The sequence below is a fragment of the Dipodomys ordii genome, unplaced genomic scaffold (assembly GCF_000151885.1).
Source record: "Dipodomys ordii isolate 6190 unplaced genomic scaffold, Dord_2.0 Scaffold78, whole genome shotgun sequence".
Lineage (NCBI taxonomy): Eukaryota > Metazoa > Chordata > Mammalia > Rodentia > Heteromyidae > Dipodomys > Dipodomys ordii.
The window spans coordinates 1321522-1391288 of NW_012267294.1; the positions used below are offsets into that span (position 1 = coordinate 1321522).

The 69767-nt window shown below is 40.8% G+C and overlaps 1 protein-coding gene across 1 annotated transcript; it reads left to right on the forward strand.

The window, feature by feature from the left end:
• Positions 1–9290: 9290 nt before the first annotated feature.
• Cttnbp2nl (CTTNBP2 N-terminal like) lies at positions 9291–60151 on the forward strand. Its single transcript, XM_013024757.1, has 6 exons — positions 9291–9360; positions 24230–24350; positions 28444–28551; positions 49479–49709; positions 54376–54483; positions 56065–60151. Exons 3-6 carry the CDS (start codon positions 28453–28455, stop codon positions 57544–57546), a joined length of 1920 nt encoding a protein of 639 aa, XP_012880211.1. The 5' UTR covers positions 9291–9360; positions 24230–24350; positions 28444–28452; the 3' UTR covers positions 57547–60151.
• The last annotated feature ends 9616 nt before the right edge of the window (positions 60152–69767 follow it).

A 69767-nucleotide genomic window follows, 5' to 3' on the forward strand; every position in this document is an offset into this window, starting at 1 on the left:
TTAAACATTATCAACAAATTATCCCCAAAAGGCAAGAAGTGAAACTGGCTCAAATGGTAGAAAAGCTAAGGGACAGAACCCAAGCCTTGAGTTCAAGTCGCAGTACTAGCACCAAAAAAAGAAAGGAAGGAAGGAAGGGAGGAAGGGAGGGAGGGAGGGTGGGAGGAAGGAAGGAAGGAAAGGAGGGAGGGAGGGAGGGAGGGAAGGAGGGAAGAGGGAGGGAAGGAAGGATGTGGGGAAGGAAGGATGTGGGGAAGGAAGGGAAGAGAGGGAGGGAAGAAGAAAAGAAAAGAAAGGAAGAGGAGGAGGAAGAGGTAAGGAAAGAAGGAAGGAAGGAAGGAGAAAATGAGAAGAGAGAGGCAAGGTAGGAGAGGGAAAGGGAGAACAGGAAGTTTGCAAACTCCTTCCAGAGAAGCAGAAATCCTAGGTCACATTTTTCAGGCAGAGGACAACACACACACACACACACACACACACAGAGAGAGAGAGAGAGAGAGAGAGAGAGAGAGCCCAGTAGGAACCACAAAGGAGGAAATGAAAGCATAAAAAGCTTCCAGCACCAGCCTACTGCAAAAGGCCACTTACCAGGAAATTGCCTAAAAATGACGGGCACAGACATAACTAGTGCATTACTTTCCCTGCAAATACTTCTCCATTTTGTGAGCAACAAGGACCCATTCAGCTAACTGTGTGGCGCTTCAGCTGAAATAACAGACCAAAGGAAATGTATAATTGGCTTTTATCAAATTGAAATTGTAGGGTAGCCTGGCCCAGCAAAAGCTGTCTCTGACTCTCATACAGAAATGATTCTCTGCCTACAATGTCAGGCCATCTGTCGGGGAAGAAACAGGGACAGAGAGGACAGAGAAAGAGGAACAGCCTTTGGGTCATTTTCAGCTCTTCTGGTAAGGATACTTACTTAGCTGAACAGCCAGCAGGGCTAGAAAGAAACCTAGCTCGCAGAAGGCATCTGGGATGTGGAGGCTGAAAGAGACAGAAGGAGTTCATTTGTGTGTGTGTGTGTGTGTGTGTGTGTGTGTGTGTGTGAAACAAAGTAACTTAGAGATGAATTTTTAAAGAATTATAAACTTTTCCCACTTGCCAGGATGAAATTTACACTTGGAAATAACAAACTTAATATCAATGCACATGTGCCATTACCCAGTATATTTAATCACAATAATTCAATCATTACTGAACCTTTTCAAACATTAGAATGGAAAGGAAAATTTGTGACTCATCACAAGGGACATAGAGCATTATTATAATTTATGATGAGTCTGTAGTTTGAGGGGGTGGAGAAGAGTTAAAAAAATAATCCAGGTTCAGGGCTGGGAAGGTGGCTCAGTGATAGAGCGCTTGCCTTGCATGCATGAGGCCCTGGGTTCGATTCCTCAGCACCACATAAGCAAAAAGAAAAAAAAAGCCGGAAGTGGTGCTGTGGCTCAAGTGGTAGAGTGCTAGCCTTGAGCTGAAGAGCTGAGGGACAGTGCCCAGGCCCAGAGTTCAAGCCCCACGACCGGATCCCCCCCAAAAAATAATAATCCAGGTTCTTGGAAACTTTTCTGGGTGCTTTGGGAACTCCATGGCTTACCTTATCATCATCCAGAAATTTTCTTTTCTTTTTTTCCGGTCATGGGGCTTGAACTCAGGGCCTGGACACTCTCTGAGCCTCTTTGTGCTCAATGCTCTACTACTTGAGCCATAGCTCCACTTGGGGCTTTTTTCTGAGTGGTTTATTGGAGATAAGAGTTTTGTGAACTTTTCTGCCTGGGCTGGCTTCAAACTTCAGTTCTCAGATCTCAGTCCTCTTGAGTAGCTAGGATTACAGGTGTGAGCTACCGGTGACAGACTCACCCAGTAATTTTCCATCCACCATTCTTTTTAGGCCCCTGTGAGTTCTGAAATGCCGGTGTTGGCCTACCAAAATCAGGAGAACATGTAAGTTTCAGTTGAGATGATTTGAGGGAGCCAGGGCTCAGATTTCTCCAGGTGCTTTCCCTTAGAACCTGACAGTGGTATTGTAAATTCCTAGCATATACTACTATTGTTTCTCCTAGCGAGTTGTCCCTAGGAATCCATAAACTTCTGCCTTGGTTGTTGTTGTTTTTCATTACCAGACTACCTGAAGTTGGAAGATCCAAAGGACCACATGACCCTAGACTCTTAGTCCTCAAGAAGGATGTCAAAAATACCAGTTACACTGGCTTGAGACAAGGTCTCATCTATCTACCACCTACCACCAATGATGCAAAGGGAGGAATTGGAGTCAGGGACCAAAGCTCTGTGACCACAAGCAAGCTTCTCAGTTACTCCTTTTTTTGGGGGGAGGGGAGTGTATAATAATCCATAGTTTGAACTCGGGGTTTTGCTCTTGCTAGACAGGCACTCTACTGCTTCTGCCATACTACCAACCCAACTATTCCTTTCTTAAACTATCTAAATCTCAGTTCTATGAGGAGCAAAATGGACTGTGTTATTGTGATGATTAAAAGAAATAACGTGCCTGGTATGAAATAGACAGTAAATAATTGGCTGATGAAGCAGTTGTTTTGTGACTTTGAACAAGACAATCTCTCTGAACTTTCTCTCTTGAAAAGCTAGAAGTAATAATTACTTCGCCATATGGTTATAAGAATTACACATGTCAATTCTACAAGAATTATAGAGGGAATATATGCAAACCACCTGGCCCAAGGCCAGTTACACAATGCCTATTACAGTTACAGGCAATGTTTCAATTTATTGCCCTCTTCCTCCGGGACTACCAAGATAAGGGTTTGGTTGCTTCATCTCAACCAACCCGGTCCCAGCAATGAACTAAAAACCGAAAGAATGTGTCCCTCAAAGTTGGTTTCCAGAACTGCTTGTGTTTGAAATCCCCTACCTGAGGGACTTTCAGCCCACATCCATAAAAGGAGAAATTATCCAGAGGGCAACCTTAGAGAAAGATGGCTCGGAAGGAAACTGCCAGCTGCAGGATGCATCTCTCAACACTAGGGGGAGCAATAAGCTCGGGAAAGCAGTTCGGGCCACACCCAAAACTCTCGGAACTCCCCACCCCCTCCACCCCCACCACCGCACCCCCATGTCCACTACCGCCGAAGTCCCAGCAGGAAATGATCATTTAAGAACTACCCAGAAAAGGCCTTCGTGGAAACAGATGATGGGGGAAAACCCAGGGCATTGGGAAAAGCACGCGTTCCCTTCTTTAGCTTTGGCCCTGGCTAAAAAGTGAACTGTGACACTCCCTCCTCCCTCAAGAGGACCCAGAAAGAAGAGATGAGCAGACAGGCCACTTGATTTCCTCGTTTCAGGGCTCCCTGGACCACGATAGCTCTGCTTTTTCCTACTAAGCCTTGATTACACTCACTATTTGCTCCTCCCTTGTTTTCCCTTGTGTTTTGTTTCATTTTTCACTTGGGGTAAATCTCTAATCTAGCCCTGCATGCGTTAAAGCAAGCACTATTGCTCAGCTTCACCCCCAGCCCTCTTTGGTTTTAAAAGACGTTCAAGTTACATTCATAACTTCAAGCAAATTGCTACTCAGCTCCAATCAGTCTAAAAGTTATATTTGCAGATTTTTTCCCCCTTTCTGCCTTTTCCTAACCTATTGAACATGGCACGGAGTAGAGCAGAGGAAGTATCAGGGTGCATTTTGAATCAGATCTAATTACATCTATATTCATCATTCAGGAGTCCCATATGTAATGGACTCTCTGTGCCTTGCCTTCCAAGTCAGTAAAATGGGAATATTTACATTTATCCAAGAGATTCATTCAAGGATAAAGAGATGTCATGTGTAATTAACATGATGCTGGTCACATCATATTACAATAAATGCATGTAGTGTAGATAATTATTTTATAAGCATAGACTGATAGGGTTTTTAGGCATTAGTTCACTATTTTCATGACATTTTCCACTGATAGAGTTAAATGGGGAGATTTCTTTTTTTGGGGGGTGGGCATCTGGTTGTGGGGCCTGAACTCTGGGCCTGGGCGCTGTCCCTCAGCTCTTTAGCTCAAGGCTAGCACTCTACCACTTGAGCCATAGCACCACTTCCGGCTTTTTTTTCTGCTTATGTGGTGCTGAGGAATCGAACCCAGGGCCTCATGCATGCAAGGCAAGCGCTCTACCACTGAGCCACCTTCCCAGCCCAAATGGGGAGATTTCTTTGTCAATCCTGTTTGTATACTGAGTTATGAATGGTATCCCCTCAAAATTCATATCTACCTATGACCTTGTAATGTAGAATTATATGGAAATAGGATCTTTGCTGATGTAATAGTAAAGATGATGTCACTTAGCATGGTGGTAGGTACCTATAAACCCAGCTACTCAGAAGGCTGGAGCACAAGTTTTGTGGTTTTAAAATTACAAAGAAGATAGGCACTGGTGGCTCACAACTATAATTCTAGCTACTCAAGAAGCTGAGCTCTGAAGATCCCATCCTCAAGAAGAAAATACATGAGATTCTTGCACCCAATTAACTAGTAAGAAGCTGGAAGTGGAACTGTGGCTCAGCCCTGAGTGAAAAAGCTAAAGAAGAGTCCAGGCTCTGGAGGCTCCCTCATACCTGTAATCTTACCTATTTTACCAGCTGAGATCTAAGATTTGCAGTTCAAAGCCAGCTAGGACAATAAGTCTGTAAAACTCTTATCTCCCATTAACTACCAGTAAGCAGGAAGTGGGGCTGTGGTTCAAGTGGTCGAAGGCTACCTTTGGGCAAAACAGCTCAGGGACAGCTCCTAGGCCCTGAGTTCAAGCCTCAAGACTAGTGCAAATTATACATATACATATGCATATATATGCATACGTATTTACTCTTAAAAGCTCATATTTTACTTCAATATGTCAAAACTCTAAATTGATTTACAAGTTTTATAAATTGAAGAATGACAGGACCCCAGAACTGGCCTCCACTGCTATAGCCTGAAGGTTAGCAGCTTGCTCATTACCTTTGGGGGGTGACACATTCAAAGGAAAACAAACACTCTCTGGAATCTGAATCCTACAGTTAGGATGATGTCATGCCTGTCGAATGCTTCCCAACTAGCTCAGAACTGGGCAGAAGAGAACCTGGGGAGTCAGATAAGTAGCCTAAGGAAGCCATAAAGGAAGTAGGCCACTGGGTATGGCACTCACCAGGTCAGCTTTGGAGTACAATGTGGGGTGGTGGATTAGGAGCTCTAGAAGGGAGGGAAGTGGAGGAGGGAGAAGCTGATTCACTAGAATAAACCTTAGAATGACTCACATGCCAGCAGAAAAATAGCCTGTTGTCCCACATCTGCCTCATTGTCAGGCAATGAGGCACTTCCTCATTGCACACCCAAAGCCAAAGCAAAAGGGAAGAAGAGGAAATGGGAGTTTTACAAGCTGGTGGGCCTTTCCAGCACTCACTGTGTGTTTTTAGTCATTTAAGAGATTCTGTGTTGCTAGTTTATAATAAGCACCTATTGTGAAACTCTTTTATATGGTCTCGCAAAGCCCTACCTTGAGTTCTGTGTCCTATGTCATTACTCCAAACCATGTGAGCTGCTGTGGAACACCTTAGCTCCCCAGTCTCCCCATCCTTCATACATACTGTAGAAATGACCCTCTGAAGCCTACAGTCAAAGGGTGAGTCATGGACATGGAACTAGCTCTTTCCTTCTTTCCTTCCTTCCTTCCTTCCTTTCCTTTCCTTCCTTCCTTCCTTCCTTCCCTTCCTTCCTTCCTTTCTTTCACAGTCCTGGGGCTTGAACGTACGCTCTGGGCACTATCCTTGAGCTTCATTTGCCCAAGACTAGGACTCTACCACTTGAATCACTGAGCCACCTCCAGCTTTTTCTGTTTATGTGGTGCTGAGGAATCACACCCAGGGCTTCATGCATGGAAGGTAAGCACTCTACCACTAAGCCACATTCCCAGGCCACAAGACATTTTCTTTCTTTTTTTGGGGGGGCGGGGGGTCCGGTCATGGGGCCTGAACTCTGGGCCTGGGCGCTGTCCCTCAGCAGTTCAGCTCAAGGCTAGCGCTCTACCACTTGAGCCACAGCGCTACTCCCGGCTTTTTTCTTTTTGCTTATGTGGTGCTGAGGAATCGAACCCAGGCCCTCAGGCATGCAAGGCAAGTGCTCTACCACTGAGCCACCTTCCCAGCCCCAACACAAGCCATTTTCTTAAGGCGGGTTTTATAGCTATCCATGTCCCTTTTCTAGCTCATCCTCCTTTTGAGAGCCAGTATGTGATATGAGCAGCATATTGTAGGGGTTTGAAGCTGTAGGTTGGGATATCCCTGTTGGAAGGTGCTATTTTTTGTGGGGGGTCCAATACTGGGCTTGAACTCTGGGTCTCTCATTCTCACTTGGCTTTTTCACAAATGGCTGGTGTGCTACCACTTGAGCCACATCTCCAGTTCCAGCTTTCTGCAGGTTAATTGGAGCTAAGAATCTCTCAGATTTGTCTGCCTGAGCTGGCTTCAAATCATGATTTTCCGTTCCCAGCATTCTGAGTAGCTAGGTTACAGGCATAAGCCATCGGGATCTGACTTGGAACTACACGTGTGCATACACATACACTAGCTCTGTGACTTCACTTGATTTCTCTGAATCTTTACCTTCATTTGACATTCTGATGACTCTTTTAAAGTGCGATAGATTTTTCAGTCCGTACTGTAGACTATTGTTATATGAAGCAACATGATACAGTGGCAACATTAAAAAAAAATACTGCTTTATTGCCTTCAAGCCATAAATACATGGTCTGCCATCTCCCACCAACCTGTAAACTGCATCTGCCTTGAGACCTGTGTTTGCCTCTGTGAGGGCTAGTCCTAATACTGGAAGGTTTTAGGCAAGAAAAAACTACACAAAAAGAGGTAAAGGTGGTAAAGGAAAATTTCATTGGGTACGTTGATGGGTGAACTCCCTGCTCCAGATCAGAGAGGTTGCGCTAAGTTTAATTGAAGCAGGGTTTTCTTTTTTCTTTGTCAGTTGTGGGACTTGAACCCTGGGCCTAAGCACTGTCCCTCAGCTCTTCAGCTCAAGGCTAGTGCACTACCACTTGAGCCACAGCGCCGCTTCCAGCTTTTTCTGCTTATGTGGTGCTGAGGAATGAGGAATGGAACCCAGGGCCTCATGCATGCAAGGCAAGCACTTTACCACTGAGCCACCTTCCCAGCCCCCGAAAGCAGGGTTTTTATAGGTGGGGTAAAAGCAGAACTTTTACTGGAGGTCGGGGAGTACCATTAGCATGTAGCTTGTTTTGCCAGTTGGAGCCTTCTTGAGAATGGGTGAGTCAGATGTTTTTGATAAGGTGGCCTTCCTTGGTTGGAAGTGGCTTTTCTCTTCAGCCTTTTCCCTCCAGCGGCCTGACAAATACTATCTTGCTAGTAATGTCTGTGAAGATTAGGATTAATGTATTCAAAGTAATACATGGGGCTGGGGATTTGTCTTAGTGGTGGAGTGCTTGCCTAGCATGCATGAAGCCCTGGGTTCAATTCCTCAGCACCACATAAACAGAAAAAGCTGGAAGTGGTGCTGTGGCTCAAGTGGTAGAGTGCTAGCCTTAATCAAAAGAAGCTCAAAGACAGTGTCCAGTCCCTGAGTTCAAGCCCCAGGACTGGCAAAAAAAAAAAAAAAGTAACACATTACATGTGCATTATAAACATTTGCCCTCCATGTATTTATCATATTTTATTTAAAAGCTATGTGGTGTTTGTGAATTTAGGGAAGCCCAGCCTGTGGGAAAAGAAACCAGAAGCACTGGCCTCAGGTAAGGATCCAGCTTGAGATACATCTTCATTCTGCATTATTTGGTCCTGGCTACTGTTTGCTATCACCCAAAAAATTGTCAGGAAGGCATTTCTTTTATCCAACTGTTCTTTTACAAACATAGGAGTCCCACATGTTAATGGAGTCAAGCTCCCCGCAAAAGTCCCTCAACTGGCATGCATAATGTAGACAAATTTGTTATTTTGTGGGTGCCAGTCCTGGGGCTTGAACTCAGGGCCTGAACACTGTCCTTGAGCTTCTTTTGCTCAATACAGCACTCTATCACTTGAGCGACAGAGCCCACTTCTGGCTTTTTCTGCATATGGGGTACTGAGGAATTGAACCCACAGCTTCAAGTGTGCGAGGCAAGCATGCTACCACTAAGCCACATTCCCAGCCCAAATTTGTAAATTCTTTAATGTGCCACTTCTGAGACTTGAACTCAGGTTTTTATTTTTTCTCTCAAGGCTAGTGCTCTACCATTTGAACCATAGCTCCGCTTCTAATTTTTTTGGTGTTTAATTGGAGATAAGACTTTCCTGCCCAACCTAGCTTGGAACTGTGATCCTCAGATTGGGATCCTCCGAAGAAGCTAAATAGCCACTGGAGGTCCAGGTTACAAATGTGTGTGTGTGTGTGTGTGTGTGTGTGTGTGTGTGTGTGTACTGGGTCTTGAACTCAGGACCTGGTGCTCTCCCTTCGCTTTTTCACTCAAGGATGGTGCTCTACCACTTGAATCATACCTCATCTCCAAGTTTTGGCTGGTTAACTGAAGGTAAGAGTCTCGCAGTTTCCAGCCTGGATTGGCTTCAAACGGTGATCCTCAGCCCCCAGCCTCCAGAGCTGGTAGGATTACAGGGCTGAGCCCCCAGTGGCTGGCAATTGTAGTATTTGATTTCTGCCTGGAGGGTAGGTTCACAGGGTCTAGGCCCTCCAGGATGCTGTTCTGTTTCTGCCCCTGGGGCTGCAGGGCAGGCCTCCCCCTCTCCGCAGGAAGTGCACAGTGGATGTCTCCAGGAGCTGCTCCATTTGCGCCTTTGCTTCCCGCCCCACACCTACAAGCAGATTCAGGAAAAAGGGGGCGCAAGGAAGTCAGGTTACCAAGCTCCCGGCAGCTACGTCGAAAGCAGACACCCAAACTCTATTTATTGGCATTTTTAAATAAAAATCCTAGTCAGGCAGGTCACCAGAAGTCCGCCATCCCTAAGCTTATGAAGTCAGTAAGCCTCGGACCACACGCCCGGGCCCATAACCTCCAAGGAGACGGAAAGTTGCAGAGGCTGGGTCAAGTGTGCAAGCCCACCTTCGAGCCTCGGCCGCAGGAGGGCGCTTCCCCCGGAAGTGACGCAAACTCAATCCCAGCCTGGCTCTCTCCAAACAAAAGGGATCCTGAGGCTCCGGGAGGAGCCTGAATGACATTGGAGAAGCCCCGCCTCCTGTCGGTACGGATTGGTGCCGGCACCGCCGAGACGAGTCAATGATTGGCCCTGGTGAATGTCAATGCTGCCGCCGGCGGCTGAGGGGGCGGGGCCTCGAGAGGCTGTGGATGGGGAGCGGGTTGGCGGAGGCGGCTTGGGAGCGGATCCCCGAGAACCACGGAAAGGTAGGAGCCGCTGGCGGTGGCTACAAGACCGGGGTTTCGAGAGAAAAATAGCCGGGGCGTGAGCGGCGATACCCTCCCGCCATCGTTCTGGCGGCCGCCGAGCCGGTCCCCGAGGGGGCGGGGCCGTCTCCTCCCCCACGGTGATCCCCGCGGAGTCGGCTCCGCATCCTTCGGGGTCCTTGCCGCAGTTCATTGTCCCCCGCCCGACCCCAGCTCCTCGGCGGCGGCTCCCCTGCCGCCGCTGCCCGCTCCCCGGCGCCTCGGCCTCGGCGGAGGGCAGACGGGTTCCCGTTCTCCCCACCGCCGCATTTTGTACCCCGGGGAGGCACCCCTCCCTACACCTGCCCTGCTCGCTGGGCTGGGACAGAGCTAGATTTTTCCACACGATAAGACGAGCGTTAGTGTTTGGGGTGTGTGTAAGTGTGTAAAAGGAGGGATGGGGCGAAGCAAAAATCCACAGACCCGACGTAAGCCGGCACCTTCTCCTGGCGAGACGGGCCCCTCCTCCGCCGCCTCCCCGCCCCCACGCCTTGATGCCCGGCCTCGCTCCCGCGGACCCCCCCCCCCGGCCCTCCGGGCTCCGGGGCGCGGGGGTCCGAGCTGCCTGACCTCGGGACTTTGCCTACTCCGGAGGAGGGAGAAATCGCCAACCGCCCCTCTCTTCTCACCCTTTGTACCTTCTCATTTCTACCGATTCCTGATGAGAATCCAGGTTCGGAAGGCTGTGGGCGTTTGTTTGTGTTTTTAGGTTTGAGTTTTCGTTTTGCCTCTGCTTTTCACCCCATTTCTTCTCCTCGGAACTTTAGGCAAAGCTGTCCTCGTGTTCCGCGGTGAGGTGGGTGTGTTGGATTCCTGCAGTTGGCCTGGTGTGGATAGAAATGAAGCCCATCTTGCTTGGCAGTCAATGAATAACAGCATGTTTTTCCTATGAACGCGTGTAGCGAAGTAAATAACCTTCTATTGAGAATCTGTACCTCATCCTTTGGGGTGGGATGGTCTGTTGCTGGAGGAGATGGCAGTTAACCTTGAAGGTGTACTGCGGCTGGTTGAAACAAAAGGCAGGAACTGTTGGAAGAAAATTCAGGTTCGTTTGGCTAGGTTTATGATTAAGCTGGTCCTGTGGCCTTTGGTTGGAACGGTAGCCTAGCCCCTCTTTATAGTTACCCCCAGGGAAACTAATAAATATTGGTAATAGGAATAAATAACATTAATTAATTTTAAACACCACTTGTCATCTATGAAGATTTGCAGTATGAAAATAAGAACAAGCTTTAAATCTTTGAATAAAGGCATGGCTAAACTCTAGCTATTCATGTGTATGACTTAAAAAAAAGTCTCGGTTATGTATTCATAAGTATTTTGTTAAATTAGCCTTAGTATTGATTTTTGACCTAGTGTTGAAGTCATTGAACCCCAGTAAACGGTCTGTTGCTAGCATTTAATGACCTATCCCTAGTATTAAAATTTGCCATCTTTTTTAGCTTTGTTTCTTTAGCTTTTAACCTCAAGTCTTATCTCATTACTGTTTATAACCAAAGCTGATAGCTTTGAGATGCAGAGAGTTAGGATCACAGAGGTGATTGTAGTGGCTGTTGTCTTTTACCTTCCTGATTATACTTCCTAAAGATAGACTTCCTGGAGGTAACTATTTTTGAATAGTTAGGGGCCAGGGTTTGGAGCCACTGTGTACTCGCATATATACTACTCAGTGATTGTTTCCAGATCTCTACTGAGGAGGCACAAAGAAGAAACTGGTCTCTGTAGCACACAAAGTTTATTGCCATATGAGGGTAAGACATGGGCCCCCAGGAACAGCCGAAAAATCTAAAAGCAGAACAGGAAATCCCCAAAAGATATATCCTATTACATGAGCGGAGAACAAAAAATAAACTGAGGTAAGGACTAAGGAAACCAAAGTAGTGGTGGATTGCAAGGGCTCTCATAAACAGAGAAGCAAAAGCAACTGATGTTCTTTGATTATGTGGCACAGTAAGCAGGATCTGTTTGATACACCTTTTTTTGGATCTTGGAAATGTTTTTTTCTAACTTTCTTAATGTGTTTCTGGTCATGTTTGATGAAGAAAAGCATTGTATGCACAGGGTTTTTATGTATCCAGTCAACATCTCTCATGAAGTTTGAGATGTCATGAATCCCTGCCTATGAAACCAAAGTATCTTAAGTGACTAAAAAACTAAAATTTTCTATAAGAAAATACCTGCTGCTTAGATAATACCATTTTGCTGTCATGAATTTGAACCAGACTTACAAACATCAATAGTAGTTATTTTAGGGTTTAATATTTCTAAGAGTTTGACCTGATAGGAATAAAGTAAATTTAGAAGACCATACTAGGAACTGTTGATTTTTGTTTTAGTTTCTGAGTGTTTGGTTTTTACACACTACTGATCTACTTTGGATTTTGACTATTTGTATGTGCTAGTCCTGAGACTCAGGTCCAGGGCACTATCCTGAGTTGTTGTTTTTTTTTTTTTTTTCCGTTCCTTATGACTAATATTCTACCACTTGAACCACAGTTCCACTTCTGGTCTTTTTGCTCATTAGAGATAGAGTCTGGTGACTTTCCTGCTTGAGCTGGCTTTGATCCATGATTCTCACATCTCAGCCTTCTGAGTAGCCAGTATAGACATGAGCCACCAGCCCCTGGCTGGAATTTTTTAAATGTATTTTTAGTTGCTTTTATACTTTGCTCTTTTGTTCTTCTTCTGTGTTAAAGATTGAACCCAGGTCCACTTATCTGGTAGGCAGGCAAATGCTCTTAACACTGAGCCACAACCCTAATTCTGAATCTGTGCTTTTAAGGTAATACTACATACAGAATTGGACTCCTAACAGTAATCATACAGACTGATAAAGACTGATTTGCTATAATGTACAGTATTTGTGTTTTGTCAGAACCACATTTACAAATGTGCTACCAGTTAAATTGCTGTACAGAGTTTGAGTTCTTGACTTTGGGGAATGAAGTAGAATGGTGTTTCTCAGGGTTGAGATTGAACTGGTGTTTAGTGGCATGAGATTAAAAACAGAAACTTTTTTCTGAGAGGAAATTTGTCCAGTGTATAACAGTTGACCCCCCAGAAATGACCCTATTTTTGTTGTTTGCTTATTTATTTAGACAGTTACCTGGGTTTGAACTCAGGACCTTAATCCTGCAGGCTCTATCACTTGAGCCACACTGCTAGCTTTTCTTTCTTTCTCTTTCTTTTCTCCCTCCCTTCCACTCTCCCTCCACCAGGATTTTCAGCCTGTTTGTAGAGGCCACTATTAATTCCTGCATGTTTTCAGCTGGTAACTAAAAACCAAGTTCCAACTTTCAGTTCAAAGCTTTTGAGTGAGAAAATGATTTATCACAAAGGTATATAGAGTGTGGTTATTTAAAGCACAGACTTCAAATCTCTACTACCTTTTTTCACCTTGCCACCCTGCAGGGCAAGAACACAGCTTTCTAACTTCATTAGACCTTGTTGTTATTGTTGTTGTTTTCATCCGTAAGGTAGAAATAGCTTAGAGGACCATTTGTTTTAAAGGATTGCATATATTCAGACACTTAAAGTGTCTGAATATATGTAACGTAACACTCAATGTTTGATAGTATTTATTATTACTTTTTTTATTTCCAGTCCTGGGGCTTGAATTCAGGGCCTGGGCACTGTCCCTGAGCTTCTTTTGCTTAGGGCTAGCAGTCTACCACTTGAGCCACAGTGTCACTTCTGGCTTTTTCTATGTATGTGGTACTGAGGAATCCAAGCCAGGGCTTCATGTATGCTAGGCAAGTACTCTACCACTAAGTCACATTCCCGGCCCATAGATTTATTATTTTCATAGTTATTAGCACTTGCTATATGCGTTAAAGAAATTAGTGCTGTGTTAAATTAGTAAGTGCTGTATTCCCAGCACTGAAGCACGATTGAGAATTCAAGGCCAGCTTGGGTCAGCCTGTGTATTTGTGTGTGAAAAAGAAGGGGAGGGAGAGGAGAAAAAGATAAGGAGGGGCAGAAAGAAGAGATGTAATATGCTACTACTTTAGCATTTTAGCTAAAGGTGAAGTCGTGTCTGATTATAGTTTGACTTACCAATATATAACTAAAGCATCTAAGTTAAATGAAACAAAGCTTGCCTATTTCATGATTTTCAAACATTTGAGTCAAAGATTCTTAGGAGTTGTGTGTATGTGTGTGTGTGTGTTAGAGTATATGTGTTTAACAATTTTGTTATATAAATTACATTTCTAGAATTTTTTTTTGCCTGAGGGAAAAGAAAAGCAAAGGACAGAGCCAGCTGATGATGTCCTATTTCTGAATTACCAGCTATTCCACTCTCTGTTGTATGCTGACACCCTAAATATCAGTACATAGTCTTGATTGCTTTACAGGGTTGTACCTTCTTTGTGATTTAGGGGATTTTCTTGTTTAACTTTTGTTCAAGTGACTGTTGTCAAAAAGTAAAGTGCAATTAATTACCGGGACAACCTGCTGAGATGAGAAGAAATTATGGATAGGGGAGTTAAGAGTGAAGGTGAGGGATGGTTAGGACAGGGGTTTATAGAATGAATACAGAACTTCAAACAGGCATTGTAGAAGAGAATAATATGGTTCCTCCCTGCCAAGTATATTTAAACTGTACTTCAGATTCAAAGCCAAAACTTCTATTCTCAATGTGTCCTTTGCTACTGGCTGAATCCCTTTCTAGAACCACAAATAATGTTATCCTTAATTGTTACTGAGTTTAAAGACCAGAACCTATAAGTGCTTGTAAGCTTAGTAGAATCTGGACAGGATAAATGGGGGAATACAAGATAATGGGGGTTGCAGACAAGAAAGGACTCCTGGTCCTGAGCCTCAAGAGCATCTGCGTAGATTCTGCCTGTAGAGCTGTGGGAAAAGGCTATGTTGAAATGTGCTGGTTGGGAAGGGGGATTGTTACCATAGAAAGGTGAGAGCCAGAGAAGAGCAGAGAAGAAAAGCAGGATAAATTGTTTTAAGAAGAGGTAGGAATTGAAAGATACAAAAGAGAAGAATGAAGGAAAACTGGTAAGTGGAAGGAAAAAGAGAAAAGCCCTGGCTTACTTGAGAGAGGTTGTACTTTACAGCTAATTATGCCAATTTCCTTTTTCTGTTATACTAGGTGCTAAAAGTAACAATATTTGATGACCAAAATGTGGTCTGGTCTAGTGTATTATACTAGCTTTATCATATTGTTTCTAGTCCTTAAATTGAAGACACAGAGAAGTTTTTTAGTTCTTTTTTCTTTTGTGGTGGCGATAGGGGTTGAACTCAAGGTCTTGTTTTTACTAGGCACAAATTCTGCCACTTGAGCTATGCTCTGCCCCCAGCCTTTTCTTTCCTTATTTTGAAGATAAGGTTTTGTGTTTACACTTGGGCTGGGCTGAATCCTCCTATTTACTCTTTTCATGTTATTAAGATGGCAGATGCATGTCACCATTGCTGAGCTGTTGTTTGAAATTGGGGTCTTTTTTTTTTTTTGGCATGGACTGGCCTCTAAACATTATCCTTCCAATTTCTGCCTCCTCTTAATCCGGGATTATTGGCATGAGCCACTGCAGCTGGCTGAGATTTTCTTTAAAAGGCTCCAACTCCAAAGACTTATTCACTTCTAAGCCCTTGGCCCTTACCTCACTAGCTGTCTCTCACTTGCTCCTCTTGGGGGTTTAATTACTTCTCATTCAGCATGTCTCACATCACAGTCATCATTTCCCCCAATAAGTTCCTTTTCTATAACATCTGTTTCTGTGGATGGCATCATCAGTCTGTCTAGTCATCCAGTCTCAAAACTTGAGCTAATCTAGTCTTATTTTTCCTCTTAACCTTCCTGAATGAATTCAGTCATTAGATTATTATAAGTAAATTCTTTCTGTACAGTGTGTTTTGCATCTGTCTTATCCATTCTTACTGCCACCATTCTGTTTTACACATTTTGCCTTACACCAATCTATATCTTTTAATTGTTCTTTCTGCTTCATTTCTCTTCTGTCAAATTAGTTACTGTTATCTGAGCCATAACTCTCCTAAAACTGTTTTGGTGTATCATTTTGAACCAAGATCTGCTAGGTGCTTAGTGTTTTCAAGTTGAATAGATGGAGTAGTTGTCCAGAGTAGTTTGGAGTTTTGTGACATAGAAAACAGATGTGTCAATTCCTTAGCACCACATAAACAAAAAGGGCTGGAAGTGGCACAGTGGCTCAAGTGGTAGAGCACTGGCCTTGGGCAAAAGCAGCTCATGGACAGCGCCCAGGCCCTGAGTTCAAGCCCCAGGACCGGCAAAAAAAGAAGAAAACAGGTATGTTAGGGCTATAGTGCTGTAGCTTAGTGGTAGAGCACTTGCTTAGTATGCCTGAGGTCCTGGGTTTGATTCCCAACACTGCAAAAAGAAAAAGAAATATGTAAGATGAACTGATAAAACAATGTGATAACTGCTCCTGACTTACAAATATGGATACATACCCAGTGTGCATTTAATTTGATATAAAAGCCATAAAATTTTTAGAAGAATCTACTTTCAGTTATTTACAAGTTGAAATTGTGACTCGATTAAATTTTGTAAAAAGTTGGAGCAAAGACATGCTTCTCATTTACATTGCCTAAGGCACAAAAGGCTAGTGTGCTTTTTTTTTTTTTTTTTTTTTTGGTGGGGGAGGAAGATGTGCTTACCTTTTCCCAAATAATGTGACATATCATTAGTTTGGACATGTGTTGAACACGTCCCTACACTGATTTTTTCATGAACTAGCCAGGCCATCTCCTCCTCCCAGTAGCAGATGAACCTGCCAAATCAGAAGGAGTAAATTTGTTTTTATTCGTAAATTAGACACTGTGATAGACAGTGATGCTCCTTTGGTGGAGAGACAACTTTATTATACTTCCAGATGAAATTAAATGGGTGTTTATCAAGGATCAGAAATGAGATAGCTGACTAGTCACAGTCAGTCACTAACTCATTTAAACCATCCAAGCTCTTAGTATTTATTGTTACCACTATTTTACAGGTGCACACCTAAAGCTTAGAGATTATTTGGATCCAGGAACTATATGAAGTAGTAGAACTAGGATAGAAACCTGGACCTTTCAGACTCCCAAATCCATGTCAAATATACTGTGTCTCTGGAAAATTATTGTTCCTGAAAATCTTGGATCAAGAACAATGGCAATGTTTGTTGGTAACATTCAACTGATAACAAATTGTTAAAGTTTTTTTTTAATCAGATTGGCAAAACTACATCACCTGTTATATATTACCTGTTATATATTTGTTAGAAGCTTTTGATAGGTACTTTTACTATTTTATGGTTAATTTCCATGATACTCAACTGTGGAGTTTCTTCCTAGTTTGGTATCCCAGTGGAGCCCATGACTTCAACCTACATTATTAGCATTTGAAGGGTTTCTTACATCCAGACTGCCTCTAGAATTGTGGCTCATGAATCATTTTATTGAAAATAAAATGTTATTGTTCCTTCTTTGTTGTGGCTTTATTTCCAAAAAACAAAATTTTAGGGGCTTGATAGATAGAATATGGACAGTTGAAGCCACTTTATAATTTAAAGCTAACTAACAAATGTTGAAATAATTTGAACTTATTAGTATGCTGTATTAGAAGATAATTTTTTACTTCTAAGAAATGTGAAACTTATTTTGTTTTGCCAGTCCTGGGGCTTGAACTCAGGGTCTGATGCTGTCTCTGAGCTTCTTTTGCTCAAGGCTAACATTCTACCACTTGAGCCACAGTGCCACTTCTGTTTTTTTTTTGTTTATGTGATAATGGGGAATTGAACCCAGGGCTTCATGTGTGCTTGGCAACCACTCTACTACTAAGCCACATTCCCAGCCCTCGTTTTTTTTCTTAATAGTTCAACTCATTCGTGTTTGGTCTTACACATATTCTCAGTGAGAATTTTGGAAACATATCTCCTGGTAGACAGATCTGTTTTTAATAGCTTTGTACTAATGTCCTTGTGAAGGGAGAGATGTTTAAATGTTTGTTTATGAGAAGACTACTTCCTTCTCTTCAATATTCATATAAATTTTGCTGGCACCATACAATGAAAACAATGTGAGAAAGAAGTGTGTACTAGGGCACAGAGAGGATGGGTGAGGCTTAAAATAAAGCAAAACAAAAACTTGATACTTGTCACGGTATCTCAGAAAGTAGATTAAACTGAATCTTAAAAAACAAGACAAACATGTTGAGTACTGAACCTATATAGAGTAAGTTCTGTAATTACATATTCATTACTGGTTTGTAAGTTGTGAATGCTGGATTAGATTATTTCTGAGGTCCCTTCTACCTTTTCCAATCACATTTTAGCTGTCTTGTTATGTCACACTATTCCTAAAGCTGATAAAATGAGATCAGCCTTCAGTTGCAGCTACTGAGGAAACCTTTGGAGGAGTTGTCAATTTACCTGGGTTCAAATCCCATTCTACTATGTACTAGTAATGAGACCTTAATCAAGTTTTTTAGCCTGTGTCTCAGCTTGGTTGGCTCTTAAGTGAGGATGGTAGTAATGACAAATTTGTTGATTATGACAGTACCTAAGGTGGTTTTTGTGAGAATTAGCCATATTTAGAATACTGCTTGGCATACAATAATTTTTAGTTAAATAAATATTTTTCTTTTCCATTACTAATACTATTATTGTTTTTTTCTTGGAAAATTATGTTATAGAAATGTGGTGATTAATGCTCTCATTACTCACTTTTGTATTGTGCATAAATCCAGAAAGTCTAATATCCTAGAATCTGCTTTAAATAGAATATGGTATATTTGTGTGTGTGTGTGTGTGTGTGTGTGTGCGCGCACACACACACACACACACACACACGCAAGGAAGTCCTGGGACTTGAACTCAGGTCCTGAGTACTGTTCCTGAACTTTTTAGCTCAAGTCTGGCACACTCTATCACTTGAACCACTGCTCCACTTCCAGCTTTTTTGGTGCTTAATTGGATATAAAGTCTCTAGAGCTTCCTGCCTAGGTTGGCTTTGAACTGCAGCCCTCAGCAGCTTCCTGAGTAGCTAGGATTGCATAAACCACTGACACCAAGTATTGCATATTTGAATAAAGTACTACAGTATTATAAATATTAACCTTGAACATTAGCATAACTGCAGAGCTGGTCTTTTGAAACCTGCTTCCCACTGTAATCTTGATTGCCACCACTGTAATTTCTTCGTAAGTGTACTGTTCCTATTTCAGAATTGCACAAAGTATCCTTCCTCAAAGGATCCTGAAAATCAGTCTCTAAAAATCTGTCCAAACCATTCTGCTTTATATAATGTTGTCTATAAAAAGATGATAAGCCAAGACATTCTGAGAAATTAGATGTTGTGGTGCTCATGGTAAGGCAAGGCTTAGATCTAGTTTTAATGTTCTTTAAAGTAATAAAGTAATCTGGGTGCTGGTGGTTTACACCTATAATCCTATCTACTCAATCTGAGGATACTCAATCTGAGGATCATGGTTCAAAGCCAGCCCAGGCAGGAAAGTCTGTGAGACTCTTATCTCCAGAAAGCCAGAAGTAAAGCTGTGGCTTAAAGTGGTAGAGTGCAGCTTCGAGCAAAATTGCTCAGGGACAGTACTCAGGCACTGAGTTCAAGCCCCACAACCAACCCTCAACCCTCAATCTCCCTCCCCCCCCCAAAAAAAAAGAGGTAATGAAGTGGTAAGCGAAATAAATTATCTTGCTTAGTTGTGGATTTTAAATACAACAGAAAAGGTGGCTTAAATAACAGACATGTATTTTCTTACAGTCTTTTCTTAAATTTTGTACAGAAATCTAAGACCAATATGTTGATGGGGTTGGTTGTGGTTTTGTTTTTGTTTTAGTTTTTCCAAGACTTTTGTCCTTGGCTTATAGAAAACTTTCCCCTGTATCTTCTCATTGTTTTACCCTGACCCAGATTTCCTGTTAAAAGTTCTCCAGTCATATTGAACTGGGGCCTACTGTAATGAGTTCATTTCAACCTAATTTCTTCTTAAAGACGTTTTTCTCCAAATTCAGTCACCTAATGGTATTAGAAATTAGGATGTCAACCTAAGAATTTGGGAGCTGAGCTGGGCACCTGTGGCTCATACTTGTATTCTTGGTTATTGAGGAGACTGAGATATGGAGGATTATAGTTTCAAGCCAGCCTGCACAGAAAAGCCTTGGCGACACCATCTCTAAATTCACTAACAAAAAGCTAGGCTAGAGGTGTGGCTCAAGTGGAGCAAGTAAGCTGAGCAAGTGTTCCGCCTAGTTTGAACTGGTTACCAGCAAAAAAAATAGTCTAGTATTTTCTTTTACCTTCCTAACGAAGAAAAAGCTTGATTTAAAATATCAGTAATGAAGCTTATATTGCTTAACAAAGGATTCTGTAAAGTAAAATTGATTTTTACTTTGACTTTTGTAAATAACAGTAGACAAGTTTATTTTTTTGTTTTTGAAATAGGTCTCCCTATGTAACCCTTGTCTTGAACACTCAGTCCTCTTGTGTGTTGAAATAAAAGTCCATACCACTGCACTCAGTTTTAAGGTATGTTTTCTTGGTGAGAAAAATCATTCCCTAAAATCATGTTTAGTCCCCTAGTCTTACTCTTAAAATGCCAGGAGAGGAGAAAGGGACCATTTTAGAGTATTGTTACTGTTTCATCCCCAAAGCATGAAAAATCCTTCTGAAAACTGAAATGACAGGAGATGGGGAATCTTAACTCTTTTCAGACAGTTAGGGTAGTGAGTGTATCAACACTTCTATCTTCTGATACAGGTTGGATACATTTTTAAAAATAATAATGCATTTTATCCATATTTAGATTTAGTATTTATAAATGTGATTTTTCATTTATTATCCTACATACACTGAGTTTTTAAGACCATGTATTAGTGGAAAGCTGTCAGAAGCATTGTCTAAATTGTTGTTTTACAGTCAGAGTTGTAAGAAGTAACTGATCCATGTTTGGGGTTTGCTTATATGTATGTGAAAATTTTTGCATAAATGGAACAAATTTGCTTTTCATCTTTGCTTCTGTTTACTAATACTAAAAACTTACTGAATAGCCTGAATTATGAGTTAGTTGTAGCCAAAGTATAAATTGCTTGTTTGATATCTAAGTTTGTAATAGTGATTTTTAATTCAGTTTTGCTAGAATAATCTAGTAAAGTGAATTTTAAGACTATGGATTGATTTTTGTATAGTTTTTTTGAGTTTTGAGGAACCACCTAAGGCTCCTAAAAATGTTTTCTCTCTTTCATGTTTTATGTCACCTACAACCTGGGAAAAAAGAACCCTCACCTTTAGTTCCACACAAAATTATACTCACGCCCAGATACTAGACAAACAGTTGACTTGTACTCCACCCTGCCCTGCCCTATTGCTTACATGGCTTTAGAAGTTGTTTGGGGTGTTTCTTTTTCTGCCACCCAGTTTCATGGTAAAAAGGCAATGATAGCTGTTACCCTATAGAGTTAATTCAACATTCCAGGACTGGGAAGGTGGCTCAGTAATAGAGCACTTGCCTTACATGCCTGAGGCCCTGGGTTCGATTCCTCAGCACCACATAAGAAAAAAGAAAAAAGCCGGAAGTGGCGCTGTGGCTCAAGTGGTAGAGGGCTAGCCTTGAGCTGAGGAGCTCAGGGACAGCACCCAAGCCTAGAGTTCAGTCCCCATGACTGGACCAAAAAAAAAAAAAATATTCCAAAGCAGAAGTTCTTCTTTAAAAAGGAAGAATAGTTAGAACTAGAATGAATGGAGCTTGGGTATTTTCCAGAGGGAAAAAGGCCAAAATAAAAAGACCCAGAGTCCTGCCAGGCACTGAGATTACAAACTCCTTCATGTAATCTTAGCCACTCAGGAGGCTGAAATATGAGGATTGTGGATCAAAGCCAGCCCTGGCAGGAAAATCTATTGAGATTCTTATCTCCAATTGACCACCAGAAAGCTGCAAGTGGAACTTGTAGTTCAAGCCCTAGTAGTACTGCCTTTTTTTTTAAAGCAGAGCCTAAAAAACAGCAGCATTTCCTAGAAAAAAATAGCACTGCAGTTAAGAAGGATATGTTTGCCCATGAGCACACATTTTTCTTTTCACATGTGCATGTAACTCTTCTGATTGTTGTCCTGGACATTGGCCCTAACTTGGTGGGATTGTAGCCTATGAGTAGACAAAATGGTATGCTGAGCAATGCCCATTTAAAATCATATATTAACATAAAAATGTTTCACATAATGGGTTTTTTCTCAGGTTTTGAAATATGTCTAACTTCTTATTTGTACATATTTATATGTGTGTGTGTGTGTGTGTTTTGTCGGTCGTGGGGCCTGAACTCTGGGCCTAGGCCCTGTCCCCCAGCTTAAGGTTAGTGCTCTACCATTTGAGCCGCAGCGCCACTTCCGGCTTTTTCTGCTGGTGCTGAGGAATCGAACCCAGGGCCTCAGGCATGCAAAGCAAGCACTCTACCACTGAGCCACCTTCCCAGCCCCCATATATATTTTTTAATTTAAAAAACTTTAAAACTTAATATAGCTACAGCTGGCCATACCAGAGAGTATGATAATGTATCCAGACAACTTGTCTACAAGTTTTTTTTTTAATCTTAAATTTATAGACTATGGAATTCCTCAGACAGAAATATCTGTTTGTAAACTCTTAAAGAAAGTTGCATGTTAGAGAGACTCTAATGGAAAGAGTTGCACATCTGGCTAAAATGAACTTGTCTTTCAAAGTCATGTAATGAATGATGACAATGACAAGTTAACATCTCATTTAGAAATAAATGGAGAATGAGTCTTTACCATGCGACATGCCAAAAATCTTACAGTCATTTCTAATAATGACTTGGGTTAAAAACAGTCTTTTCCTGAGAATTCTGGGCCACATAATTCTGCCTTATGTAGGAATTGCTGGAATAGTTCATTCAGTGGTTTATCTTTATGTTATACAACAAGTATGCAAACCCACCCTTTCCTAAATTAAGAGATGGATAGTTTTTTTTCTCCTTTTTTTTTTTAACACAGCATTCCTTTTTTCCTTCTTTTTCTTTTTCTTTTGCCAGTCTTGGGGCTTGAACTTGGGGCCGGGGCACTGTCCCTGAGCTTCTTTATACTCAAGGCTAGTGCTCTACCACTTGAGCCACAGCACAATTTCTGGCTTTTTCTGAGTAGTTTGTTAGAATAAGAGTCTCATGAACGTTCCTGCCCTTGCTGGCTTTGAACCACTATCTCAGAGCTTAGCCTCCTGAGTAGCTAGGATTACAGGCATGAGCCATCAGCTGCCAGCTAACACAGGGTTTCATTATGTAGCACAGACTGGCTTGGAATTTCAGATCTTCCTGTTTTCGCTTCCTTGTAATGGTATTACAGACATGAACCACCATTCTCACTCTTTTCTTGCCCATTTCTGGAGGTTGAACCCAAGGTCTTGCATGAGCTATATTACCCAGCTCCACTTTTTAAAAAATTTCTTGAATTTAATTAACTGCTAGGAAAACATTAAAGGTTTATATATAATTCAATACTTACTATTTGGATCTAACCAGGGGAAGAAGCAGCTGGAGATACCTAGTTAGACTTACAAAGTAAAATTGGTCACAAGTTGATTTGTGATTATCAAGAACTAAGCAACTCATGGCAGTGATGGGAAGGAGGGAACGAGTGGGAAAAAGGGAACAGCTGATGCTATGCAAAAGGAAAGAAATGTACATACTACCCAGTGTGGAAGAAATAACTGTATTGCCAAAGCTCATAGAACTCAGAAACTTTATAGACCATGATAGACAATTTGCCCCATGAAAGTAAGCATGTGTTCGTGACTTTAAACATCACTATCCCACAATACTGTGAAATTTGTGAAACTATGTAATCACTTAATCACAATAAATAATTTGCAAAAAAAAGTAAGGAAATAACAGTTTTCCTTACACAAATTTGACAGGTTGAACAATTATAATTGGTATTTTTCTGTCTGAATGCATTGTGGGTAGTATGCTTAAGTCATGGTGTCTTAAGCAGATAGGGTTTTTTTTTTGTTTGTCTTGTTTTTTGTCAATTCAGGAAAGAAAGTCCTATAGTGACATTCAGAAGTTAGTCTTCGAAATTACATTAGATGATGTAACGTAAAAAAGATGTCATCACTTGGGAAGCTGAGTCAGGAGAATCAGGTGCTTGAGGTTGCCCCAGGATACACAGCAAGACCCTGTCTCAAAAAAAGTTTGTAGCCAGGTGTTGGTGGTACATGCCTGTAATTCTAGCTACTCTGGAGCTGAAATTTGAGGATTATGGTCTGTGAGACTCATCTCCCATTAACCACCAGAAATCTGGAAGTGGCACTGTGGCTCAAGTAGTAGAGTGCCCACTAGCCTTGAGCAAAAGAACTCCAGGCCCTGAGTTCAAAACCCCTTACCTTTTCTAATTATTGTTGCAGAACAGAGGTCAGATTTCAGATTGTTTTGCTTGTTTGTTTGTGCCGGTTTTTGGGCTTGAACTCAGAACCTGGATGCTGCCTGTTAGCTTCTTTGCTCAAGGCTAGCACTCTAGCACTTGAGCCATAGCTCCACTTCTAACTTTTTGCCGGTTAATTGGAGATAAGCCTCATGGATTTTTCCTAAGATGGCTTCAAACCACAAGCTGCAGATCTATGTTGGCCTCCTAAGTAGCCAGGATTACAGGAGTGAACCACCAGCACTAGCTTTGTATTTTTTACTACTTATTTTGCTTCAACGTAAAGAACTGGCTTTTTTTCTTGTCAGTAACAACCACTGTCTATCAGGCTTTATCCACTACAGCAATTGACATTAATGAGATTTACCAGGTTGTATGGTGTGGTCACATGGACATTAAATTTGTTTTTCTTTTGCAGCATTGAACACTTTCTCACCATGTTAATGGCATTTTGAACACATCTGTCCATTTTCCCAAATTTTGACTGAAGAGATTTGAAGAGTTTATACTTGAGAATTAAAGTGTGATTCAGCTATCAGGTTAGTGTCACCCCTACCCATAAAAATATCATTGCCACCCTAAACTGTAATGGCATTTCACTTTATATATCAGATAAAAGTTAATTATAATGTCCTGTATTTGAAGATTAGACTCAAATGTATAGCAAAGAGTTGCTAAATTTTAATATTTATAAAGTTACTAGAATATGGCTTTTGAGGTAGATAGCAATAACTCCCACACCCCTTTTTTGTGCCTGTCCTGGGGCTTGAACTCAGGGTGTAGGCACTATTCTTGACCTTTTTTTTTTTTCTGTTTGATTGGTTGTGGGACTTGAACTCAGGGCCTGGGTGCTGTCCTTAAGCCTCTGTGCTCAAGGCTAGCACTATACCATTTGAGCCATAGTGCCACTAACAGTTTTCGAATGGTTAATTGGAGATAAGAGTCTCATGAGGACTTTTCTGCCAGGAGTAGCTTCAAACTTCGATCCTTAGATCTCAACCTTCTGAATGGCTAGGTGTAAGCCACCAGTGTCTGGCTGTCCTTGAGCTTTTGTGCTCCAGGCTAGCACTAGACTACTTGAGCCACAGCTTCACTTCTGTCCTTTTTGAGGTTAACTGGAGATAGCAGACTCACAGACTTTACTACCCAGGATGGCTTCAAACCTTGATTCTCAGATCTCAGTCTCCTAAGTAGTTAGGATGATAGCAGTGAGCCACCAGTACTCAGCTCCTTTTTTTTCTCTTGAGTATTTGTGTTATACTCACTTAATTTAAACACAAATCTAAATGAGTTGCTATGGATTACATTCCAGATATTAAAAATGTGTGTTTGGGCTTAACTTCCATATCCTGCATGTGGAACAGAGATATGAATGTTTCTTTCATTTTCTATTTCTTTTTACTAACTCTGGTATACTAAAATAATCCCCTGTTTAAATGTCAGAAACAAAATAAGAAATGTGCAGAAATGACTTGCGCATAAAAATATAACAAGTAAATATTTTCTTTATATCATTAACATAGAACAGTTTCAGAATTTTTTCTTTTCTGGTCTGAGCTGTGGCTCTGAAGATTTTATCAACGTTTATGAAGCTGTGTATTATCATAATAGATCAAAGTCTTTGATCTAGTCACAATCTGATTTAGCTCTCTCTCTCTATATTTAGCTTTCTCTATATTTAGCTCGTGTATGTGTGTTTGTGTGTGTTGTGTGTTGCTGGGGATCAAATCCAGGGCTTTCTCATGTAGGCAAGCCCCCACTGAGCTACTCCCTATTCCTTATATTTGATTATACTCTCTAACAAATGCTTATTACTTAGAAGCTTAGGATAAAACTAAGGTCTTTGGAGATTATTTAACTTGTTTTATTCTTTATACTAAGAATCCCAGAGTAATAGGCAAATTTCTTTCTCAAAGCCATATAGCTAGCTGTTCGGTGTGTCAACCAAAGCTAGACCAAAACCTTACGCTTCCTTTACCCCACGTAAAACATAATTAACTTACTTCTGTAAGCCACAAGTGTGGATCTCTAAATGAGAATGTTTACTGACTAGAAAGTTATTGAATAAAAGAGCCCAATATGTAGAACACTGTCATTTTTTTAGCTGTACTCCTACCTTCCTACCTGGGTGCCTATATGGCCAGTTGGTTTACTCTGTGAAGTTAGAATTATGGAATACTTGCCTATTATTCTTCCTTACATCATGAGTATGGGAAGGAAGAGCCTTGTAATCTCACTCTGAGGAAGGTACAAACACCAATCTATTTAGGAGGGATTCGTCTAATAAATCAATGTGACTTTTAAATTCCTTTAAATACCATTCCTCACTGCAGAACAACATTCCTTTCTTCCTGTGTGGTTGGTTCTCAACTACACAAGGACAGCTGAAGTTATTTCTAAAATCATTGATTTTGGCTGCTACCAATTTTGATGCCTTTCTTTAAATTCTTAAACTATTTTTTAGATGTTATCAGCAAGATGGTAAGGGCTTTACATTGATTAACTCAATCTTCACAGAATCTGTACAGGTTAGATATCATTGTCTCCTCAACACGTGAGAAAACTGAAAATCAGGAGTTAGTTCTTGAAATGGCACTGGATTTCCAGCTGGGTGCTGATGGTTCATGCTTCTAGCTACTCAGGAGGCTGAGATTTGAGGGGGGTCACAGTTCAAAGCCAGCCCAGGCAGAAAAGCCTGTGAGATTCTTGTCTCCAATAAACTACTCAGAAAAAGCTGGAAGTAGTACTATAGCTCAAGTGATAAAGCCCTAACTTAAGCAAGAGAAGCTTGGGGACAGTGTCCAAGCCCTGAGTTTAAGCCCTAGGACTGGCCAAAAAAAAAAAAAAAAATCCAAATCCATCTTCCCTAATATGGCTGCAGAAAGTAAGTCACTGTTGAATATATCCCTAATTCTAAAGTGAGACTCAGTAGTTGCTAGAATTTACCAGCTAGAAAGTAAACAGAACTGAGGTTACACTGACAGTATTTCACTGTGTGGTAAGAGATTTGTACAGTGTGTACCTGGAGCACATTAATCACACACTGAAGTGTACCTTGTTACACATCTTCAAAGACAGGATCAGTAACTCACGTGTGTGCCCCTTCAAATTTATTAAGAGTAAAGAATTACTGGAGGGTATCTGAACCATTCATGTTGTGATTCACATTGAAGAAAACTATGAGAGTGACAATAATAAAAAGCAAGAGAGGGAAAATAGTGTTTTCTCTCCTTTACAAAATGCAATCTACCATACAGACTGATCAGAAGATCTTTTAAGGATTATTTAACAGACTAGCCTCTCTAGCTGAGTATTTTGTTAGAAATTAATCTTGTCATGTAGTTTGCCATTTAACTTATTTCAAGAGCTGCAGTTGTCATAGAAATGTGAAGTTAAGTCAATTCAGTTTGTAGTAGCCTAGCTAATTAATATACTGAAAATCATTTAAGAGCATAGTTGAGCCAAGTGCCCCTGGCTTATGCCTGTAATGCTAGCTACTCAATAAGCTGAGATCTGAGGATCTGAGGTTTGAAGCTAGCCCAGCAGGAAAGTCATCAAGATTCTTCAAGTAACTAGCAAAAAGCTGTAAGTAGAGCTGTGGCTCAGTGATAAAGTAACACCCTTGTGTGAAAAAGCTAAGGAAAAATGCCCTCGTCACCCTGAGTTCAAGCCCTAACACTGGCAACACACACACACACACACACACACACACACACACACACACACTGTTAAATTTACTATATGAAATAAGAAAGGGTTAGAGGTGTGGCGCGCACACACACACACACACACAAATAAGAAAGGGTTAGAGGTGTGGCACGCGCGCGCGCGCACACACACACACACACACACACACACACACCCTGTTAAATTTACTATATGAAATAAGAAAGGGTTAGAGGTGTGGCACACACACACACACACACACACACACAAATAAGAAAGGGTTAGAGGTGTGGCGCGCACACACACACACACACACACACACACACACACCCTGTTAAATTTACTATATGAAATAAGAAAGGGTTAGAGGTGTGGCTCAGTTATTAGAGAACATGCCAATGAGCAAAAGTATCAGTTACAGAGTTTGAAGCCTAGTCTTGGACCAAAACATTAAAAAAAAAAAAAGTATGTGTGTGTATACTCTGTTATAGTTCTCTGAAAGACAGTAGAAGAAAAAAATCTCCACTATATTCCATCAACTATTATCTTTGTTAAAGTTTCATTCCAATTAATTGGTACCAAAATGTTTTTAGTTTTAGAATTGGATTACCTATAGGCTATTTGAAACTGGGAAATCTTTTATGTGCTAGTAATGTTTTAGTGAAAAGTAATTCTTAGTATTTCTTAGTTACTAATTACTTCAAAAACCTGGATTGCTTATAAATATGCCTTCAAGAAAAATGATGAAAGAAAATTGATCTTTGCTAATTATTTTGGAGCTGGAGTCTAGTGAACTTTTTTGAACCAGGATTCTCCAGATATCAGCTTTCTGAGTAGATAGGATTAGAGGCGTGAGCCACTGTCATCCAGCATAACATTTCATACTGTAATTGTTGGTCTTCTCTTCCTTAGTTAACACATTAACTGTGTCTTCTAGAGATTGATTGTTAACCATTTTTGTTTTAGACTTTGAAGATGAATCTGGAAAAACTAAGCAAGCCTGAACTCCTGACACTCTTCAGCATTCTTGAAGGAGAGCTTGAAGCCAGGGATCTTGTTATAGAAGCTTTAAAGGTATGTTAAAAGAAGAAAAGAGAGTAATCACCATGTCTTGAAAATTATGTCAGTGGTTATGGCTGTAGTCCTTGCTGAAGCTGAAGAAGGATATACTGATACTTGCTACATATGGTGGTGAGATTTTTAGGACCCTGGTGAAGCCCTTCAGCCCTCAAAATTGTTGCCTTAGTCTCTACTGGGTTCTAGACTTTGAACTAGATTCCTTTTGTTTAGTGTGCCTCAGCACACTTTCTGACCTCTTTGAGAACTTATTGAGACCTACTTCCTGAAACATATACATACATCCATGGGCTCAAATTCAAGATTTAATATCTTTTTTGTTTGTTTTTTTCGTCGGTCATAGGTCCTGAACTCTGGGCATAGGTGCTGTCCCTCAGCTCTTCAGCTCAAGGCTAACGCTCTACCACTTGAGCCACAGTACCACTTCCAGCTTTTTCTGCTTATGTGGTGCTGAGAAATCTAACCCAGGGCCTCATGCATGCAAGGCAAGCACTCCCACCACTGAGCCACCTTCCCAGCCCCAAGATTTAATATCTTATATCAGGATAGAAGATCAAAGATCCCATGAAAACATTTGTGAGTTCCCTGCAACCCAGATTAATAATTTGTCTTTTAAATATTTGATATCTATTAAAATGAAAGGAACAGGAGAGGTTAGATATTAATGAGGGCAGGAGATATATGAAAACTCAGTATTATAAGGTCTAAGAAAAGTACAGGGGATATAATTCCTTTGAAATGTTGTGAGTTCTTAATACTTTCAAAGTATAAAGAGTACAGAAAGTTCAAAACCTTCTGCTTTGAGAGCATATTTAGATAGGACAAGAAAAGATCATACTGGTGTCTGTGAGTAGAAGAGAGATGAAGATTCATACTGATGTCTGAGTAGAAAGGAGATGATACTCCCAAAAGGCAAGTGGAAATAGGTAAAGAAAGGAAAATTGGAGCAAAATGAACAGTTCCCCCTGCAAACTGCAATTGAGTAAAGTTCTAAGATTTTTCTGAAAGAAGTTATGTTGACATACAAAAAGTATAGGAAGTATTCTACCGTACTTACTCTAGATCTTTATTGAATAAAAGGAACATTTGTGTTAATGTTTCATATGAGTTCTTATTAAACTGCTTTGTTGAAGTTTTATTTTCTTTCTTTCTTCTCCTTGTCCCTCCCTCCCTCTCTCCCTCCCTCCCTCCCTTTCTTCCTTCTTTCCTTCCTTCCTGTGTGTAGTGCTGGGGAATCAAACTCAGGGCCTTAGGCATGCTAGGCAATTGCTCTCCTACTGAGCTATATCCCCAGCTCTGGAAGTTTTGGTTTGGGTGGTATATGAGTTTGAATTTAGAGCCTTATATTTGTGACACCAGTGTGCTCTGCCACTTGAGCCATGCCCCTTTCTTGCTTTTTAGTTATTTCTCAGAAGCTTGTGCTTTTTTGTCCAGTCTAACTTAGACTGCAATCCTTTTACCTACACTTCCCCACATAGTTGAGCTTCCAGGGTTGTGCTACCACATAGTCACATCCAGCTTTCTTTATTGAGATAGGAGGGTATTGCAAACTCTTTGTTTGGGCTGTCCTCAAACCACAATTCTCTCAACAAAAGTAATCTTTCCATTGTCATGGAAAATTCAAGAATCTGTGATTCCCTAAGCAGACAGCAGTCAATTCAGTAGAGTACATAGAAAAAGCAAGATGGTATTATCTTTTCTCTAGTGTTTTCTCTTTTTATTACTTTAATCCATTGATTTATGTGTGCGTCTTTAGTTCTTTAGTCTTTCTTTTTTCTTGGTGGTTTCAAGTACATCCTTCATCAAGATCCTCCTTCATCCTTCATCAGCCTCCTGAGTACTAGGATTACAGGAATGCACCATTTTCTTAGTCTTCTTTTATGTAGTGTTTTCTTGAGTTATTCTGAGGTTATAATTGTGATGAGAAAACCTAAGTAAAATCTAAACCTGTTATTTATTTATTTATTTTTTGTTGGTCGTGGGGTTTGAGCTCTGGGCTTGGGTGCTGTCCCTGCACTCTTCAGCTTAAGGTGAGCGCTCTACCGCTTGAGCCACAGCGCCACTTCCAGTTTTCTGGTGGTTAATTGGAGATAGGAGTCTCAAGGACTTTACTGCCCAGGCTGGCTTTGAACCATGTTCCTCAGATCTCAGCCTCCTGAGTAGCTAGGATTACAGGTATGAGCCATTGGCACCCAGCTTAAGCCTGTTATTTCTATAACTATTACATTTAGAATGATATTAATTCATTTCTTTTAAGACTCACCAAAAGACTAACAGTACTAATTAGGTATGTCTGAGTGTAATTAATTATTGAAACCAGTACTTTTTCGTTTTGTGTTGTAACTCTGTAATACATGATGAGTAATTTCCAGTGGTTTTAGTTCTCCATAATGCTTGAGGCAGTTGTCTTCTGGTGTGGGGATAAAGTCTGTTTCATACTAGTTTTCCTAGGCATTCCAGGGTAATTTATAGCTTTGACATATTTATAGTCAAACATTGCCTAGTTTTTGCCTGTCATGCTATAAAGCACAGCTATGTGAACCTGGTCAAGTTATTCAGTCTATTTCCAGCAAAGCTTGCTTGTATGAAAATATGTTGTTTTCAGCTAATTAGGGAGAACTTGACATTGTCTATCAGATTTAAATATGTGTATATCTTAGAAGTAAGTCTACTTCTATAAATGTGTACTACGTATGTTCTTAGGCCTATGTAATAAACATAAGAATAGGGGTATTTAGCATTATTCATAGAAACAAACTTCTAGAAACCACTTTAGTAACTATTAGTAGGATTATAGTCAAGTAAATTTTGATATGATCACAATCACATAATACCATGGGAACTATTAAAGACAATAAGAGACCTTTATGTAATGTGTATTGAAAAGGGGTATTGAAAAAATGATTAAGTGGTAACTGGTGGGTCCAGAAATACATCTCACAACTCTTCTTCCATCTCCTTAGCTTGGGTCTCAAGATGGTAGGGGCTCTTGGGATGGTCTGCCATAAGAACAGCATGAAGTTAGTGAGAGGGAACTGTTGGGTTTTCTAGAATAAAACAGAGAAATAGGAAAGGCTGTTCATTTATAAGTCATTTATAACTTGGGTATTTATTTTTAAAAAAAGGAAGCTTTATTCTTAAGATTTTATATATATTTATTTTGCAAAAACCAGTGAATCTGAGCTGAGAAGATGGCTCAATGGTGGAGTGCTTGCCTCGAATGCATGAGGCCCTGGGTTCAATTCCTCAGCACCACACAAACTGAAAATGCCAGAGTGGTGAAGTGTTAGCCTTGAGCTGAAGAGCTGAGGGACAGCACCCAGGCCCAGAGTTCAAGCTCCATGACCGACAAAAAATACAACAACACAGGGCTGGGAAGGTGGCTCAGTGGTAGAGCGCTTGCCTTGCATGCTTGAGGCCCTGGGTTCGATTCCTCAGTACCACATAAGCAAAAAAGAAAAAAGCCGGAAGTGGTGCTGTGGCTCAAGTGGTAGAGCGCTAGCCTTGAGCTGAAGAGCTGAGGGACAGTGCCCAGGCCCAGAGTTCAGGCCCGACGACCGGACCCAAAAACACACACACACACACACACACACACACAGTGAACTTCTTCTAGCTTTTAAAAATGGTTCCAAAAGAGAATGATGGTAAATAATATTTAAAAACACATTATGTTTTTATAGCTCTTTGCTATATTTTGTCATGTGTCATTCATATAATTTATGATATTTAGGGTTTCCACAGTTAGGGCACCAGAAGAAGAAAACAGATTTCTCATTTCAGCTGGCATTTTCCTGGGGACTTTGTTTTTTATGTATGTGTGGTTTTTTGTTTTTTACTGAGAGGGAGAATTCAGCCTGTAAATTGGGACTTATTTAGAGAGCACAATTCTTCAGCAGTTGAGAAGAGCTTCAGAAAAGATTACAGTGCTGAGGAATTTCATTATAGATCTATTCCGCCTGAAACTAAAACAAATATAAAAGGGAAACAGCTTATTCCTGTTATTTTGACTTCCTCTTATTGTGTCTCCCTGAATGTGTTAGCCTTGTGATTAGGATTAATCAGAGGTTATTTCTAGTTGGCCTTTTAAAGAGGAAAATAAAGAAAGCAAAGGAAGACATAAAAGGTTTAGTCTAAACTAAAACCTGAGATCTTTTATATTTACCATGTTAGTTTAGCTACTCGTAGGAATGACTTGGAGATAGTAGGAAACTATCTTGTATGTTTGCAGGGACTCTTTAACGAAAGTTGTTACTGGAAATTTTATTATATTAAAAATTGTATCCTATTTAGAAAAACATAGAAGTATATCTCTTCTGTCAAACTATTTTCATATTTTAAAGAATGTTTATTGAACCATTGTTGAATACAATATAGGAAACTATAAACAACCTGTATGTCCATCAGTAAGTCTGGCTACATAAGCTGGCATATTATGTATTTTCTTCCCCTAGTACTAGGGATTGAACCCAGGGCCTCACATTTGCTAGGCAGTACTCAAGTACTCTACAACTTGAGTTACTGTCCTAACCCTGCAATTTTTTTCATGATGAAAAATAATTTTATGACTTAGATCTCTAAGACAGAAATGGTAAACTTGCAAAAGAGTTTTGCAGATTACATAATAATATATTATTAGATTTTATACCTGACGATATACATATATATTATATATACATGTATATATATGTATATATACATATATATGTATATGATTTGAAATGTTCTGGGAGTATAATATACTCATCATAATGAAAGCTAAAAGGGGAAGAAGGATAAACTGGGTTTGGTTATGAAGGACCTTATATAGGCTAAAATTTTAATGAGAAGATACTCATTTAAATTCTTATGTAAATTTTAAAATTACACTTATATGGTACCAGTGGCTTACACCTGTAATACCTACCTACTCAGGAGGCTGAGATCTGAGTATCATGGTTGGAAGCCAGCCTTGGAACAAAATCTATGAGACCTATCATCTCCAAAAAGCCAGAAGTGGAGCTATGGCTCAAGTGGTAGAACACTAGCTCAAGGACTGCACCTAGATCCTGAGTTCAAGCCCCAGGCCCGGCACGTGTGCATGCGCACAAGCACACAAACACACACACACACACACACACAAGAAATTGAGAAAGAAGTTGGTGGAAATGCCTTATTTTTAGATAATTTATACTATTCACATAAATCTGTATCATTTAAAAATATAGTTAAGGGGCTCGGAAGGTGGCTCAGTGGTAGAGCACTTGCCTTGCATGCATGAGGCCCTGGGTTCAATTCCTCAGCACCACATACGCAAAAAGAAAAAAGCCGGAAGTGGCGCTATGGCTCAAGTGGTAGAGCGGTAGCCTTGAGCTGAAGAGCTGAGGAACAGCGCCCAGGCCCAGAGTTCAGGCCCCACGACTGGACCCCCCCCAAAAACAAAACAAAAAAAAAACTTTAAAAAATATATATATAGTTAAGGAAGTAAACACATCATAGCATGCCAAGGGAAAACATGAGCTTTTTCCTTCCATACCCCAGAGTTTCCCTCAAAAGAACAACAAATAAATTTTTCATTACTTTTCAAATTCTGCTTTTGTACAGGGGAACTAAAGATATTAATCCAAAGCAAATATTTTTCCATGGGTTATATACTCTAAAACTGTGGACATATGTTTGAATGATTACATAATTAAAATTTCATGAAATTTTGTTTTAGTAAGAGACAACAGTTTCATGGTAGTTCATAATATCTCATTGCTTAATAACACCACAAAAAAACATTTTCTGCCCAGAGAAATAGAAATAGACTCTGGTGGTGGGTATTTGCAGAAGGGTTGGACTTACAAGAAGGGTAGAGATTGAATGGGATGGAAATAGACGATTCGCAGCTATGAAAATAGAATGAAACTTCTTGAAATGGTTTGGGGAAGGGAGGAAAGGGGCCAGGAAAGTGATAGCAAGGTGAGATCGATTGGAATATGTTGTAAATGTGTGGAAGGGTAACAATCAGAAAAGTAAGTAAAATTCCACCTCTGTATATCTAATGTAAGCTAATTGAATGCAGCAAAGAGGAAGAAAAGCCAGCGTAGGGGACATGGAATTTACAAATTGTCTTTGCATCATAGTATATGAACTGCAAATTGTTTGTTTCCTGTTAATAAGTAGAAAGAGATGGAGTGGGCTACTTTGTACCTCAGCAATCAGCCATTCAGTGAGTTCTAAAATGTATGTTACTTAAGAAAGTTTAAATCTAATCCATGCTATATGTTCAAGAAGACTGAATTAATTGGAACCAATGTGTATGTAATTGTGTTGTTATTAAGTTGTAAATGAATATGATTGTGTTGTGATTAAGTTGTTATTAAAATCTCCAGTCAGATTACTGATTGGAAATTTCAAGAGATTTCATTCACTTAATATGACATTCTTTTTTTCCTATAGAAACTATCCTGAATCGATGCTATTGTCTCTTCTGCAGACCCTACCCTAACCAGCCTTTTTCCTAACTGCATGAGTTACTCCTTGCCTTCTTTTAGTTCTTCATGTTATTCCCTTTATAACTTCTCAACTCAAAGCCAATCTCTTCATTCTGTTCTTTTAAAAAGATTGCTCCCAGCCTGGTGCTAGCAGCTCATGCCTGTAATCCTAGCTACTCAGGAGGCTGAGGATGGCTCCAGTTCCAGCACTCCAGTGCAGGCAGGAAAGTATATGAAATAATCAGCAAAAATCCAGAAGTGAAGCTATGGCTCAAGCTGTAGAGTGCTAGTCTTAAGCACAACAGCTCAGGAACAGCTGGGTGAGTCCCTGGGTTCAAGCCCCAGGACTGGCCCCTCCCCCCACTCCAAAAATAAGAAAGATTGCTCCAAATCCTGTCTTCATTGTGAGCCACCACATAAACTCTCCTTTCTTTACACTTAGGTATTTAAATATCATTTGTAGTCTGCTTCCAGTTTATTCCCAGCTCTCATTTCTGTTTTGCTTTTACTACTGTCGTATACAAATTTCACCTTCTAAAATTAAAAGTAACCTCTATTTATGTTTTTTTGTGATGCTGGGGAGTAAACCCAGGATGACAAATGATAGGCAAGTATTCTACCACTCAGCTGCATCCCAACCCCTAATGCTTCTTTTAACTAAATTACCTAGGCTTTCTTTAGATTTGATACTGTGGGCCCTCTTACTTTTTACACTCTTTCCTTATCGCGATCCCATACTTTTTCTTCTTCCACATATCTCTTACATTTGATGACTTCTGCAACTGCATAAGATGCTCTTTCCTGTGATTGTTACGGTATGCTGCTCTACTGTCTCTTAGTACATTGTATATTAAGGTTTGGTTTTTTTTTGCCTTGTAGACATTTATTTATCTATATTTATTTTTGAGGTGGGGTATTACTGTGTGTAAGTTAGCCTGCTTTTGCCTCTGGAGTCCAGGGATTATAGGTTTGCACCACCAAGTCTAATCACTCTTTAGACTTCTAAGATTGTAAGAGTCAAAAGCCTTTAAATCTAGGCATTATGGCATGTGCTTTGTTAATGGTAGCACTTGGGAGATTTAGGCACAAGAATTTTAAGTTTGAAGTCAGCCTGGATTACATAGTGGTGGTCTGTCTCGCAAAAAAAAAAAAAAAGTCTCAACCAGTTAGTAGCTCATGCCTAATAATTCTAGCTACTCAGGAAGCTAAGATCTGAAGCTCCCTAGTTGAATCCAGGCTGGGCAGACCAATCTGAGAGATTCTCATTCCCACAAAGCCAGAACTAAAGGTATAGCTCAAGTGGTAGCTCACCAGCCATGAGTGAAAAAGCTGAGTGAAGCTGAGCACCAGTGGCTCACTCTATAATCCTAGCTTCTCAGGGTTGTTGTTCAAGCCAGCCTGGACAGGAAAGTCCATGATACTCTTAACTCCAGAAGCCAGAAGTAGAGCTGTTGCTCAAGTGATAAAGTGCTATCCTTCAGGAAAAAGGTTCATGCATGGACAGTGCCCAAATCCTGAGTTCAAACCCCAAGACTGTCACAAAAAAAAGCTGATGAGAGTTCGGGCCCTGAGTTAAGTCCCAGTGCTGTACTTACAGTTAAGCACCAGAAGAAAACAAAAGAATTATCTGGAGATGAAGAGGTAGCTCAGTCATACGAATACCTGCCTAGTAAGAAGGTAGCCCTGGATGATTTGATCCAGCCCAGCAAAAAATAAAATAACAGCTCCCTCTGCCTCTAGTCACCAATCCCATCTACCTCTTAGTAGGACAAGCAATTGTTTTCATACTTTTTTATTTTATGGTAAACTGTATTACTTGGTGTGTATGAATTTGTACAAATGGAATGGTGTTATGCAGCTCATTCTCTGTCTTTGTTTTTCCATTTACTGTGCCCGTGAGGTCCATATTGCTTCTACTTCCTGGGTCATGCGCCATGATTTACATTTTATATCAACTTATATTGATCCTGTTATATGGCTTTGTATCTACACTTAGTATTTTTTAGTATAGCTAACACATGTACTGCATATGTTAGCATGGATGAATAATACAGGTCTCTCCTATACAACTAATATATGCTAATAAAAAGTGCTAAAAAATAAAATAAAACCTCCCCCCAAGACTTTCTTCTTAGTCCTATCTCATCTTAACATCTTCACTTTTCTCTGAGTGATCCCACTGATTGCATTTATTTTCCATATATCTAAATATTCCCCATATCTAATCAGATTTCAATACTTGTGAGTTCTAGCTATAGAATACTCTTTATATGTATTCACCCTCTCCTTTCTATATTGTGGCTTTAGTTTCTAATGGTTCCTTTGATTAGTCAGTGGATCTAGTTTCGTAATTACTACTATTCTGGTCTTATACACTATATACTTACACACTATACTTACAGTCTATCACTGGTATCAGTAAGAATTTATTCATTCAGATAAACATTACATTTTATAGAAATTTTTTTTAGAACTTTATGTCTAGTTCCTCACTTTCCCACTAAATATAAACTCCATGATACCTTCTCTTGTCCAGTTATGCATCCTAAGTATCTAGAACCTCATAAGTATTTTTAAAACATTTATCATATGAGAGAAGGTTTAGGATTTATAAGTTTACCTTGAATGTTTTCAGTCTCAAGTTTTAAGAGAAGTTTACATAGTAAGATAGTTTAATAACTTACTGTTGTTAATTCCCATTCAGTTATGTTATTTATATCTCAGTCTGAACTAAGGAACAATTTGTTCTTCAGACAGGAAATCATTGTTTTGTGTTTGAAATCATTTTTGTAATAAAGCATACAAATATCTGGGATATGTGCCTTTGTCCACACTGTTGAATTCATATAGAGAAAAAGCTTTTAATTCTTTCCAATTTTAATTTTCAATTGATACTTTATCTTAGTGTCCTTTCCTGTCAAGTGTCAGAGCACTAGCTGAGAAATCATCTGCTTTTCTTGACTAGTCACTTACGAGACAATACACACACACACACACACACACACACACACACACACACACACACACACACACACACACACACACACACACACACACACACACAGTCCTCCACCCCCTCAGTGCTGGAAATTGAACCTAGGTCTCACACATGCTAGACAAGCACTCTGTTCTATTATATTCTTTCAGCCCCACAGTAATTTTTTTATTAAGTATCATATTGATCTGCTTTCTTCTTCTGGCTGAATAGATATAAAATAGTGTTTCCCAGATTTTTCTTCTAAGGACCTGATGTGATTCAATGGAGATTGTCAGGCCCTGAGTTAAAGCCCCAGTATTAGCAACAACATAAAAAGGGAAGGAAGAAAAATCCTTGCACAATTTTGAGTCCTCATCTATCTTGAATGACTACATGTTGGAACTGATTGGCTACTTAACTCCATTTCTATAAGGTTTCAATGACAATAGAAATTGCTACCTTCCATCCTATAACTTGTGAAATGGCATCTGTTATTATAGATACTATGTTCTACCTCCTGTCATTAGCATGTACAATTATCCCCGTCCTTGGTTTTGTTTACCTACCCTGATAACTGTCACCATGGTCTGGCTTTCAAAGTATTAACTGGGTCCCATTTTCATTATTCTGCCCTTTTTCCTTCTCCTCCAATCTTGTTTTTATTACTTGACAAACTTGTAAATGTGAATACTTCCTACTTCTCAGTCAAGCTAAGGACTTTGTAAGAACTTTGGCTTGAGCAGCTTGCTTCTTAGCCTGTTTCCTTGAAGTATCAGTCTGAAAGAACCTGAATTCAGACAATTAAGACACATTCACAGTTACACCACTAAACTGCTCCTGCTGTAGAAGAAAAAGAGTGTGATTTATATCTTCTTTATTGAGCTTTTTTAGGGCTAGTGATTGAACCTAAAGCTTTCCTCAGCTACACCCCACTAATAAGCTCTTTTTAAATGCCTTAGTTTCTGTACTATCTGGTAATGCATAGTGAAAGAGTCTAAGCATATCTCTAATAAAGAAGTTTTTGAATTCATATAGTCAACATAGGTTAAGGATTATGCTATGGTCTGTGGGCTGAGTCTCACTATGTAATACTTCAGAGACAGCTTTGGGTTATGTACCTCTCCTTAACCCCCAGCTCTTGGTGTTTCCTGCAATTCATTAAATCACTGATAGTCCTGTTTATCTGCCAGGACCCACCCACTTCCAGAGTTAGCCTTTTCCTTCCTATTTCTTAAGATTGTAAGGAACTTTCTTCATCTTAGAAAGTTCTGATCAAGTACTTGGTGTTTCTTTAAATATGAATGGTATTTTTAAAACATTTAACCAAGTACAGGCTGCTTGTTCTTTGATGCTTTTAAACCTAGACATAAAATCTAGCTTTGTGATTAGGGGACTATATCTTACATAGTCAAATATGTATTCCCATATCATTACCCATGCCATTTATCAATCATACTACCCACCAAGAATTAAGTCTAAAATGAAAGCATTCAAAGTATGTCTACTCCTGAACCATCCATATGTCTAGAGAATGTTCCTAGACTTCTCCAGTGACATTTTAGTTGTCTAACTTCAGTAACTCAGAGACAGTATTATTGGAGGTTTTTGTTTTTTTTTTTTTAATTTTATTTTAATTTTTTTGCTGGTCATGGAACCTGAACTCTGGGCCTGGGCGCTGTCCCTCAGCTCTTCAGCTCAAGGCCAGTGCCTACCACTTGAGCCACAGCACCACTTCCAGCTTTTTCTGCTTATGTGGTGCTAAGGAATCGAACCCAGGGCCTCATGCATGCAAGGCAAGCACTCTACCACTGAGCCACCTTCCCAGCCCCTTGTTATTTTATATATTTGATGTTATACCAAACCTCTTCTGGCTTTATAAACTTTTATAATATTTATTATTTTAAAATAAAACAGTAATACCGATTATCACTTCCAATAGATTTTATATATTTGTTTAAATTGTTTCAAAGAAGGAGTCAGGCTTCTTGGATTCTGCATTTTCAAACTCTGTTGACAAAAACTTTACATTATTATTTGAGGGACACACCAACACACATGTGCCCACATACCTGTAATTGTATCATAGAAGGACAGTTCCTCAAAATAGTGTTCACCTTATAGAGTTCAGTACTCTGAAATATTCTGTTCCATTTCTATATTTGAGGCAGGAAAGGTATTCCCAGGGATTGAATATAGGGCTTTTTTTTGTTTGTTTTTTTAACATGCTACGAAGGCACTCTACCAATGACACCCATACCTTATCTCTTCTATTTCTTTTTCTTCTTTTTTCTGTTTGGTTTGGTTTGTTTCATTTGGTTTTCCCTCATTAGGTAGTTTAGACTAGCCTAATACTGTGATCCTATCTCAGTCTCCAGAAAGCTAGGGTACAGACATGAACCATCACACTGGCTTCTATTTTATTTTAAACTTCCAATTAAGACCTAATCAACTTAAATGTATTAGTACAAAGTTCTGGAGAATATATGCTATGTATTACTCATTCAACTAACATGTTCATTCATTTTATACCATTTATGTTTCTTCTCTATTAGCTTTGTGACTTTGGGAAAGTTGCATGTTACTGTCCAGTTTCTTCTGTAAAATGGAGGTAATAGTGACATCTCCTCAAGGGGAATTAGATTGTAAAAACTCAACACACTGCTTGGTCTATAATAAGCAAGTGAGTGTTCGCTTCCTGTTTTTCTCACCATTGTTAAAATTACTTCAGTGTTGTGGTTCAAGCCTATAATCCTAGCTATTGGGAGGCAGAGATTAGAGGATTGCAGTTGGAGCCCAGGCAAAAAAAGAGTTTGCAAGGCTCTATCTCAGCCAATGGCCCACTGGCACACACCTGTTATCCCTAGTGATTGGGGAAAATAAGAAAATCACAACCTAGGCATAAAGCAAGATTCTACCTTGAAAATAACCAATACACGAAGGGGTTGGAGGCATGACTTTAGTGGTAAGCACCTGCCTAGCAAGCATGAGGCCCTGAGTTCAATCTTCAGTACCTGATATAGTGCATATCACACTTTGATTTAAACTTCCTATTTCATTAAGCTATGTATTGCAACATAGCTTAATTTTAATTATGCAGCACATTTTTAAACTAGATATCGTTTAGAATAAAATGCATGGATCTTTGGCATTCAGTTCAATGAGTTTAGACAAATACATCCTTTAGCCCATACTCAGTCAAGACAGGAAGAACATGTCTATCACAACAGGAAGTCACCATATGCCTTCTTCTTGTCTTGTAAAACTTCATCTAACAGAATAGCACATTCTTTATTTTATTCTCTTGTTGATTGATAGTTTGATTATTTCCGCTGTGTTACTATCATGAATAAGGCTACTGTAGACAATTGGGTAAGTCTTTTTGTAGATGGTATATTTTAATTTCTCTTGGCTTAATTCTTAGAAGTAGAATTATAGCTAGTTCTTTTTTGTCTCTTTATGAAAAATTTCCAGATCAATTTCCAGAGTAGTTGTATCACTTTATTATTCTCATGAGTAACATGTGAATGTTCTACTTGTTCTTTATCTTTTCCAACATCTAGGATTCAGTCTATAATTTCAGCAATTCTCATGACTATCTCACTGTTTTGATTTGTACCTCCTTAATTACTAATGAGTTGGGTACTTCTTCATTTGCATTTTATCTTTGGGTCTATGATGATCTCCTTTTTTTGTGTGTGTGGTAGTTAATATATATTGACTTTCATTGGAAAAAGGATGAAGGGCTAGGGTTGAAGCTTAGTAATAGAATACTTGTCTAGCATCCATGAGGCCCTGGCTTCTATCACCAGCACTGCCAAAAAAAAGAGGCAGATAGAAATTAAGATTAGAACATGCTAAGTTGGAACAAATGTGCTGCTCTTAATGAGACCCATTGGTAATAGGAAGGTGATGTGCATGCAAAGGCAGGGTGCAATGGGAAATTTCAGTTAGGGTGTAGCACAGTTTGCTGAGCCTAAAACTGCCCTCAAAAGAGAAGCATTTTAAAAATTGTACTTTAAAATGCTTGATTACATTTAGAGTATTCTCTTTATCAGTTTTTGTTTTTTAATGTGGTTGAATTCCAAGACTTTTTCTTTGTAACCTCAAAAAAGATAATGTAGCCTCAGTCCAAAATGTATATGTAACTCATTTCAACCATATTCCTGAACTGAAGTAGGACAACAAAAAGGCAAAACACTCAACACATTTAATTTCAATTTCACTGGGACTTTGCACAAGACTTTTGGAAATGGGAATGTTGGAACAGCTTCATTTTGGTGTTTACACATATTCCTATTTCGACAAGCAGCCTGCTAGCTAGAAGTGCCACACTTTAGTTATTTGGATTAACATCATTTTTAGTCTTGAATTTTTAACACATTAGGCAAATAAATCATCTGTCCTTAAGTGATTGCTTTTATAGGTATCTGTGTTTTCAGATTGCCTCAGGAATTTTTGAAGTTCATTCTACTTCAAAATCAGTTAAAATACTTTTTAAATCATAAAAAAATGTTCTCTTTACTTTTATAGTAGATTTTATACTGTTTTCTAGGATTGGGGTGATAGCAAAGCACTGGCCTAGCATTCATGAAGCTCTGGGTTCCATCTCTGGCACTGTACACACACACACACACACACACACACATTATGCCATTTTCAAAAATTAAAATTTAGTTCAAAAGACCAAATCTTCTTTCAGCAATATGATCAAGCCTTTAAATCTAGTTTTCTTTCAACCAATGACAGAAATTCTGAACAAGAAAGAATGGTATACACATCTATAATCCCAGCTACTCAAGAGGAAGATCATAATACTAGGTCAACCCTGGGGCAAAAAGCCTACAGTTCCTAAGTGAAAATAAACAGGGCTAGAGATTAAGGAAGGGGAAAAGAGGGTATCAAAGGAAGGAGGAGAAGAATAGCAACATGGTAGAAGGGGCAACAGGGTCCACTGTGTGCATGTATAGAAATAGTAATGAAACACCCTTATATTACAAATATATACTGATTCAAAAATAAATGGGAGGGCTGGAAGGTGGTTCAGTGGTAGAGCACTTGCCTTGCATGCTCGAGGCCCTGGGTTTGATTCCTCAGGACCACATAAGAAAAAAGCCGGAAGTGGCACTGTGGCTCAAGTGGTAGAGTGCTAGCCTTGAGCTGAAGAGCTGAGGGACAGCACCCAGGCCCAGAGTTCAGGCCCCATGACTGGACCCCCAAAAAAATAAATAAATAAAAATAAATGGGAGCTGGAGGCATGGCTCAAGTGGTAGAGCATCTGCTTAGCAAAGACTAGGACTTAAACTCCTCTATCACCCAAAATAAAATATTTAAAACAAGGATGTCCATATAATAAATATTGTTATTTTTATACAAAAGAGTTTCTAGGGAGCTGTTTAGGTGATTTTTTGTTTTGTTCTTGAGATAGTATCTCTCTCTGTATATCTCTCTCTGTAGCCCAGGCTAGCTTCAAACTCATGATCCTCAGACTCCTGAGTGTTGGGACTACAAGCATGTGCTACTATGTTTATCTCAGACAGCTTTTTAATAGCTTATCAAGGACTCTAGAATGTGACTTTCTTGACAACAGATTCAGCTTGTATATAAAAATGATCCCTTTTAACATGCTTTTGACAGCATTAATAAAAATGAAGTCTGTGTCAAGGACTAAATGTGTTTGGCTTTTAACAGAAGTATCAATTTTTTGTGTTTTTGCTTTTTAAGGCTCATAGGGTTAACATTGCTGATTGCTTTCAAAAGTATAACTTCAGAATTGACTTATAAACATAAAAGATTCACCTAATAGAGTACTAGCCCAAGTCTTGAAAATAAAACCTTATGGTTGAATATAAACTCTTAATAAAGTGAGCCTTAAGTCTTCCCATGTAGGTTTGGTATCACTTTTCATATGAGTGATTGATAATCATTAAAGAGTGAAGAAGACTGTTTCCTTCCTTAAGATTGGAATATGCATTTGCCATGCACACTTTATATTGTGAAGGAGAAGATGAGAGAGTTGAAAGTCTTAGTAGATAGGTCTGGCTATACTTGAATTCGTGAGTCTCCTTCCTCTGCCTCTGACTGGCTATGTTTTTTTTAATAAGTTTTTTATTGTGAAAATAATGAGGGGTTACAATCACATGAGCAAGGTCATAAGTACATTTTTTTTTATCAAGCATTGTTGTGTCCTCCTTTGTCTTTCCCCTACCATCCCTTCCCTCCCATCTCCACAATTACATCCCCGCCCCGCCTAAATTGTAAGGTACGTTTTTCAGCATAGCATCTTGTACATTCCATTGTTACAATGGGTCAGCCTGTGTCCCTATTTAAACAATTTGTTTTTTCCCTTCCGCTCCCCAAATTATACCAACATCAAATACAGTGAAAACAGGAGTTATACTGTGGGGGAGGGACATACAAAACAACAACAAAAATCATGTGGTGCCTTATAAATATGTTAGAAACAATAGCAAGAAAGAAAAAAACCACTTGTGTCCTTATCTTGGGATTCATTTCCTTAACATCATCTTATCTGACCTGTTTTACTTGTCTCAGATATATACTAGTTATTGCAAATAAGGGAAACCATGGGACCTACATTCCTTTGGGCCTGGCTTACTTCACTTAATATAATTTTTTCCAGGTCTTTCTATTTCCTAATAAATGGGGTAATATACGCAAATCAATTAATATAATTCATCACATCAACAAGAGCAAGGATATGAACCACATGGTTATCTCAATAGATGCAGAAAAAGCATTTGACAAGATCCAACACCCCTTTATGATGAAGGCTCTAGAAAAATTAGGAATCCATGGAACATTCCTCAATACAATGAAGGCTGTATATGACAAACCTACAGCCAGCATTATACTTAGTGGCGAAAAACTAAAGCCATGTCCTCTTAACTCAGGAACAAGACAAGGATGTCCACTCTCTCCACTTCTCTTCAATTTAGTATTAGAATGCCTAGCTATATTTTATTCTGATGTTAATAATAGCATGGATGAAACTTGGAGGGGGCAAATATGGCATATTTGTATTACTTTACGCTGTCAGTAGTGGAGTGCTTTATTCAGCCTGTGACAGTAAAAACAAATGAGTAGTAGATGAATAGTATGTTTTGTCTCCTGCCAGATCTGTCTAGCAAGCCAGTTATTTTCCTTTTTGCTTTTCTCTGACAATGTAGGAAAGTCTGTCCAGTTAAACTGTATATTGCCATTGATGAAAAATATTAAAATTGCAAGAAATTGGTCAATTTTATCTTTATTGTTAAAATTCCTCAAAACTCAAATCCAAAATCGTGGAAATTTTCTTATATAGCAGCTGTAATATTATTTTTTCTTAGCATACACTAGCTATACAATAGGAATTTTCCACCTAGGTATACAATGTATTCTAATCACTAACCCTGCCATCACTGTTCTACCCTTTCCCTTCCTAATATAATTTTTAACAATTTTATTAATATCATGTTATTGAAGCCCAGTCTTGATCGTTTTGATTATAGGTCTCCAAGTTTTAACCACATAAATGACAGTGATAACATATCTTTTCATGTGCCTTGTACAAGGCAGGCCCCAGAAATCTTAGCCTCCACATATTCTCCTCCTTGTGTAAGCCTCTCCTGAATGTTCTAGAGTTGATCTGTCAACAGTAGAATACATAAAAGTAATGATTAGGTTATCAAAGTCACCAAGACGGTCCTCCTGGTCCATTGCTTGAGTGTACCCTCCCTTTTTTCCTTCCTTCCTTCCCTCTCTCCCATTCCTTGCTGTGTGGGAAGGTGAAGCCTGTGCCAGTAGCCATGAGAATAAGCTTAGACATGCACACACCAGCTCACTTCATGCCTTCAGATGACGGCAGCTTTATGAATCTCTTGTCCAGAATTACCCCTCCCAGATTCCTGACCCTCAAAAGCCATGAGATAAGAATGTTTATTATTAAAGCTGCTAAGTTTGGGGGGTGGGGAATTTGTGACACATAATAGACAACAAGTACAACATTGAAGTTCTTTTCATTCTTTAAAATTTAACATTCGTTTTTGATTATTAATAGTTGCACCATCCAATTTATAATCCATATACTTCACCTAATTTGAGTCATTATATTAGTGAAGGAAAAATGCCATATTCCACCTCATCTTTTCAAAGGGTTTGATATAATAAAGACAGACATTGAATTCACCTTTTCTATATTTGTCCCCAATAGTAGAATATACTTAACTACTGTGATACAAGGGTCTTTTAAAAGTTATTTCACAGATCTTTTTTACTTATAGGTGAAGCCATCTATTTTATAACTTGTAATTACTATGCAAATAACTAAGGAATTACTATGAAGTACTACAAGAGAAAATAGACAGCCTAACAACTGTTCTCAGGCTGAGACCTCACCAAAGAAGCCCTTTGTCTATTACTCATGATGTTGATGCTTATTAATTATATAGAATAATCATAGTGTGGGTTTTTAAAAGTCATATTTTTAGGATTAGATAACTATATGCTCAAACCCAAGAGACAGCTTCTCAGCAGGTCTGATGTCAAAGTCATGAATTGTAGTCCTGCCTTCTCCTCTCTCATCCACTCTATTCATGGTGTTCTGGAAAGAAAGGTCATTAAAAATTCAGGCTTCTTTATCAATATTGTCTTACCAATGTTAACCATACAAAAATTGTTGTCTTAAATAATAAATGGAACAGAAAAGTGGTATTTCTGCTGCTTAAAGGGGTGCTCTCTTTCCCTTTTGTGAAATTTCTAAATATAAATTTGCCTTAGTATATTAGTAGCTATAAATAGCATTCGCTAAATCCTATATAGTTAGTCTTAGATTTTAATACCTGAGTTGAAAGAAACATGTTCTTAGTGAATGAAAATCATTGTTTGATTCTATGGTTTGTAAAAATTGCAAGTAGCTTGCCAGGTGTTGATGGCTTATGCCTATAATCTTAGCTGCTCAGGAGGCTAAGATCTGTTTTAAGACCAGCCCAGCAAGGAAAACTCATGAGACTCTTATCTCTAGTTAACTACCAAGAAACCAGAAGTGCAGCTATGGCTCAAGTAGAACATTAGCTTTGAGCAAAAAAAAAAAAAAAATGGCTCAGGGACAACTGGGCGCTGGTGGCTCATACCTGTAATCCCAGCTACAGAGATCACCAAGATCTGAGGATAATAGTTCAGAGCCAGCCCTGGCAGGAAAGTTTGTAAGACTTATCTCCAGTAAAGTAACAAAAAGAAGCCAGAAATGGTGCTATGGCTCAAATGGTAGAGCACTAGCTTTGAACAAAAGAAGCTTAGGGATACAGCCAAGGCCCTGAGTTCAAAAACAAACCGAAAACCCTGGCATGAAGCATGGCTCAAGTGATAGACTCTATATTCAGACCCCAGTACCACAAAAACAAAACAGAAAAACAGAATTGTGTCTTAAACTGTCTTTTGAACCTCTTCCCATTTTAATTTACTCTCTTCTCTCCCAGTGTGAATGTATATATGCGTATACACAATATTTATATTTATGTACACATATACATGAAGATAATTATAGTTATATATAATAATACATATGGTTACATGTAGGGTTAGAAGGATGATTATTGTTAAACATTCCTCTGTATTTGTTATGTAAGCATCATCCAAATGTGCAAGAGAATGTCTGGAGTCAAACTACAATGAGAGCCAGGACTTCTTTTTTGTTTTTGATTTTTTGAGATAGAGTCCCAGTATAGAGCATAAGCTGGCCTTGAACTCTAGATCTTCCTGGTCCTGGCCTACAACCCAAAGCTTCTAACTCTGCTTTAAACATTTGGCAACTGATGACAACACAAATTTGTGCATAAAGCTAAATCATTTCTGTGATGGACACTTGGGCAACTGACAAAGCAAACACATCATAGTTTCAGCACTGAAATATATTTCTGTGTTAAAGTAAGTCCATGTTTGCATTATTTTCTTTATCTTTTTTTTTGGGGGGGGGTCCGGTTGTGGGGCCTGAACTCTGGGCCTGGGCACTGTCCCTCAGCTCTTCAGCTCAAGGCTAGCACTCTACCACTTGAGCCACAGCGCCACTTCCGGCTTTTTTCTTTTTGCTTATGTGGGCCGAGGAATCGAACTCAGGACCACATGCATGCAAGCAAGTGCTCTACCACTGAGCCACCTTCCCAGCCCCTGCATTATTTTCTTGAGGGTTCTTAAAGCATTGAGTGTTTAATCCTCCTCCAAATTAGTACATGACAATGCTAACAAAATATATTGATGAAATCATTGCTTTTAATGGATACATGAGTTTTTCATAATAGATTTAACTTTAAATCTTAAAATTATATGGTATACCTTATTATTTTATTGTTGGTTTGGTTTGAAAAAAAATCTTGCTTCAGATTTGCAATCTTGCTATGATTGGCCTCAAACTGGATATCCTCTAGTTGTTTCATAAGAGCTAGATTATAGGCTTGTACCACTACACCTGGCTTCTTTGCTCTGATTTTTTTTTTAGAACATTCAACTAAGTCCTATGTCAAAGTGCATTTATGTTGTTATTGTAAAACATCTCCAGAAACTGTAATATCCACAGTAATCAATCTTAGTGTGTTCAACTGCATGTAATATATAGTGTTCATAGGAAATAGTACTTGATGTTCTTCCTAGTGGAAATGTGAAAAGTGTCTTTTCAGACGCCTGATGATCCTCAGGCCTCTGACTTGACAGCCAAGCTCCAAGCATCAGTCTCATCCCCTTCTCATGTTGTCTCTCATCCCTGAAACTTACTAGGTCCCAAAAGAGAGTAGGACAATGCAAGACAGCAGCTGTACAGAGACTATAATACAAGATAGCTGGTAGCAGGGAGAAGGGATTTTTGTTTATACCTCTAATTGTGAGTGCCTTTGCCCTCTTGACTCATCAACAACATAGTTAAGTTCCATGTGGTCCTGGGTGATAATACAATCATACTTATTTTTAGCATCCTTTATATATCTATGGATGTACCTTTTTTCTCTTAAAACCATGAAGTCTTCATGGTTAACAGTTTGGAAATACAATGCCATAAAAGAAAAGTAGCCACATATGCAGAGATAGTGAGCATGGCAGGAAGGGTCAGGCCATCAGAGCCAGGCTGCCCAGGTGTATGTCCGTGTTTTGACAGCTTGCTAGATGAGTAAGCTGGCACAAGGTACTTAGCCTCTCTGTAATGGTGTAATGGTTTCCACATCTACTTTATAGAGTTGTAAAACTTAAGGAAGGTAATAGGACCATAAATGCTTAGAACAATGTCTAATCCTTGGTTAGCACTCTGTAATTATTTGTGCTTGTAGGTATTGATACACAATGTTTCCGATCTCGAGTAGTTTCTATATTTGGGTTGCTCAATTTGATTTGTAGTCAGAACATTAAATTTATACTAACACTTCCACCTTTTATTATAACGACTAGATACCAGATTTCCTCTTCTCAGTAGTTTCAAAAAACAAAATACTTTCTATTTTTTTCCTTTTTCTCAGGCCCAACACAGAGATACTTTCATTGAAGAACGCTATGGAAAATATAACATCAGTGATCCCTTAATGGCTCTCCAGAGAGATTTTGAAACTCTGAAGGAGAAAAATGATGGTGAAAAGCAGCCAGTGTGCACAAACCCCCTGTCCATCCTTAAAGTGGTGATGAAGCAGTGCAAGAACATGCAGGAGCGCATGCTGTCCCAGCTGGCTGCTGCCGAGAGCCGGCACCGAAAGGTGGGTTCGCCTTCTGGGCATTCACCCTGAGACCCAGTGAAGACTCTGAATGATGCCTCCTACCTTTCTGTCAGCTGCCTGTTTGCACAGTAATTGGAGGTCGGGGCGGTGGTGCACGTAGATACCAAAACACTTTAGCTTACATAGAAGTCAAGAGATAGGAAGAAAAGTACAGGTTATTCCAAAGTTAGATTTAGGCCAGACACATTATTTATGATGACATTCCTTCTCAGTTTGTCACTCTAATACATTTGATATGTTTTTTTTTCAGATCTTGATCATCCACAGTTTGGCAGTAAGCTAGGGTTTAAACAAGCTTGTAGTTGAACAGAGTGTTCTCTGTTTGCTTACTTAAGTGATAAATAGAAAGATTAACAGGTATTTGGGGAATGTTGTATCCCAGCAAAGGGGGTGGGGAATGAAAATGAATTTACCTGATTACAAATGCACGAGCCAGTAGATTGTTTTCACTTATTTCTAGTTTAGAGTTTCATCACATTTTATTGCTCATGAAACCATAAACAGTTCTTAGAGTTAGAAAAGGGTTTCTGTGTGTGTGTGTGTATGTGTGTCTGTCTGTCTGTCTGTCTGACAGCTCCTAAGTTGGGAAGGCAAACCTGTGCTTTTCTCTGTCTTATCTCAATGGAATTCTTGTGCTTATGAATTTATTCCCCAGCTTGTCAGTTGATGACTGGCTAGAATTTATTTTTCCAAAAACTACTAGTTTTGTATACCAAAAGAGACTGGGAGTGTTACAATTCATTTTGTAGGAAAAGTTTCATCATAAAAATTAGGTTAGTTAGCTTCAGAGTTTGGTGGACTTTTATGGTTACCTGCATTGGCTTATCTGCTTAAATCACAGGTGATAAACTGCTGGTACTCTTAAGTCTTGCTTGTGAATTTTTTCTTTCCCTTTACAGAGTCCAAATGAAAGGCTCTAAACCATGAATAGATTATAGATGTCCCACAGTCCCCCAGAAAATAAACAGACTGTCAAAAGTTGTTACATATTTTTGTGGGAAATGTTTTTTTTCCCATAAGTTCAATCAAATTCCTAAAATTAACCAAGACCTCAAAAAGATTAACACCTTCTCTAGAATGAGGTAAATCTGAAAACAAAAATTAGTGGATTTAGGTGAGTTGCTTAAAATTGAGGAGCTTTTACATCATCCTCTAAGAATATACACATCTTGTCAGACCATATTTCTACTTTATCTAAGAAATAACTGAGGTGTGCTGAAGAGGTCATGCCCATGGAAGGTAATGTTAGCATAACTTGCAAAAAATTGAAAATAATTCAAAATTCCCTAGTACTGTATTTCAATGTAAAATGGTTTTAAGCAAGTAAAATTTTATCTTTTTTTTTTTTTTTTGGGTCCAGTTGTGGGGCCTGAACTCTGGGCCCTGGGTACTGTCCCTCAGTTCTTCAGCTCAAGGCTAGCGCTCTACCACTGGAGCCACAGCGCCACTTCCGGCTTTTTTCTTTTTTGCTTATGTGGCGCTGAGGAATCGACCCCAGGGCCTCATGCATGCAAGGCAAGCGCTCTATCACTGAGCCATCTTCCTAGCCTGCAAGCAAAATTTTAAAACCAAAGCCCTAGCTGTTCTTAAGGGTTTTATGGAAGTAGAATACAGACTTCGTTAGAAATCAGATACCTTGCAGTTTATAATTAAGATGTTCATACCCCAAGTTTATGCTATCCCTCTGGTATAGTTATTAACAGCAACTCCCTATGACTTTCAGAAATATTCTGATTTGTACAGTAAATGATATTGTAATAAATAAATGAAATTTCCTAGTCTGTCACTTTACTCTTCAGTACTCAGAGGCAGCAACTTTTATCTTGCAGCCATTTATTTTGGTGTCACTAACGTTCATGTTTACAACTAATATACTATTCTGTCTTTATTAATCTTAGACATTTATGTTATTTGTTTTCTTTTTTTTTTTTTGGCTTTTTGGGTTTTTTTTTTTTTTTTGTCGGTTGTGGAGCTTGAACTCTGGACCTGGGCGCTGTCCCTCAGCTCTTCAGCTCAAGGCGAGCACTCTGCCACAGCACCACTTCTAGTTTTCTGATTATGTGGTGCTTAGGAATTGAACCCAGGGCCTCATGCATGCAAGGCAAGCACTCTACCACTGAGCCACCTTCCCAGCCAATGTTACTTGTTTTTACACTAGTTTTATTTCGTACACCACACTTCCTTTTCCTCTCCACTCTTACTACCTTTCATAGACAAATTTAATCCCCTTTTCTCATCTCCTCCCACTTCTCTGTCCTATCTGATATATCACATCCTAATCTTGCCATGTTCTGTTTCTTCAGAGGATGAGCATCTATCTAGCTTATGCCTGGGAGTAGGTACCTGGTCTCTATTATTCTGTGTACAGAAATCAGGTTGAGGGAATAAGTAACTCTTCTGAAAATACAGAGTTTGAGTCAACCTCCCTGCTTTTTCATTTGTGTGTGGTACTTATACACATGGGTTTCATTATGGTATTTCCATGCTTGCAAATAATGTACTTCGGTCAAGTTCACCCCCTCTATTCTTTTTTTTAATCTCCTTTTCCCCTGTTTTAGAAATGTTTTTAATGGGTTTCATTATGTCGTCATACATGTATATGGAGAACTTTTCATTGTGCTCCTCCCACCCCTCCTCTTTGACACTCCCTCCTTCTGGTCCCCATTACAACCAGTACCTCCATTTTACATCTGTGCCCTTCATATTATACATATGTCTTTCTCAGTATGGCTTATTTTGTTCAATGTGATGATTTTCAGTTTCATTTCTCTGCAAATGCATTATTTCACTTTTTTACTCTTTTTTTTTTTTTTTGGCCAGTCCTGGGACGTGAACCCAGGTTCTGGGCACTGTCCCTGAGCTTCTTTTTGCTCAAGGCTAGCGCTCTACCACTTGAGCCACACCGCCACTTCCAGCTTTTCCTGGTATGTGGTACTGAGGAATTGAACCCAGGGCTTGATGCATGCTAGGCAAGCACTCTACCACTAAGCCATATTCCCAGACCTTCACTTTTTTATTCTTTGAATAATTCTGTGTGTGTGTGTGTGTGACATAGTTGATTGACACAGGCTGATTATATAGCTTGGCTGTTGTGAATAGTGCTGCTACAAACATGGATATGCAGGCATCTCTAATGAATCTTAATTTACATTCTTTTGGATATACACCCAGGAGTGGTAAAGCAGGATCATATAGTAGTTCTATTTTTTTGGTTTTTTGAGGAACATCTGATTGATTTCCATAGTGGTATATGAGGAATATCTGATTAAGTTCCACAGTGGTATACATTTCCACCAACAGTATTTAAGGGTCCTTTCCCATCCCTACCTCACCCATTCAAATTCTTGCTAACATTTGTTAGCTATTTTCTTGATGATTGCAGTTCTGACTGGGGTGAGATGGAATCTTGGTATATTTTTGTTGTTTTGTATTTGCTTAGCAGCCACATATCACCTCTGCTGAAGTACCTGCTCCTCCTGGGTTCCATCTTTTTTGATCCTGATGACTCCTTATCACATACTGAAGTCATTACCTTTTTTTCGCTCATTGAAACGTTATTAAAAATTTCTTGCCTGCCCAAGTCTTTGTCTTTCTGAGATTTTAGTCCTTTCATTCCATTTCTGTAATTTTAGATGGCTTTCAAAAGGGAGGGGAGATGACTTACCATATTTAGCCACAGGCTTGTCTTTCCATTCAGTTTAAGATTAGATTTTTTTTGAACCTAGAAGGAAGTACACAAGACCATTTTTAATTTTAAAGAAGAGGGGAAGTGTGTTTCATTTTCCAGAAAATTTCTGTCCTTATTCATAAACGTTTTTATGATGTAAAGTCATAAGAAATAGCCATTGGTATGCCAGTGCTCTGCTACGGAAGGCACCTCTGGAGAAGCCACTGTGTAATTCATTGCCATTCAGAATATTATTGTGTATAAGCAGGACAATGTGCCTTTTACATTTGTTTTCTCCTTAAAATTAAGCTTAATCCTCTAGCATCAGGGTAATTGGAATATTTAAGAGGCCTTGTGAAAATCTATTTATGATCGCAATAATTGAGCCTTTTTGCATGCAGAATGAAATGCTGTCTTTCACCCCTTACCTCTAGCTGGCTGTCTGAATTAAGCAAGCCACATGAAATGCTTATTGCAGGACTCCTTCCTCTCCTCGTATTTTTGGTCTTGTTACTAGTCCAAGCTGGCTTTAAACACACGATCAATCCTGCCTATTTCCCCAGTGCTGGTATTAATCACCATGGTTTTGGTACCCCCAGCAATTTGAGCATTAGAGGAGCACGTAGGCTTTCTATCACCTACACCTGGCCCCTGCACAAAACCACATTGCTTGCCAGTTTTCCAGACCTTTTTTTAATTCATAGAAACTTTCTCAAGCTCTGTAGCTCACTAATTGCTCTCTTCTCTCTGTTTACATACCATTCTGAATAGAATTCAAATAAAGTAAATATCTTGTTTTCTAGCACATAGCTTAGATGTCTTCCACCCTACTAGACAGCATACTCCTTGAGGGGCCTGGCTGGATTTCATTTGTTTATTTATTCAATCTGGAACTATCTTAACTGTTTAGTTAAGCACTTAGTGTTGTAAGTGTGATTACTTGATACTTTGAAATGAATTTTTAAAAATTCTTTCAAGGTGATTCTAGACCTTGAAGAAGAAAGACAGAGGCATGCACAGGACACAGCTGAAGGAGATGATGTCACATACATGCTGGAGAAGGAAAGAGAGCGGCTAACTCAGCAGGTAATAACAGTAAAGGGATCACAGCAGGGTTTGCATTGCTCAGGGATTATCCTACATAATGCATAAAGTTTTTGAAGTTGGACCTCCAATGAGAAACTCACAACCTATCATGCCTACAACAGAAAGCTCAGAAAGAGACAGATAATCCTTACTGCCTACAGTATATATTAGTGTTTTCTTGTGTGAGTGGGAAGCGGGGCCAGGGATGTGCATTCATGTATGAGCCAGTACTGAGGCCAGAACTTCGGGCCACAAACTCTCACTTGGCTTTTTTAACTCATCCACTAATAGGTCTCAGAATTTGAAAAACACTGACCAAAAAAAAGTTCTCAACCTTTTCCTTCTCAGATCCTTCAAAGTCTCTGCAATAATGTTACAAGACAAAAACAGTACATTTGTGTAGAGTATGAGTCAGGCCGGGTGCTGGTGGCTTGCACCTATAATCCTAGCTACTCAGGATGCTGAGATCTGAGGATTTTGGTTCAAAACCAGCATGGACAGGAAGGCCCAGTTAACCACCAAAAGCTAGAAATGAAGCTGTGGCTCAGGTGGTAGAGTACAAGACTTGAGCACAAAAGCTCAGGGGCAGCACCCAGGCCCTGAGTTCAAGACCCAGGACCAGCACCAAATAAAAAGTTTGAGCCAAGTGTAGTGGAATACAACACTAATCCTAGCACTTAGAGGCTGAAGTAGGAGGATTAAGAGTGCAAAATCATCCTTAGTTATTTAGTAAGTCCTATCTCCACAAACTAAACAAAAATGACAGGGGGTGTTAGAGAAGAACATGATCCAGTTTAGATCAGGCATAGTGGCTCACACCTGTAATTCCAACTACTCAGGATGTAGAGATGAGCGTTTCTTTCCCAAGGCCAGCCTAGACAAAAAGTTGGTGAGATTCTATCTCCCTCAAATAAGCTGAGAGCACAGTGATGTGGTCCAGTCATGTGGGAGCCCATAGGTAGGAAGGTGGCAGTCTAAGGCCAGCCACATGCAAAGACATGAGACTCTAACAAAAAATTAAAGCAAAAAAAAAAAAAGGGCCAAGGGTATGGCTCAAGTGGGAGAGAACACCTACCTTTAGTATATGAAACCTGAGTCCATACCACAGTACCACCAAAATAGAAAACTATGGTAAAAAATTAAAAAAAATAGTGAAACAATTATTTGTTCCTTTTTAAAACCAGAGAAAAATATTACTAAACCAAAAGTTTTGTTTCAAAAGCATTCCCCATTCCCCCCCCCCAAAAAAAGAAAAATCTGGCTTATATCATTTTTTTAATTTGTTTTGCTTGGGTTCTGTGTATTCCCCACACAGTGATGAATCACATTCTGTTTAACAACCCTGACACAGTAAGAACTCTGCGTGCCTCCTCAGTCTTACAGAAAGATTAAATCATAATGTGTGCAGTTTTTGTATTTGATGTTCAGATACTTCAAGAATGTTCATCTAAGCATCACAGCATACACAGTAATCCCATGCACTGGAGAACATCTAGCCAGGACACTCCCCTTCAGCATTTGTCAATAGATCTTTGTTTTCATGCTCTAATCAAGACGTGTGGCGGTATTTTTTTTTTCTAGTTGGAATTTGAAAAGTCTCAAGTGAAAAAATTTGAAAAAGAGCAAAAGAAGCTCTCTAGTCAGCTGGAGGAGGAGCGCTCCCGCCACAAGCAGCTCTCATCCATGCTGGTGCTCGAGTGCAAAAAAGCCACCAGCAAGGCTGCAGAGGAGGGGCAGAAGGCTGGAGAGCTGAGCCTGAAATTGGAGAAGGAAAAAAGCCGCGTCAGCAAACTAGAGGAAGAGTTGGCGGCCGAGCGGAAGCGAGGCCAGCAGACCGAGGCCCAGGTGGAGAAGCAGTTGTCTGAGTTTGATATCGAAAGGGAACAACTGAGAGCAAAACTGAACCGAGAAGAGAACCGGACCAAAGCTCTGAAAGAAGAGATGGAAAGTCTGAAGAAGATCGTGAAGACCCTAGAGGCTTCCCAGCAGCACAGTAGCACTGATGAGCAACCGAAGAAACGAGCAGCCATGTCCAAAGGCACAGCAACTGAGCCTCCCATGCTCGTGTCTGTATTTTGCCAAACGGAGAACGTTCCAGCAGAAAGAACCCATGGGAGCCCCGTAGCCAAGGTGGCAAACACTGGTCTTCCCGGCCCTACCACATCTTCTTACTCATATGCAAAAACCAATGGTCATTGCGACCCAGAAATTCAAACTGCCAGGGAGTTGATTGCAGGCAACAGTGCAGAAAACCAAGTGCCTCCACGAGAGAAAGCTATGGCATTGTCCCAAGAAAAACCAGTAGAGAATGGTGGGTGTCCTGTGGGAATGGAAACTCCAGTTGTGATGGCCGGTCACCTCCCCTCCAGTGGAAGCTCACTGTCTCCCAGCAGCACTGCCTCCTCCTCTCTCACGTCCTCCCCTTGCTCTTCACCAGTACTTACTAAGCGCTTACTGGGGTCATCGGCTAGCAGCCCCAGCTACCAGTCATCCTACCAAGTAGGGATCAACCAGCGGTTCCATGCAGCTCGGCACAAATTTCAGTCCCAGGCAGATCAGGACCAGCAAGCCAGTGGCTTACAGAGCCCTCCATCCAGGGATTTGTCCCCAACCCTTTTAGATAACTCTGCTGCCAAGCAGCTGGCCCGAAACACAGTCACTCAGGTGCTCTCCAGATTCACCAGCCAGCAAGGGCCAATCAAGCTTGTTTCTCCCAATAGTTCTCCCTTTGGCACAGACTACCGAAATCTGGCTAACACGGCCAGCTCAAGAGGTGATACCAGCCATTCACCTACTCCAGGGAAAGTGTCCAGCCCTCTAAGTCCCCTGTCTCCAGGAATCAAGTCTCCAACCATCCCCAGAGCTGAGAGAGGTAACCCTCCACCTATCCCACCAAAAAAGCCTGGCCTCACCCCTTCTCCATCCACTACCACTTCAGTGACCAAAACTCATCCCCAGGCAGCCTCTGCTACCACCACAGAAGACCTTGCCAGCAGCTGCTCTTCAAGCGCCGTGGTGGCTAACGGCAAGGACGTTGAGATACTTTTGCCTACCAGCAGCTAGTCCCTAGGCATCTCAACCTTTGACATTCCATCCAATCGTCCAAGAGCTCAGCGTTAGACCATGGAGTCAGATTGTGTTATTTATTTTGATGGTAGTGAAAAGCATCTGTATTTAGTATATTTGACCTTTTTGTATTTTTTTTAAAAGTAGAAACAGTAGTTTGGATTTTTATGGCTCATGTCTTTGTACTAAGCTAGAAGGGCACCTCAGAGATATCTCAAGCTCAGCAGTCACCGTCATGTTGTGATGGAGAAAGCTAATTGAGAGCCAGGTAGTGATCTGTCGTCTATTTTGGGACTGGAATTATTCAACATTCATTTTTAATTATACAGAAGTGGTTTTATTCCAGATGAACATGTTTTAAAAGTGCCTGAAATAAGACTGCCATATGAATGTGATTCTGCAGCAAAAAAAAAAAAAGAGATCACTGAATTGCAGAAAATGAGATCCTCTGTGAATTCTGAATGTTAAAAACCAACACTGCTTTTAATCCTTCTTTACTGTTTTTACTACAAGCTTTGTGTTCTGAAACAAGGCTGCATAAGTAATATGGGAATGCTTCCAAAGGTGGGTGTGAACGCTATAAAGCTGAGCTTTATAGAGCCTGTGAAGCCTTCCTGAGCACTAAACAGTTGGGGTGCTGATTTTCTTGTACTTTTGAAAAATTAAGTCACTCCTAGTTTCTTGCATAAATTCTTGAATAGAATGAAATCACATCTCCATTCAAAAATACCTTCAAGCATCTACTGTTGTGTAAGGAACTTCTGATTCTGATTGCTTTTACTTGAATAGGAAAATGGTTAGTATAAAAGTATTTTGCAACAGAATGAAATCTTTATTCTGTAATCAAAAAGCAATAACTTAAAAATTCACTCTTTGTAATACTATAAGTCGATTATACTGGTTTTACCAAAATGTTACTATTCTCCAAGCTGCCAGCACTTGTCTGTATCTGTGCGACCAAATTAACTTTTGCCTAAATGGAAGTATACATATTGTCTATGTAGATATATACCCCTTTACATGTTCACCATGCACACACTTAAACACATAAATATTAGTGTGATTATATCTTTGAAGTTTGCAATATACCATAAAGGACAAGTAGAATTGCACATTAAGATTACCTACCAAAGCAACTTAGATGTGTCTCGGACCCAGTCACTCACAGGCAGAATACCTTCCACAGTAAGTCAGGGAATTCCAAATGAAGTCCAAGTCTTCATCACCATAAAAAGGCACAACTAAACTCATCCCAGGGTCACAAAAATGTACTAGTCATATGAATGTGTGAAGCAGATCGTTCTGGCAGTGCTGTTAAACAGCCTGAAATGATAGGAACTTTGGCAAGCTAAAATGCTCCAGTCCCATGTAAAAGGGCCACCTATTCAGCTCTAGCTAGTCCCATGCAAGAATGCTAGACAAGGGCTACCAGCTCTTTAGATCTTTGTGGAATCCAAATTGTAACAAAATTTCCATTTTAAATATTAATCATTTCTTTAAATTTTCCAGAGCTGAGTCAGAAAGCTTTTAAATGCTGCTGTATAAACAAGCAGGTTCAAAGCTGGCTTTGGTTTGCAAGCTGCCAAGTTGCACTCTCATTCTAGAAACTTCTGCCATTTCCATCATTGTAAGTTTGTATAGAGAGAAGCCTCCAGACTGTGTAGTCCATAAAATAAGATGTCCCTCTTCCAAACAGGATTCTCCACACCCCAACTCAGACATGGTGGCTTCCTGATTTTACATGCACCAGGAGGAAGCAGCCTTGGTGCCTTCACACACATTCTCCTAACCAGCTCTATCCAGCAGCACACAGACCTCCTGTAATTTAATTCTGTTCCTTTTAATCCTATATGAGCTGCTAGGGAAAGGCAGGTGGTGGAAATCAGTGTGGAAATCACAGCAGTATACTGATGACCCCACAGTTTGGTTGATTAAGCTTAGTAAATACCGTAATATGAAAATGCTGCCGATGCATCAGGGTGTTGAGTAGAATGGTGTAGGGACGTATCTTAAAACTATCCAAAGCAATCACACGTTGAATTTTCTTTCCATTACAGAGCCAAAATGAAACAGTGTTGATAAAACAGCTGAACCTTCCAATCAGGAAGGGAAGCTCCATTGCCAGAGTATTATTACCTCTCTTGCTTTAACTGGTAATCTTAAAAGTTGCATTATGCTCTTCCTTTGTTTGGGGATAGATATATAAAGAGATACTATAAGGGAGTTTATTTCTTAGGAAGTGCACTGAATAATGTATTTCTTTTCCAGTGTAATATGGGGGTGGGAATATGCAAGAGAAATGTGTATTTTTGCTAGTTGCCTATCTTCTGAGATAAATAAGCACAATCCTACAATGGATCCAATAATTCAGTTAGATATTAAAATAGGTTACTATTTAAGTTTGCAGTAGATTGTGTGTGTGCTGAGTAAAAGTTCCATGATTCACAGTTTTGGTATTAACCCATGTTGAAAAGGCTAATGCTGGTCAATAGATTATAATGATGTACAATGTATAACAAGCATTAACGTTTGTAAAGCCAAATGTACCATGAAGAAGTCTTCATTTTTATATCACACTACATTAAAAACAAGCTAAACCATATTATCTGGAGAAAATAGTTTTGTTTGGACAGAATGAAGATTGTGGCACAATTGGGCATATTTTATTGGTGAACAGAAGTTGGTGGTATTTGAGGGAGTGTTTGATCATGTCTTTGAAAGACCAAGGTAATCAACAGACTTATCCCAGTTAGAACCTAAAAGGAATTAGGACATTGGTTTCTTTTAGAACCACATACTTGAAACAACCAGCACAGTAATCCAGTCTAATTTTTAAAAAAACATCTAGGGGCTCTGGACCTTTTGAAAAGGTATAAACTGTACTTGAAAAGCCTTTGATGTACAAAAGATTTTCCAACAGACTAGATGTTTACATATCTTAGGTTTTCAGCATGTTAAGCCCGTTAATGATCATTTCAACAAACACTAGCTGTATCCGGTTTCCCATGGTAACTTCAATGGTGCCTTGTGAGTGTGTGTGTGTGTGTGTGTGTGAGAGAGAGAGAGAGAGAGAGAGAGAGTTTATAAAGAGTGTATAATCTGTTGTTTTTTTTTTAGGGGGGGGTCTGGTCATGGGGCCTGAACTCTGGGCCTGGGCGCTGTCCCTCAGCTCTTCTTTTTGGCTTATGTGGTGCTGAGGAATCAAATCCAGGGCCTCATGCATGCAAGGCAAGTGCTCTACCACTGAGCCACCTTCCCAGCCCTGATGCATAATCTTAAACAGAGCTTCCAGATGTCTTGAAATGCTATCTGCAGAGTCAGATGTGTGACACTGGGAGTGAGACTCAGTTGCACAGCACTTGCCTAGCACATACAGGCCAACTTCCAACCCCAGCATTGCAAAAAGTGTAGAGGAGATGTGTTTTCATAATGATGCATCAGAGGTACACAATAAATATTATTTCCTAGGAGTCATTGTTAACTAAACTAGTTGATCATTTGAGAGCCTTTTCATTCATCTTCATAAATTAATGGACAAATCATCAGTAGTGGTTCAAATTTTATTGTTTTTCAGCGTAACCTAGGGAACCTGCTAAAAATATTATTTCCTAGGAGTCATTGTTAACTAAACTAGTTGATCGTTTGAGAGCCTTTTCATTCATCTATTCATAAATTAATGGACAAATCATCAGTAGTGGTTCAAATTTTATTGTTTTTCAGCGTAACCTAGGGAACCTGCTAAAAATGATTCCTGGGGTTGTCTGTAGGGCCCAGCTGATAACACTGCTGTGAGGACACATATTCTGATCAATAGTGCTTCACCAGCCACCACACACGGCCCTTTGTTCTACAACTTGTTTGCCTGTAACTAAGGAGATGTCATGCTTCAGAATACCAATGACATTCACAGTCAAGAGCACCTACAGGGTGCCAAGCAAACACCAAGATCATGATTTCACACACACATCACTACTCATCCTCACAAAGGAGAGATGCATTCCCTCCGTAGTAAGGAGGTATTTGAGATTTGTGACAGGATTTCAAACTCCTTACCAAAAGGAACACTGAGGCATATGATGGGAAAGAGAAATGGGAAAAGTTACTTAGTAAAAAATAGTATAGACTGAAACCAAGTCCCTTTAGTATTCTTTGAGGTAAAACTTTAGTCTATCTTGGCTGAGCAGCGAGTTTGCCACACTGTCACACCAAAGCATTTGGAACTTTCACCCAGCCACACCAGAAGCAGCAGCTATTCATCATTTTCTGTTGTGGGTGGTGGTGGTGGTAGTGGCAGTAGTCATGAGGCTTGAACTTGGGGCCTGGTGCCTTCCCTGAGCTCTTTTGCTCAAGGCTAGCACACTCTTACCTCTTTGAGCCCCAGTGCCACTTCCGATTTTCTGGTTAAATGGAGAGAAGGGGATTTTCATGGACTTTCCTGCCCAAGTTGCCTTTGAACTATGATCCTCAGATCTCAGCCTGCTGAGTAGCTAGGATTACAAGTGTGAGACATCAGCACCTGGCTTGTTTATTTCCTATGGGTTCAATGTAAACAGTTCTTGGGGCTGGGAAGGTGGCTCAGTGGTAGAGTATTTGCCTTGTATGCATTAGGCCCTGGGTTCGATTCCTCAGCACCACATAAGCAAAAAAAAAAGCTGGAAGTGGTGCTGTGGCTCAAGTGGTAGAGTGCTCACCTTTAGCTGAAGAACTGAGGGACAGCCCCCAGGCCTAGATTTCAGGCCCCACGACCAGGAAAACAAAACAGTTCTTTTCCAAAGTTTACAAAAAAAAAAAAAAAAACCTCTTAGCTGTAGGTCCAGTGGTCTTTCTAGCAGCTACCCAGCCTTTCTACTAGTAGTTCAGGAACTTTTGAACATGGTCTTTTTTTATTTCTGGATGATGTTTATAGTAACTTAGTAAACCTGTTCATTGTCTTCTCCCACAGGAGTTGGAATGTAATGCACACACAAAACCATACACACACACACACCTGGGTCTTTATAAACCTAGACCCAACGTCCAGATGGCAGCCATTGGAAGACAGCACTTCAGTATACCTTAGGCACCTTCATGGAACAGACATTGGCCTCAGGTGTTGAGGGAGAATTGGGGGCAGGTTTGCACATGAACTGGGCGCCAGTGGCTCACACCTGGAATCCTAGCTACTCAGGAAGCCGAGATCTGAAGATCATGGTTCAAAGCCAGCCCAGGGAAGGAAAGTCTGTTGAGACTCATCTCCAATTAACCACTGGAAAACTGGGAAGTAGCACTGTGGCTCAAGTGGTAGAGCTCTCGCCTTGAGCTAAAGAGCCTCAGGGACAGCACCCAGGCCCAGAATTCAAGCCCCATGACCCAACAACAGAGGTATGGCCTGGTTGACCATTAGCTCTGCCTGGGGAGTTCTCTAGCTTTTGGTTGTTTGTCTTCAAGGTAATGAGATGGCATTGCCTGTTGGAGGGACAGTTTGCCTTTTATCACAAGATGTTATTATCAGATCCTGTTCCTCCTAGAGCCCAAAGTGATTGTAAAGTGACTGCAGCAGAGAATGTCTCAGATCCAAGAGCACCCTTACAGAGCAGAGGGGGGACTGGGTGAAGATTGTGTTGATTCCTTAACAGGCTCAGCAAAAGAAAATTTTTAATTGTCTCTCACAAAATTAAGGTGTCCTTGGAATTCTAAAATGAACAGGTCACTCCACAAATAAGTTCTTAAGAGCTGGGAAAACTTCATTGGCTTCATAAACAGAAAAGAGCAGAAAGAACAAAAAGTGGGGGCTGGGAAGTTGGCTCAGTAGTAGAGTGCTTGCCTCACATGCATGAAGCCCTGGGTTGGATTCCTCAGCACCACATAAGCAGAAAAAAGCCGGAAGTGGTGGTGTGGCTCAAGTGGCCCACATACCCAAGCTGAAGAGCTGTCGCTCCCAGGCCCAGTGTTCAGCCACCACGACCGTCCAAAAAAAAAAAGTGGTTTGATTATTTTGATGTTACTTGCCTTGGAAGATGTGGACAGGGAGAAGATAGAAAACAACTGGTTAACCAGGTTTCTATTTGAGAAGAATGAAAGCAGAAGAAAATTGTCTCGCCACTGAAACTGGCTGGCTGGGAAAATTAGTTATTTCCTCTCCTGACTTCTCAAAGTCAGATAAAGTCAGATGATGTTTTGTCTGGCTATTAGGAACACAGTGCAGGAACATAGTCCAAATCCATTCTTTCCTCTTTCACTACCTGTTTCCCAAGAGAATCTCCTGAGGCCATGATGAGTCCCTGGCCAAATGAGCTTTAAGTAAGTACATGGAATGATTCTTACGAAGTTGAGCAAGAAACCCTGCTGGACCCCCACTCTGCTCCACCCTATCCCCAGGAGTGACCTGTCACACTTGACCAAGTCCTCGAGACTTTTCTCTGGTCAGATAAATGAAACGAAAACAAAGATCTTTCTTCGTTAGTGATTCCCCTCAAACTACTCCGTTTCTGCAGGCTCTCTGCAGTGCCAGATGCCAAGGTAGCTATTAAGAGACACAAGCTTAAACCTGTTCCCTGCCTTCAGGGTATTCTCAATATAGTTGGTAGAATATGAACCCCCTAAAAAAATCACTGTCATTTGAGAGATCACACTAGAGGCTAAGGCTGGAATAGTTCATGGTCAGGCTAGGCTGAGACCCTGCCTCCAACCAACCAACCTCCTGAAAACCATGAAGTCACTGAACGTGTTCCAGGCAAGATGGCCCAGAAAGTGGCAGAATTCTTCAGGGACAGGAAAAAGTTCATCAGAACAAGGTAATAGATTTATTCCTGTGTCAAGCATTTTCTTGGGTTTTGGCAGTATCTCCCTGTTGGGTTTTTTTTTTTTTTTGGTTTTTTGGGTTTCAGTTAACTTGTGGAGATGTAAGGATGTCAAAGGAACACGAAGTCCCTCCCCAGAGCTGAAACCCTTTTGAGGGGAGTGTTTTCAGGGCTTGGGGCTAGGCGAGAAAAAACTTCCAGGACCCCCTCTGCCAATGTCTCTTCCCTAACCTGGGGGGGGGGCGGGGGGGACCTAGGAACAGGTAGGTAAAAGGCAGATAAAGGATCTGGTGTCAGCATACATTTCTACTCATTGCCCTTCTTCATACCCTCTAAATCTGTGAGCAAATGAGAAAGGAAAATGAGGCTTTGAAAGAATCAAATGGGTCTTCCTGGGACTTATTCAGGTGGCCTTTCCTTGGGATGTGCAGGCAGCATCAGGGCTGTGTTGCCATGGAGATTTGGGGGGAGGGGAGGTTGTCCAGTTTCAGGGACATTGTCTATGCTGCTGTGATTGGAAAACAAGATAGGCCTTTTAAGAATCCGACTCCTGGCAAGAGGCAGGGGGGAGGGGGGCAGTACTCTCTGGCAGAGCCTCAATGCAGTATACACTAGCATGCCCAGATCTGCTTTGGCAATGAAGAATACATCTCCCCAAATTCAGGAATGTTGTCAGCCCCTTACAGCAGCTGCTTTGAAGCTAAGAAAAATAAATTTTAACAACCAAAGTTACATCTCCCATGCACACAGCTTGTACTCAAAGGTGAAGTTACATACATATGAATATGTACACGTATGTATATATGACTGGTTTTCACTGTACAAACCAAGCTGGTCTCAAGCTCTTGATCTTTCAGCCTGCCAAGTACTGGGATTACAACACCCAGCCGAAGTTTATGTTTGCCCTTCTTGTCCTAAGCAGGGAGAACTTGGAAGGGTCTTCCATTTTGAACATCATCTGATCGTTGGTTGAACTGAGGATTAGTTGCCACTGGGCTTCTCTCTCTCTGCCCCTCTACTCCCTTCCCCTTCCACTCCCATTCCCTTGGTGTAGATCCAAGAAACTTCTTCCCTTCAGTCACAACTAAGTCCTGTAAAGAAGGGAGGACACATTTTCAGAGTATTTATAAGGTGCTAAGTTCTTGAGCAAATATTGTTTTATGTGTTACTTCATTTAATCTACCCAGCTTCTAAGAGGTGGATGACCCTACTGACAGAGCCTGTCATCCACTCACAGATAAGGTGGTGACTAAGGCCTGCTAAGACACAGTAATTGCCCAAGGTCCTACAGCCGAGCAGGACTGAGATTCAGAGTCGCACCTGGGATTCCTGCTCTGAGCCACTTGGCTGTCAAGGCCTAGGATCCTAGAGTCTCCAAGCAGTTCCCAGTGCCGTGGGTGTAGCTCAGCGGTGGAATGCACATTCGCTGGAGAAGCCTTGGGTTCAATTCCAGCACCAAAAAACGAAACCAGTGATCTATTTGGGGAGTTTCCAGTCCCAGCTTGTGGTCATGCTAAGGAAGGATGAGTCCTTTGGAGACTTTCAGCTAGGAGCAGGGCCCTGCCAGGAGCCAGGATTTTGGGAGGGGAGATGCACAGATGATTCAGAGTCGTGCACGCTGAGCTGGAAGGGAGCTTAGCAATCCAACTCTAGCTTTCCTCCCACGAAAACGTTAAGGAACTTGCCCAGGATTCCCAGTTTAGATCATGGGTCCGTCTGGCTCTCAGCTGCGGGTGCTGCTCCCGAAGTTGGCAGGGAGACCAGCAATGCCCATCGGGCCTGGACGGCTCCTTCAGACCCTCACCCCTCCTCTCACCTCCTTCTCCACAAGGCCTGGCTTTGATCTCCGGGGGCGGCCCCGGCCCCACGCCCCGCCCTCTGCCCAAGGCCCTCGGGCTGCTAGTTGCCACCAACAGTCGGTTGTCAAGCCTTTGGAACAGGTCTGACGGCTGGGGTGAGGCCGCCTCCGCCACAGAGCTGTGTGTGCGGGGGATCCCAGGCCGAGCCGGCCTCGCGGCTGCTGGGGTGCGGCCGGGAAGCCTCCAAGGCCGAGGCCGAGGCCGAGGCGCCTCGCCTGCCTGCTGCGCACCGGGCCGGCTGCACCCCTGACGGAGGAATTCTTGACTTTCTCCACCTGAACGGAACTCGCTGCGCCCGCCCTCTCGTGGGGACACAGCCAAGCTTTTCCGAGGCCGGGTGTGTCCTCAGGCCGCCCCTGACCCGGGGGTGGGGGTGGGGGGAGCGGGTGACAAAGCGCACACAGGCCCCTTCTTCATCCTGGTGAGTCAGCCAGCGCCCACGGGGCCACACACACAAGGCGCCCATTCATGGCTCACTTTCCTTCTGCTCTAACGCCGATCTTGGCTTCCCGCACCCCCTCCTTTTCTGTGTGGGCCTTCTTCTCCCCATGGGAAAGCTCTGCTCCCTGCCCCGCGCCTCTTCCCTTGGCCCCCGCACCCCCCCCGCGCCCGCATTCCCGGTTCTTGTCTTCGGGGAGGGGGCGGCTCCACTGGCCGCGGGCCTGCGGGGCACGGAACACAATCGCAGTGACATCACGGCGCCCGCGCCCTCGTCCGAGACTCAGCAGGTCCTTCGCGGCGCCCGCCACGCGTGCGTGCCGGCACCTGCGCACTTGCCTTCCGTGTATTCCGCCCAGGGCCATTTTAAAGGCTGGTGGGGGGACAGATTTCACTGAGGTGAGAGGTCAGGGTGGCACTGGGTGACAGAGCAGATGTCTCCCATGGGTGGTGATATGTATGATGTTCTGAGGAGCAGGGAGATCCGGGAGCCCACGAAGCGCCTGGTTTAAACTGAATGACTTGGCCCGCCCTGGTCATCCCAGCTACGCAAGGAAATGTAAATAGGGGGATCAGGATGGCTTGGGGGGGCGTCCAAAGGATGACCCCACCTCACAAGTAGGTAGCTCAGAGTTGAATGCCCATACTCTTGAAAACAAAGCAGCCGCACTTGATTTAAACACACAGAAGGGTCTGGCCTGAAGGGGATGCCAAGGAGTCAAAGCTGGACGCAGTGTAACGCTGGGGCGGGTGACCTCAGTAAACACAAAGACCTAGGGCGCATCTTCCTCTTGGGGGTTTCTTCCCCGCACACTAAAACTACCCCGGGCCACGGTCCCTTTGACCGCAGGGCGCAGCACCGGGCCGGGCCGCCCGAGTGCTCGTCTCCGAGCTTAGGAGACGCTGGCGCCGGGAAGGGTGGGGTGCCCAGAGCGCGGCCGGCTCCGCCCCGCTGGCGTGCTCCCTCCTTCCCCACACTGAATTGCTCGCGCCCCCTGGTGTTGGACACGCGGTGACTCGCTCGACCGAGGTGTGGCCAGGCGGGGGCGCTCGTCCGCTGCGCTGGCACAGGCGGGCCAGGTGCGCGGGGTGGTTCCCTAGAGTTCAGAGCACGCCAGCTCTCCCCAAGGAAGGGAAAGAAGCCCAACTACATAAAGGAAGAGAGACTATGACAAGCCGACTTACAGGACTGTTGTGAACCTTAAAGCTGCAAAGTTAAGACTTTAGTCCCTGGCATAATTATGGACTGCCCAGAGCAGTGACTATCGAAAAGGGGCCAAGATGACTACCAACTGTCTTCATCCACTTACTGATGCCTTCAAAACATTTTGTTGCTTTTATGCTTTTATGTAAACTACAAAACCCTTTTTAATGATCATTATTATATTTACAATGATATTATTACTATTATAATTGTCTGAGAGACTCTCCATCTCAAACTAACTAGGAGAAAGCCAAAAGTGGAGACGTGGTTCACGTGGAAGTAAGTGATAGAGGACTAAAAAGAGCATGAAGCTCTGAGCTCAAGTACCAGCATAAAAAGTACATTTAAAAAATAAATAAAAAATAGGGGCTGGGAAGGTGGCTCAGTGGTAGAGCGCTTGCCTTGCATGCCTGAGGCCCTGGGTGCACCACACAAGCAGAAGAAGCAGGAAGTGGCGCTGTGACTGACAATAAACAGATAGATAGATAGATAGATAGATAGATAGATAGATAGATAGATAGATAGATAGATAGATAGATAGATAGATAGATAGATAGATAATGATAGATAGATTCAAGGGACAAGGGTCTCATATCTAAAATATACTTAGAACTCAAAAAATTTAAAACAAAAAAATCCTCAAACAACTGTCCAATTAATAAGTGGGCTAAAGACTTAAAGAGAAATTTCTCTGAAGAAATAAGAATGGCCAATAGACACATGAAGAAATGTTCAGCCTCTCTAGCCATAAAAGAAATGCAAATCAAGACAACATTGAGATTCCACCTCACCCCAGTTAGAATGGCTATAATCAAGAAATCTAATAACAGATGCTGGAGGGGATGTGGACAAAAGGGAACCCTACTGCATTGTTGGTGGAAGTGTAAACTTGTTTACCCACTCTGAAAAGCAGTATGGAAGTTCCGCAAAAGACTCCACATAGAGCTCCCCTATGACCCAGCAATGCCCCTTCTGGGCATTTACCCAAATGTTCACAAACAAGGCTATACTAAAGCTACCAGCACAACTATGTTTATCACAGCAGTAGTCACCATAGCTAAGATATGGATTCAACCCAGGTGCCCCTCAGTAGATGAATGGATCAAGAAAATAATATATATATATATATACATGCATACATATGTATATATAACAGAATTTTATGCTTCCATCAGAAAGAATGATACCACCCCATTTGTTAGAAAATGGAAAGACTTGGAAAAAATTATATTAAGTGAAATAAGCCAGGCCCAAAGAAACATAGGTCCCATGGTTTCCCTTATCTGCAATAACTAGTATATGTGTAGGACAAGCAGAAAAAGTCAAAAGCAATGTACATATGACCATATAAGATGATGCTAAGTGAAATGAATCCCAAGATAGAGACACCAGAGGTTTTATCTTTGTTGCTATTTTTTTTAATGTACTGTGTGATTTTTTTTCTTTCTTTTGTACGTTCTTCCCCCATGGCATAACCCCTGTTTTCACTGTATTTGATTCTGGTGCCCTGCAACTTGTGTATACATTTTTCTAATTTGGAGAGGGGAAGGGAAATAACAAAAAGCTGAAATAAGGATACAGGTTAACCCATTGTAACAATGAGATGTACAAGACACTATGTTGAAAATGAACTCTACAACTTTGGGCCGGGTAGGGAAGAGTTGGGGACGAAGGGAGGGAAAGGATAATAGGAGAAAAACAAAGGAGGGGGTAACAATGCTTGATAGGAAATGTAACTGAAAGCCCTCTGTACACTATCTTTTCAATAAACATATATATTATAAAAAATAAATAAATTACCAGGCATGCAAAAAAGAAAACAGATGGTGCTGGGAAGGTGGCTCAGTGGTAGAGCGCTTGCCTTGCATGCATGAGGCCCTGGGTTCAATTCCTCAACACCGCATAAGCAAAAAGAAAAAAGCTGGAAGTGGCGCTGTG

Excerpts from the sequence above, each read along its gene's own strand:
- Cttnbp2nl (XM_013024757.1), top strand. The coding sequence starts at position 28,453 with ATGAATCTGGAAAAACTAAGCAAGCCTGAACTCCTGACACTCTTCAGC. Across the intron at positions 28,552-49,478 it reads TTGTTATAGAAGCTTTAAAG|GCCCAACACAGAGATACTTT; the intron begins GTATGTTAAAAG and ends CCTTTTTCTCAG. Across the intron at positions 54,484-56,064 it reads GAGAGCGGCTAACTCAGCAG|TTGGAATTTGAAAAGTCTCA; the intron begins GTAATAACAGTA and ends TTTTTTTTCTAG.